The 72089-nt window shown below is 37.2% G+C and overlaps 1 protein-coding gene and 3 pseudogenes across 1 annotated transcript; all 4 read right to left on the reverse strand.

The window, feature by feature from the left end:
• Positions 1–8710: 8710 nt before the first annotated feature.
• On the reverse strand, positions 8711–9649 carry OR6C1L (olfactory receptor family 6 subfamily C member 1L). Its single transcript, NM_001389143.1, is given in 1 exon segment — positions 8711–9649. A coding segment is annotated over 1 exon segment (939 nt).
• OR6C94P (olfactory receptor family 6 subfamily C member 94, pseudogene) lies at positions 32831–33772 on the reverse strand (annotated as a pseudogene).
• OR6C263P (olfactory receptor family 6 subfamily C member 263, pseudogene) lies at positions 52448–53365 on the reverse strand (annotated as a pseudogene).
• Positions 67352–68237, reverse strand: OR6C41P (olfactory receptor family 6 subfamily C member 41, pseudogene; annotated as a pseudogene).

The following is a 72089-nucleotide window of genomic DNA, read 5'->3' on the forward strand; positions in this document are numbered from 1 at the left end:
TGTTTGGAAAGATAGAAAGAGATGGAGTACTTCCAAATTCGTTCTATGAGGCCAGCATCACCTTAATTCCAAAACCAGACAAAGACCCCACCAAAAAGGAGAATTACAGACCAATATCCCTGATGAACATGGATGCAAAAATTCTCAACAAGATACTGGCCAAGAGGATCCAACAGTACATTAAGGAAATTATTCACCATGACCAAGTAGGATTTATTCCCGGGACACAAGGCTGGTTTAACATTCATAAAAATAAAATCAAAGTGATTCATCATATCAGCAAGAGAAAAACCAAGAACCATATGATCCTCTCATTAGATGCAGAGAAAGCATTTGACAAAATACAGCATCCATTCCTGATCAAAACTCTTCAGAGTGTAGGGATAGAGGGAACTTTCCTCGACATCTTAAAAGCCATCTACGAAAAGCCCACAGCAAATATCATTCTCAATGGGGAAGCACTGGGAGCCTTTCCCCTAAGATCAGGAACAAGACAGGGATGTCCACTCTCACCACTGCTATTCAACATAGTACTGGAAGTCCTAGCCTCAGCAATCAGACAACAAAAAGACATTAAAGGCATTCAAATTGGCAAAGAAGAAGTCAAACTCTCCCTCTTCACCGATGACATGATACTCTACATAGAAAACCCAAAAGCCTCCACCCCAAGATTGCTAGAACTCATACAGCAATTTGGTAGTGTGGCAGGATACAAAATCAATGCCCAGAAATCAATGGCATTTCTATACACTAACAATGAGACTGAAGAAAGAGAAATTAAGTAGTCAATCCCATTGACAATTGCACCCAAAAGCATAAGATACCTAGGAATAAACCTAACCAAAGAGGTAAAGGATCTATACCCTAAAAACTATAGAACACTTCTAAAAGAAATTGAGGAAGACACAAAGAGATGGAAAAATATTCCATGCTCATGGATTGGAAGAATTAATATTGTGAAAATGTCAATGTTACCCAGGGTAATTTACACGTTTAATGCAATCCCTATCAAAATACCATGGACTTTCTTCAGAGAGTTAGAACAAATTATTTTAAGATTTGTGTGGAACCAGAAAAGACCCCGAATAGCCAGGGGAATTTTAAAAAAGAAAACCATATCTGGGGGCATCACAATGCCAGATTTCAGGCTGTACTACAAAGCTGTGGTCATCAAGACAGTGTGGTACTGGCACAAAAACAGACACATAGACACATTGCACCCCAATGTTTATTTTTTTTTAAAGATTTATTTATTTATTCATTCAGAGAGAGCAAAGAGAGAGGCAGAGACACAGGCAGAGGGAGAAGCAGGCTCCATGCAGGAAGCCCAATGTGGGACTCTATCCTGGGTCTCCAAGATCACACCCGAGGCTGCAGTCCTCTGTAAACCGCTGTGCCACCGGGGATGCCCCACCCAAATGTTTCTAGCAGCAATGTCCACAATAGCCAAACTGTGGAAGGAGCCTCGGTGTCCATCGAAAGATGAATGGATAAAGAAGATGTGGTTTATGTATACAATGGAATATTCCTCAGCCATTAGAAACGACCAATACCCATCATTTGCTTCAACGTGGATGGAACTGAAGGGTGTGATGATGAGTGAAATAAGTCAATCGGAGAAGGACAAACATTATACGTTCTCATTCATTTGGGGAATATAAATAATAGTGAAAGGGAATAGAAGGGAAGGGAGAAGAAATGGGTAGGAAATGTCAGAAAGGGAGAAATAATATGAAGACTCCTAACTCTGGGAAAAGAACTAGGGGTGGTGGAAGGGGAGGAAGGCGGGGGGGGGGGGGGTGGTGGTGAGTGGGTGACGGGCACTGAGGGGGGCACTTGTCGGGATGAACACTGGGTGTTATTCTGTATGTTGGTAAGTTGAACGCCAATAAAAAATAAATTTATTATAAAAAATTGAACACCAATAAAAATACATTTATTATTAAAAAATTATAAAAATTAAAATAAAATAAAATAAAGCCAAGTAATTTTTCCAAAAAAAAAGAAAAAAAAACAGAAAGGCAAAATATTTATTCAATCTGAAGAGAAACCAGAGTATTATCCTGAGTGAAATAAGTCAAGCGGAGAAGGACCAGCATTATATGGTCTCATTCATTTGAGGAATATAAATAACAGTGAACAGAAATAAAGGGGAAAAGAGAAAAATGAATGAAAAATATCAGAAAGGGAGACAGAACATGAGAGACTCCTAACTCTGGGAAACATACTAGGGGTGGTGGAAGGGGAGGTGGGCGGGGGGTGGGGGTGACTGGGTGGCGGGTACTGAAGTGGGCACTGGATGGGATGAGCACTGGGTGTTATTCTACATGCTGGCAAATTGAACACCAATAAACAATAAATTTATTAAAATAAATATATAAATATGTTAATTAATTAAAAGAAACAAAACCGAAGAACATATGGGAGAGGGGAGAAAGATAAAAGAGAGAGAGAGACAAACCATAAGTGACAGAGAAGAAACTTAGGGTTAATGGGAGGATTAGGGTGGGAGATGATAGAGATGGGTAATGGGTTTTAGGAGGGTGCTTGTTATGAGGAGCACTGGGTGTCATATGTAAGTAATGAATCACTGAATTCTACTCCTGAAACCAGTATTGCAGTATATTAACTAATTAGATTAAAAATTTTTGAAAGGAAAACATTATTAAAAACAGGTAAAATTTTTAAGTGTAATTATGTCTTTTTCTGAGTTTGTACTTGCTTAGCATCTCCTCGTAATGCTAGATTCTGATACATATATGTCAGAACCAGGCTAAGAATGGTGAAAGTACACAAAGGACAAATTTAAACTTAACTATCTGAAGTGAGATAATTACAGAGGTTCTAAATGATACATGGTCAGCTTCATGAAGCAGAACAAGATGGTCCTTCTGCTGCCAAGGGAATCTAGGTGGTGCTTTCATGTTCAGGTACTCAGAATCATCTGAATCCACAGAGATGTCTTCCTTCCAATGATCAGTTCCCATTTTCCCCAGTCAGTGTTCTAACATTAACGTAAGACATGTGAAGAAGTTGTGAATTAAATCAACTGGATATTTAAGGAACAGGATTTAATATTTGCAGGATCAGGATTTAATATTGGTGATGGCATCTCTTCATTTATGATGCTAGATAGGATTTCTTCTCTACCAATGCCAATGGTTCTTGGTCACACCACTTAGAAGAATGAAGAGGTAAACCAGATAGAGTGGTGGGCAGCAAAGCAGAGTTTATTGAGTGATAGTACAAAGCTCCCAAAGAGGGAGGGGACCTGAGAGGGTTACTATCAGAGTCTCTAAGTCTAGGGGTTTTTATGGGTTTGTTGGTGAGCTGATTCAATATAATTAACCCTACATGAGCTTGTCATCCAATCAGGTCGTGGTTATCTACCTATCACATGGGAAAGAGTGAAGCACTCTTTCCAGGAGGTGTAGAATCCTTTTAAGGGTGGTTTTTTCTTAGGGTCCCTTGTCCATGCCTGCTTTTCTTCCAACTATCCTTCATCAATGAGAAGATTGAAGCAAAATTACATTTTTTTCTTTAAGCTGTCTAAGGGATTTAGAAGCAGCCAGCTCCTACATAAGCCTTGTATTCAGTATTCAATTTTATTCAACTTTGCTTTTAGTAGGCATTTATTCTTGGTGATTTCTGCATTGTTAATGTGTCCATGTGGACTACCAGTGTTTCAGTGTCTAATGGAATCGTTGCTGACTTCAAATCAAGCCAGGTTAATAAATTGGCTCAAAATTCTTATTTCTTTGAGAGCTGTTACCTGGATAGGCTTTGTATATATATACAACTGCAGTTGTAGAGAACAGAATTTATTATAGCTAGTTAAATGTAAATCAATTTAATGTAATGTACAAATTAAGGAATTATCAAGAGAGTTAAAGGCAGATTTTAGGAAGAGCTTCCTGGAGTGATCTCAGAGCTGCTTTACAAAATTGAGTCCTCATGAAAACTGATCCTCAGGAATCTAGGGCTATTGTTACAAAATTTATGGTCATTGGAATCTGCTGTGATCTACACCACCAATGTAGATGTTTAACTATAGCAATGTTTAAAGTTTGTATCTTTTATGAATGCATCTGGTTGGCAGAACTAAAATTTACATTTATAATTCTAGCTTTATGGACAATGGAAAATGTAGTCTTTGCAGTCTTCGTATATAGATACACATAATTGACGGAATTTGGTAGATGCAAAATGTGTAAGTCCATAATAAAATATTTTTAGAGTAGTGATGTGTAAAAAAGAAATAATCATTATTGTCATCCCCAATTTATGGATGAGGGAGTACCACATGATGTACTATACAAGGACATTTGTCCTACAGACAATGTTGTGATACATAAAGCCAAATTGTTTTTGAGTAAACTGCATGTCGTTGGCTGTATGACATTCAATTAAAGCTGATATTATTTAAGATCATAGTAATAGTTTTAATTTATTAAGCATTTGTAGGGTACCAGGCATATTTGTAAGTCTTTTGCAAGCCTTATATAAATCAATATTTACAACTACTCTCTGAAGAAATTCCTATTATCCTCCCTAATTTTTATATTAGGAAGCTGACTTATGGAGAGTTTAGCTAATTTTTCCAAGGTCACACAAATGGAACTGTGTTTCTGGGGATTATATAAAGTGAAAGATGGAGTACATGAGTTGTTACTGAGACTTGAAAGGATCTGTCTCAAGGAAGCCATTGATATGTGCCAAGTAAATGGCATTGTTGTGTACCATTGTGATATTTCACTATCGTCTATATGAAAACATCTCAAATTAAGAAAACATTGAAAGTGTGTTATCTATAGGAGTCTAATCATAGGGTTCCATCTGGTACCTTAATGATTAAAATATAAGATTTTCCCCCATATATGTCCGCAGGGGAGATGCTGGGAGGTAGATCTAAATAGAAAAGAGAGGTTCTTTCTGTTGAGTAAGGAGTTTAAAGGTGCTATTGTTACAAGGGTTATAGAGATTTTTGTCTATGATTCTGAAAAAGAAGGGGTTCTAGAAAACCCAGGCATAGAAACTTACTTAAACAAAATATCAGGACAGAATAATTATAATTATTCAAGGCAAGAGATAAAAATAGTTTAGATAGGAATAAGCATTTTGAGACCTCCATCCTTTGTTGACTAATTTAACAAATATTTTAGTTAATGGCTACACTACAATAAGCCTTTGGTATGCAATAATGAACAAAGTATTCCTTTCACTAGAAAAATACTCATAGTCCATTAATATAGTCAAGAAAGATGAAATTCCTTTATATTGCAAAAACTTCTAATTATATTGATAAGCATACTGTACTATGAGGCTCATGTGATCCTATATGACTGTAAATTATAGCATTGTGGGCAATGCAATCTTTATGGAGTTACTTACAGGAAAGGCGGATGAGTTTCTATCTCACAAAGCACTGCTCTTCATTTGAAATATCTTTTTTTAAAGATTTTATTTATTTATTTATTCATGAGAGAGAGAGAGAGACAGAGACAGAGACACAGGCAGAGGGAGAAGCAGGCTCCGTGTAGTGAGCCCCACGCGGGACTCGATGCTGGGTCTCCAGGATCACGCTGAAGGTGGCGCTAAACTGCTGAGCCACCTGGACTGCCCGTGAAATATCTTATTAGATATGTTTCCTCTCCATATCTTTCCTCAAACTTCTAGATGCTGAATTGTCTCTCTCTTTCCTCCTTGATCACTCTCTCACTCACTTTCTACCTTTACTGTTTTATTCCTAGTTCCTAATAGCTCTCTAGCTTTTCTCTAGGCCTCCTAATAATTTACTTTTGAGGAAGACTAATTACAACTGTTAGGCTCTTATCCACAAGCTAGTAGGACATCTGCTTTTTAATAACGTACCAATTACCTCCATGTATTCTGAGGTTGATGAGTGCCTATGTTTTAGGTCTATGAACTATTGTTCAGGCTACCAGGTTTCACTCTCCTCAGATAGTGGAGGACAGGTTTCAGTTACAAATAAAGTTTTGTTGTAACATACTCATAATAAAAAAAAAGTTTATTAAATCAAATTGTTAGGGGATCCAAATATATTAAGATTTTCTCTAAATCGACTCCTAGCTCTGGGAAATGAACAAAGGGTTGTAGAAGGGGAGGTGGGAGGGGGATGGGGTGGCTGGGTGATGGGCACTGGGGGGAGCACTTGACAGGATGAGCACTGGGTGTTATACTATATGTTGGCAAATAAAACTCCAATAAAAATTTTACTAAAATAAATAAAATAACATAAAATAAAGATTTTCTCTAAGTCCTGAACTCACAACATATTTTTGGATAATTCCAGTATGTATTGCTAATTATTTTCAATGGTATATTATTATCCTCTATAGGTAAGCCCCACCCCCCAAGATGTCTGACTGGCCTCCCATTTACTGACTACCATCATCTAACTGAGTTATTATTCTATTTGAATTTATAATATTAGAAGTGTATCAGTTGACAGATGAGGTTGGCACCTCATATATTACTAGGTGTAACCCAAATAATTATAGGAATCTTTTTGGGTGGAAAAAAATAAGGTTTTGCATCATAAGAATTCCTATCATTAGAAAATTCAATATGCAAACCTTAACAAAACGTGTTGTCATTTTTTTTTACATGCTAGATTTAAAAAAAATTTAAATTGCTGTGTAACTGACATATAACACTATTAGTTTCTGGTGTACAACATAATGATTTGATATTTGTATATACTGCAAAATAGTCACCACAATAAATCTAATTAATGCCTATCAAAAAAAGCGTTAACTTCATGAAAAGTCAGTACACATCAAGTAAATTGATTTTTACATAGTTGTCAAAAGACCTAATGTAAAATAAAAGAAAATGAACACCAAATGCTTTAGAAAACATTCAATTATTTCTTTGTCATACAAAATGTCTAGTTGTGATAAAATGCTCATTTTATTTGAAGAGTTTTAAAAGCTAGCTCAGTGTTATGTACATTATTGTATGTGTTTATGTTGTAAAATATTTAGTCAGTGCTCTGATTGCTAGGGCACCAGACCATTCTAAATTATGCAAACGTATTTATTTATTCAAAAATATTTGTCTAATACCCACTACAAGGCAGACACATGTTCTAAATGAGGAGGATTAGTGACTTCTGGTAAATGTTCAATACTGCCTCTCAGGGGGGTGGAGGTGAGGGACTGATCTATAGAGCTTATCTGTTTCAAAGATGTCACTTCTCTCACATGGCAAGTTTCAAGCTACTGATGGGAACTTTCTGAATACAGAATGGAGAAGACACAGCACAACTGGCTCTTGGGAAGTATAGAGGCAGGCCCCTGCACACCACTGCTGGGAGCACATCATTTTATCTGCAAAGGAGGCCAGAGGTCCCTGCTCTCATGGGGTGAGAGATATGAGAGGATATAGACAATAAGCAATGAACATGATTGATTAGCAAATTATGAGTCTTTTATAAATTAATAACTATGTTGTAAAGGGGAGAAAATTGAATAACCTTGGAAGAGGGGAGCTTCTGTAATTTTAAGTAGTGTCATTGAGGGAGGCCTTATTGAGGTGAGGTGTGGATATCTGGGAGAGGAGTGTGTTGGACTTAAGAACCATTTAGTGTAAATACACTAAGGTCTTAGGAGGAAAATCATGTTATTTGAAAGAAAGATTTATTGGTATCTTCCTTTCTAATACTATTAAGTGTATTGGTTTTTGTCCTGTGGAACCTCCAGTAAAGGACTGAAGAAATGCAGTGATAGTGGGCTTGTACTGATTTTTGTTGCAATGATTTTTCTACTAACAAAGCATAGTATGAAACAAAGAAGGTTTTATGTCATTTTCACATAAATGAGCTGTACATGTAAGCTGTTAGATCAAAATGGCCGGAAAAAGTAAGAGAATGTTATAACTCTTAGCCATTATTATCCAAAAGATCAGTTTAACATCAAGCATTTATTCAAATATACCACAGTAAATTTGTGGTCATATCTAGTACCTAGGAATATATATTTCTTCAGGCTTTTTTAAAGAACTGGTATGGAGTATGTGGTAATTATGGGGTTTCAAGAAGTAGGGACTACTTCAAGTTTAAGCTGAGAAATTATATGGCACAGTAAAATTTTAAATTGAGTACCTGTGCAATATTTTGAGATTTCTCAAAAAAAGTAATTATATATATATTTTTAGTTACACATTTTTTACACGGTTACTAAGTGTGCTCTTATATGGAGAAGATAGTGTCTGTAATACTCCAGTAAGACTAAGCTATATTTATAGTCTTTGTATGGTAAATAAATAATAATGTTAAACATGACAATATTTTCTGAATTCCATGAAAGAGTGTTTCCTGGTGAAATTATAAAACAGTTTTAACCCATTGATCTTGTGGTGTTTTTGTCTTCCTTTGATTTTCTAAGCATTACTGTGAAAAAAGTGGAATTTAAAGATATTTAGAAGAGGGAAATGAGGCCAACCTCATAGTGATAGAGTGGAAAGCCTAGTTTAAAGGAAGGGAAGTGCAATGAAAAGGGATTGGAATTTAAATGGAAAAAAATATCTATGAATTCAAATATCCTCAGCAAACTGCTAGCAATAGAAATATAAGCAATGAAATAGAACTCTAGTGAGGCTACATGGGCATTGTTAGACTTTGAGAACTCTGTTTTTTGTTTACTTGTTCTTCATTATGCCTCTAATTTATGACAGCACTTTTATTTTTTCATTTGCTTGAGAAAAATACAATCTTCCTTGCCCTGTCCAGGAAGGCTCGCTTGACTTGCTGGTTCCTTAGGCTGTAAATAAAGGGGTTCAGCATGGGGGCTACCGAGGTGTTTAGCACAGCAACTCCCTTGCTCAGAGACACTCTGTCTTTTGCTGCTGGGTTAATATACATGAAAATGCAGCTGCCATAGGAGATAGAGATGACAATCATGTGGGAAGAACAGGTGGAAAAGGCCTTTGTCCTCTGACTAGTAGAAGGAATCTTCAAAATTGTTCTGAGGATATATATGTAGGACAGAATTATTATCATCAATGTGAACATTAACGTAAAAACAGCACAGGAAAAACCCACTATCTCTAAGAATCTAGTGTCTGAACAAGAAAGATGTAGTAAGGGGAAATAGTCACAGGTAAAATGGTCTATAGCATTGGACTTACAATAATCAAGCTGTATTAACAGCATGAGTGATGGGAATATGATTAAGAATGAAGCCGACCAAGAAGCAAAGACAAGGAGTATGCAGACTCTGGGATTCATGATGGTCATGTAATGCAGAGGTTTGCAGATGGCAATGTATCGGTCATAGGACATGGCAGCCAGCAGGTAAAATTCAGTGACTCCCAACAGAATGAAAAAAAATAACTGAGCCATACAATCATTAAAGGAAACAGTTTTATCTCCTGTAATCAGGGTGCTCAGGAACTTGGGTATGCTCACAGTTGTGAATGAAATCTCAAGTAAGGAGAAGTTTCTGAGGAAGAAATACATGGGGGTCTGGAGGTGGGAATCCAGCAGGGTGAGGGTGATAATGGTCAGGTTCCCAGTGATGCTGAGCATGTAGGTGATAAGCAGAAAGACAAAGATCACCTCCTGAAGCTGTGGGTCATCTGACAATCCCAGGAGGATAAAGTCTGTTAGTTCTGTGTGGTTTCTCATTTTTCAGTTGCTTATTTGTGGTTCTCCTGCCAGACTTCTAGAAGAAAACACAAGGAATAAACTCGAAGAGTTAATTAACAAAGGTCTAAGTGTAGAGCCAGAATCTGGCTGAATTGGTGTGTCATTTTATGTAGAGGGAAAATTTTATGAATCTTTGATGGATTTTTCCCAGCCCATCATACATCTGTGCTGAAATCCCCTGGGAACTACTCCACTACATTGTGTATGTGTGCAAGTGACAGCAGATTGTGATCTTTAAAGGCATTGCAACACAGTCCTGTGCCTGGAAGTCATAGGAGGCTTAAAAGAAACACTTTTCTTTATTTATTGAAGTGATGTTGAGTTTGTAGTTGCATCACAAATGCCAATCAGGCAAAATTCTCTATGGAATGCTGAATTCCTAGCTGCACAGCTCCTAGGTTGTGTCTATTAAATTTCATTAAATTTAAGTTTCATTAAATTCCTTATATTTCATTCTTTTAATTAACTTTACTTCTGCTCAAACAATACTCTTCCTTTATCAGGGTTTGCTTTTCCTAGGAAGTACTGGTTCTTCATAACATCTAGGAGCTTCAAAATGCATTTTTATCAAATAAACAATATTTGATTTCAATCCCAAAATTGACATTTCTGCATTAAATTTCCTGGCTTCTACTGGCTTTGGAGAACCTGGTTTAAAAAGGTATATTATCACTCCATTATCAGAAAGGATGAAACGATGCCATTTACAACCTAAAAATAATTATGCTAACTGAAATAAGTCAGTCAGAGAAAGACAAATAGCATACAATTGCATTCATATGGATTTTAAGAAACCAAACAAACTGGCAAAGGGTAAGGGGAATGAGAGAAGCAAACCAAGAAACATACTCTTAACTATAGAGAATAAACTAATAAAAACCTGAGGAAGGCGAGGGGGGATGGGTAAAACAGGAGATGGGGATGAAGGAGGGCATCTGTGATGAGTATCAGGCATTGTATCCAAGTGTTGAGCCACTATGTTGTACAAATGAAACTAATACTGTGTTAACAAGCAGGAATTTAAATAAAACTTTTTTTTTAAAACAAAGGTATATTATTACTCTTCCATAGGTAATAATGTGTCAATGCACTGCATTTTTAACCTTATTTCAACTTTTTTGCATATTCTTTATTTTTCTTAACTTTCCAATCAATTTTAATAGCTTCTGAAAAATAATAACTTGACTGACACTCTTTAAACCTTTGAGGGAATGAATGAAAAGCTGTGAAGAAAGGTATTAATATATATAGAAAGTTCATGTGAGCATCACTGAAAAGGAGTACTTAAAGTCTAATTTTCAAGGATCAGCAAAAATTGGCTTAAAGAGTCTACCAAGAGATGATGCAATATCACTGACTCAGAAGTATACTATCCTATTTATAAAGACAATCAATGGATGTATCGACAATCAATGGTCTGTATTCATTTACCAACATCAACTAAACCTGGTTGTGTTATCCATTCATTCATTCATTCAGCAGCCTCTGAGGAGAAAAAAACCTCAATGTTTAATTAGGTGCATATGATTCCTCAAGCCTGAAGCCATCCAAGGAAGTATTCATGCAGAGTATGAAAGATATCTCTAACATTTAGCTCATCTTTTTATTTATGAATGTAGATCCATATTTCCCCCTGGAAGAACATGGTTTAGGTTAAACTTAAATTATCTTTCAATCATTTCATCATAATCAAGAACTCCTTCTAAGAACTCCTGAGACAGACCCTTTGAACTATTCAAAATGACAGCTAGCAATAATAGTTCATATTTGTCAAATAAGATGGCCACAAAGTACCTTCAAGGTTTCCTTCTGAAATTATCCCATGTCATGCCCCTTTAAAATTGTTACCATCAGGTTAGTATTAACAGCGATGGTTCAGAGAAACTAGATACTGATGACTTCTTGATGCCCAAGATGAGAAAGGGACTCTGTATAAAAGAATACATTAAGTTTGAAGCAACAAAGGATGTTCTTTTAAGACACTGAGATGAGAGCCTTAGACTGCATTTATTTCTGGTGCATTTTGCTGTTGTTGTTAATGTCTTGGGTGCCCTGGATGGACCTCTTAGTAGAGTCTAATTGTTTCAACTCTATGTTTACTAATTTCATTCTTCTTCAGTTAAACCTCATTAAAGATCATTAGGGGGACTTTACACATCATATCTTCCAAGCCATGTCCTTTATTGATCACCTCACTGTTTCTACTTTATTTTATTATTTTTTTAATTTATATTTTTATTGGTGTTCAATTTGCCAATAAATAGAATGACACCCAGTGCTCATCCCATCAAGTGCCCCCCTCAGTGCCCGTCACCCAGTCACCTCCACCCCCCGCCCACCTCCCCTTCGACACCCCTAGTTCGTTTCCCAGAGTTGGGGTCTCTCATGTTCTGTCTTCTTTTCTGATATTTCCCACTCATTTTTACTTTAAATAGTTGTTCAGGGTTTAGGATAACACATTAAAGGGAAGGAAAGTTTTTTTAGTTCAGTATTGTGGGTGAAATCTAGTTTGGCTTCATAATTACTCTAAATTTACTTGGAACTGCTCAATCTTTCTGAACTTTGGGCCATGACACAGGTTTTCTTTAGTAGCTTCTCTTTTCCTGAGTGAAGCAAAGACTCCTCTAGAGAACCCACCAAGTGGCTGGAAGGATTGTATCTCTAGCAGTTTATGGCAATTATCAATTCCTACCCTCCAAGTTTCAGTTCTTTATTTAGTCATCTGTAATCAAGGAAAAAAGTAAAGCACATAACCTGAATATAAGATGATGCTATCAAAAGAGTATCAGTTTCTTATTTATGACACTCTAAGGTAGATTACTATCACAGAAAGTATATAGGCTCTGTGGTTAGAGAAATATGGGTTAAAAATACAAATGGGCCACTTAATAGATTTGTGACTTTGAATGGTCCTTTATTTTCTTAAGTATCAGTCTTCTCTGTTTACCATGGATGTGAAATTCAAGGGCATTTTGGGAATTAATTGAAATAGTATAAATGAAAGTGCTATATAAACCATGTGGCACTTACTATGCTTTTCGAAGAGCTGGTTTTTAACCTTATTTTCCTTTAGTGTGAACTGATTTCCAATTTGGGGCAGAATATTCATGGTTACTGTGATTAAGCAAAGGCATTATTTTTCCCAATGACATACTAAAGATTTGTATATTCTATCTCATTCAGTCTTTATGACACAACTATGGAACTTTATCTTTATTCCCAAATGAAGCACTGGAGTCAGTTTGGTTTTGTACCTTAGATATATTCATATAAGTAATAAGTGTTCAATGTAGCCAGGAATTACCTACAGTTAGTCTATTCTCTAAAAGAAAGTACTATCTAGCCTATATTCAGTTAGAAACACAGGCACAGAAATGGAAATTTCCTGCTTTTCACTTAACAGAGAATGAAAAAAATGATGTAATAAAACAAAATATACTACTATCTATATTCAGTGGCAAAATAGAACTCCAATATACCCTATTTAATCTAATTAAAAATTGAGCTGATAAGCAATGAAACAATGATAAGGTTTGGGAGACTCCATTGCCTCCTATATTTCTGACTTACCTCTAATTTTCATACAGGATCACTAACAAATAGAATGGCTGGAATAGAAAACATAAGAGCAGTTGCTACTGTTGTATGCAGGGAAACCAGCATTCTGGACATAATTCCTCTTGGTGAACCCCTTTTCTTTCTATGTTAAGGTTTTTTTCTTAAAATTTCCATTTTATCTAGAGGGAATATATTTCTTTGTGTACAGAGCATGAAAAAGGAGCAATTATATGAAGAAGAAAAAATATCAGAAGGTGTTTTAAGCAATGTGGTATGGTTTCTGCAAAAATAAAATGTAGCATCAGCCACATGTCTTATCTATTCTCTTTGCTGCTGGCTCACAGGGAATAATTCAGTGAATCAAAATTGCCAGAACAGGGCTACAGACAAAACACCAAGGAATATAAAACATCATACACATTAGTAATGAATTTGAAAAGGAAGCTTAGGGGACAGTGTCCAAAGAGACAGGAAAAAAAAAGCTAGCAAATAACCACACTAGGTAAAGTTTGTTTCCCTTGACATTATTTTTCAGAGATTAAAAACTGAACATCTTATTTATGTTCCTGTCTTGAGTTCCTAATGCACATTGCTATTGAGAGCATATTTAATATATGCCATTTTTAAAAACTTGAAAATTCTCTTTATAGTGCTAAGTCCATTGCTTACTCCACATATTTAATCTTCCTTCCCATAAGAATTTTTGGTTCACTAATACTGCTAATACTTTATACTATTTTGTCTTCTCACTCTTTGCTCACCAACAGTGACAGCTAAAGCGTTTCTTGCTTTGATTGATAAAAGTTCCAATATATATGCCAAGTATAATATTAGTAATTATTACCCTCCCTGACTGTACTATAATAATATAACCATGCCCAAATTCTATCATGTGAGTGTAAAACACCAATAAAATTGTGCATGTCCTATGTAAAAGCTATGAATATTTGCCAGTTCTCACAGTTTTAAATATGCATGAAATAAAGGCAAGTTTTTGTTTCTTTGTTGTGGTTTTCTTTTTTTAAAAAATAAATTTATTTTTTTATTGGTGTTCAATTTACCAACATACAGAATAACACCCAGTGCTCATCCCATCAAGTGCCGCCCTCAGTGCCCGTAATCCATTCCCCCCCCCCCCCGCGCCCTCCTCCCCTTCCACCACCCCTAGATCGTTTCCCAGAGTTAGGAGTCTTTATGTTCTGTACCCCTTTCTGATATTTCCCACACAATTCTTCTCCCTTCCCAATATTCCCTATCACTATTATTTATATTCCCCAAATGAATGAGATCATACACTGTTTGTCCTTCTCCGATTGACTTACTTCACTCAGCAAAATGCCCTCCAGTTCCATCCACGTTGAAGAAAATGGTGGGTATTTGTCGTTTCCAATGGCTGAGTAATATTCCATTGTATACATAAACCACATCTTCTTTATCCATTCATCTTTCGATGGACACCGAGGCTCCTTCCACAGTTTGGCTATTGTGGCCATTGCTGCTATAAACATCGGGGTGCAGGTGTCCCGGCGTTTCATTGCATCTGAATCTTTGGGGTAAATCCCCAACAGTGCCATTGCTGGGTCGTAGGGCAGGTCTATTTTTAACTCTTTGAGGAACCTCCACACAGTTTTCCAGAGTGGCTGCACCAGTTCACAACCCACCAACAGTGTAAGGGGGCTCCCTTTTCTCCGCATCCTCTCCAACATTTGTGGTTTCCTGCCTTGCCAATTTTTCCCATTCTCACTGGTGTGAGTGGTATCTCATTGTGGTTTTGATTTGTATTTCCCTGATGGCAAGTGATACAGAATATTTTCTCATGTGCTCGTTGGCCATATCTATGTCTTCCTCTGTGAGATTTCTCTTCATGTCTTTTGCCCATTTCCTGATTGAATTGTCTATTTCTTTGGTGTTGAGTTTAATAAGTTCTTTATAGATCTTGGAAACTAGCCCTTTATCTAATATGTCATTTGCAAATATCTTCTCCCATTCTGTAGGTTGTCTTTTAGTTTTGTTGTCTGTATCCTTTGCTGTGCAAAAGCTTCTTATCTTGATGAAGTCCCAATAGTTCATTTTTGCTTTTATTTCTTTTGTTTTCGTGGATGTATCCTGTAAGAAGTTACCGTGGCCGAGTTCAAAACGGGTGTTGCCTGTGCTCTCTTCTAGGATTTGATGGACTCTTGTCTCACATTTAGATCTTTCATCCATTTTGAGTTTATCCTTGTGTATGGTGCAAGAGAGTGGTCTAGTTTCATTCTTCTGCATGTGGATGTCCAATTTTCCCAGCACCATTTGTTGAAGAGACTGTCTTTCTTCCAATGGATAGTCTTTCCTCCTTTATCGAATATTAGTTGACCATAAAGTTGAGGGTCCACTTCTGGGTTCTCTATTCTGTTCCATTGATCTATGTGTCTGTTTTTGTGCCAGTACCACACTGTCTTGATGACCGCAGCTTCGTAGTACAACCTGAAATCTGGCATTGTGATGCCCCCAGATATGGTTTTCTTTTTTAAAATGCCCCTGGCTATTCGGGGTCTTTTCTGATTCCACACATATCTTAAAATAATTTGTTCTAACTCTCTGAAGAAAGTCCATGGTATTTTGAAGGGATTGCATTAAACGTGTAAATTGCCGAGGGTAACATTGACATTTTCACAATATTAATTCTGCCAATCCATGAGCATGGAATATTTTTCCATCTCTTTGTGTCTTCCTCAATTTCTTTCAGAAGTGTTCTATAGTTTTGAGGGTATAGATCCTTTACCTCTTTGGTTAGGTTTATTCCTAGGTCTCTTTTGCTTTTGGGTGCAATTGTCAATGGGATTGACTACTTAATTTCTCTTTCTTCAGTCTCATTGTTAGTATATAGAAATGCCACTGATTTCTGGGCATTAATTTTGTATCCTGCCTTGCTAGCAAATTGCTGTATGAGTTCTAGCAATCTTGGGGTGGAGGCTTTTGGGTTTTCTATGTAGAGTATCATGTCATCAGCGAAGAGGGATAGTTTGACTTCTTCTTTGCCAATTTGAATGCCTTTAATGTCTTTTTGTTGTCTGATTGCTGAGGCTAGGACTTCCAGTGCTATGTTTAATAGTAGTGGTGAGCCCGGACACCCATGTCTTGTTCCTGATCTTAGGGGAAAGGCTCCCAGTGCTTCCCCGTTGAGAATGATATTTGCTGTGGGCTTTTCTTAGATGCCTTTTAAGATGTCGAGGAATGTTCCCTCTATCCCTACACTCTGAAGAGTTTTGATCAGGAATGGATGCTGTATTTTGTCAAATGCTTTCTCTGTATCTAATGAGAGGATCATATGGTTCTTGGTTTTTCTCTTGCTGATATGATGAATCATTTTGATTGTTTTACGAGGGTTGAACCAGCCTAGTGTCACGGAAATAAATCCTACTTGGTCATGTTAAATAATTTTCTTAATGTACTGTTGTATCCTATTGGCTAGTATCTTGTTGAGAATTTTTGCATCCATGTTCATCAGAGATTTTGTACCGTAATTCTCCTTTTGGTGGGGTCTTTGTCTGGTTTTGGAATTAAGGTGATGCTGGCCTCTTAAAACGAATTTGGAAGTACTCCATCTCTTTCTATCTTTCCAAACAGCTTTAGTAGAATAGATATCTTTTCTTCTTTAATCGTTTGATAGAATTCCCCTGAGAAGCCATCTGGCCCTGGCCTTTTGTGTCTTGGGAGGTTTTTGATGACTGCTTCAATCTCTTCCCTGGTTCTCGGCCTGTTCAGGTTTTCTATTTCTTCCTGTTCCAGTTTTGGTATTTTTTGGCTTTCCAGAAATATGTCCATTTCCTCTGGATTGCCTAATTTTTTGGCGTATAGCTGTTCATAATACATTTTTAAAATCGTATGTATTTCCTTGGTGTTGGTAGTGATCTCTCCTTTCTCATTCATGATTTTATTAATTTGAGTGTTTTTTCTCTTTTTTAAATAAGGATGGCTAATGGTTTATCTATCTTATTAATTCTTTCAAAGAACCAACTCCTGGTTTTGTTGATCTGTTCCACAGTTCTTCTGGTCTCGATTTTGTTGAGTTCTGCTGGAATCTTTATTAACTCTCTTCTTCTGCTGGGTGTAGGATCTATTTGCTGTTTTTTCTCTAGCTCCTTTATGTGTAAGGTTAGCTTTTGTATTTGAGTTCTTTCCAGTGTTTGAATGGATGCTTGTATTGTGATGTATTTCACCCTCAGGACTGCTTTTGCTGCATCCCAAAGATTTTGAACGGTTGTATCTTCATTCTCATTAGTTTCCATGAATCTTTTTAATTCTTCCTTAATTTCCTGGTTCACTCTTTCATCTTTAGCAGCATGGTCCTTAACCTCCACGCGTTTGAGGTCCTTCCAAACTTCTTGTTGTGATTTAGTTCTAATTTCAAGACATCCCAATCTTTTGGTATCGGTTCAGACCTGATTTGTGACCCAGTATGTGGTTTATACTGGAGAAAGTTCCATGTGCACTTGAGAAGAATGTGTATTTAGTTGAGTTTGGATGTAAAGTTCTGTAGATGTCTGTGAAATCCATCTGGTCCAGTGTATCATTTAAAGGTCTCGTTTCTTTTCCTTTTTTTTTTTTTTAAAGGTCTCGTTACTTTGGAGATGTTGTGCTTAGAAGACCTATCGAGGGTAGAAAGCGCTAGATTGAAATCACCAAGTATAAGTGTATTATTATCTAAGTATTTCTTCACTTTGGTTATTAATTGATTGACATATTTGGCAGCTCCCACATTCGGGGCATTTATATTGAGGATTGTTAAGTCCTCTTGTTGGATAGATCCTTTAAGTATGATATAGTGTCCCTCTTCATCTCTCACTAGTCTTTGGGGTAAATTTTAGTTTATCTGATATAAGGATGGCTACCCCTGCTTTCTTTTGAGGACCATTTGAATGGTAAATGGTTCTCCAAACTTTTATTTTCAGGTTGTAGGTGTCCTTCTGTCTAAAATGTGTCTCTTGTAGACAGCAAATAGATGGGTCCTGCTTTTTTATCCAGTCTGAAACCCTGTGCCTTTTGATGGGGTCATTAAGCCCGTTCATGTTCCGAGTTACTATTGAAAGATATGAGTTTAGTGTCATCATGATATCTATTCAGTCCCTGTTTTTGTGGATTGTTGCATTGAACTTCTTCCTAAAGGGGAATTTTAAGAGTCCTCCTTAAAATTTCTTGCAGAGCTGGTTTGGAGGTCACATATTCTTTCATTTCCTGCCAGTCTTGGAAGATCTTTATCTCTCCTTCCATTTTGAATGAGACCCTTGCTGGATAAAGTATTCTTGATTGCATGTTCTTCTCATTTAGGACCCTGAATATATCCTGCCAGCCCTTTCTGGCCTGCCAGGTCTCTGTGGAGAGGTCTGCTGTTACCCTAATACTCCTCCCCATAAAAGTCAGGGATTTCTTGTCTTTTGCTGCTTTAAGGATCTTTATCTTTGGAATTTGCAAGCTTCACTATTAAATGTCGAGGTGTTGAACGGTTTTTATTGATTTTAGGGGGGATCTCTCTATTTCCTGGATCTGAATGCTTGTTTCCCTTCCCACTTTAGGAAAGTTTTTAGCTATGATTTGTTCAAATACATATTCTGGCCCTCTGTCCCTTTCGGCGCCCTTGGGAACACCAATTAAACGTAGGTTTTTCTTCCTCAGGCTGTCGTTTATTTCCCTTAATCTATCTTCATGGTCTTTTAATTGTTTGTCTCTTTTTTCCTCAGTTTCCCTCTTTGCCGTCAACTTGTCTTCTATGTCACTCACTCATTCTTCCACCTCGTTAACCCTCGTCGTTAGGACTTCTAGTTTGGATTGCATCTCATTCAATTGATTTTTAATTTCTGCCTGATTGGATCTAAATTCTGCAGTCATGAAGTCTCTTGAGTCCTTTATGCTTTTTTCTAGAGCCACCAGTAGCTGTATAATAGTGCTTCTGAATTGGCTTTCTGACATTGAATTGTAATCCAGATTTTGTAACTCTGGGAGAGGACTGTTTCTGATTCTTTCTTTTGAGGTGAGGTTTTCTTTCTAGTCATTTTGCTCAGTGCAGAGTAGCCAAAAACAAGTTGTATTGGGAATAGGAGAAAAAGAGAGGAGAGAAAGAAGGAAAGAAAAGAGAAAAAGAAAAAAAGAAAAAAGGAAGAAAAGAAAGAGAAGAAAAAGAGAAAGAAAAAGAAAGAAAGGAAAAAAAGGTGGGGGAAGCAAACAGAAATCAAAAAGAAAAACAAAACACAGGGGAGTATCTTCTGATACTTTAAGTCCCTTGACTTCCCCTGGAACTTGTCTGTCTAGCTGGTCTTCTGGGGGAGAGGCCTCTTGTGCTGATTTTCAGGTGTTAGTATTGGGGGAGCTGCTTTGCCCCCAGCCTGGTTCAGGGCTCAGTGGTGGTTGTTTTCCCTGTAGGCCCCAGGAGGAACAGCCGCAGTGTTGGCGGCCAGCTCTGGAGCCCTGGATTCAACTCCCGCAGTAAGTATGGAGCTCTCAGCCTGCAGGGGCCTGGATGCTGCGGGGGTGGGGCCGCTGATCTGCTCAGCTCGGGGCAGAAGCGTCCTTGCTGTCCTGGGACCTCCCGGCCTTTGTCTGTCCCAGGGGGAGGCTGGATCCTGGACTGTGTCCCGGCGCCCTGTGCTCCGGGTCTATGCTGTTGGATTCGCGCTCCCGGGCGTGCAGCCCCCTCTGCGGAGCCGCCGCCCGAGCCCCTCCGAGCTGCTCCGGTCCCGCCGTGCGCGCTACAGCCCTTAGGGAGCTCCGCGCACTCTGATAGGTGTGCAGGTGTCTGTTACTGTCCCAGGGAACCCGAGGGCATCCCCGCCCTCCTGGGTCCTGCTCCAACTCCCTGCGAGTGCCTTTCCGCCCGGGAAGATTGGAGAAGCTCCTGCTTTTCTGGGACGGGGCTTTCCTGTCCTGGGGACACTCGCCCCAGCCTCTGCCCGGCTCCTCGCGGGGCCCCGCCCCCTTGGATGCCTTTTTTTTCTTTATTTCTTTTTCCCCCGTCTTCCTACCTTGATAGAATCGCGAACTCTTCTCACTGTAGCGTTCCAGCTGGTCTCTCTTTAAATCTCAGGCCAATTTCGTAGATTTTCAGGATGATTTGAAGGTTATCTGGGTAATTTGGTGGGGACAGGTCATTTGGGGACCCTACTCTTCTGCCATCATGCCCCTCCCTCCAATTTCTTTCAGAATTGTTCTGTAATTGATGCAGGGAAACCCCGGGACACCTGCACCCCGATGTTTCTAGCAGCAGTGTTTACAATAGCCAAACTGTGGAAGGAGCCTCAGTGTTCATTGAAAGATGAATGGATAAAGAAGATGTGGTTTATGTATACAATGGAATATTCCTCAGCCATTAGAAACAACAAATACCCACCATTTGCTTCTACGTGGATGGAACAGGAGGGTATTATTCTGAGTGATATAAATCAGTCAGAGAAGGACAAAATTATATGGTCTCATTCATTTGGGGAATATAAAAAACAATGAAAGAGAATAAAGGGGAAAGGAGAGAAAATGAGTGGGAAATATCAGAAAAGGAGACAGGACATGAGAGACCCCTAACTCTGGGAAATGAACTAGGGGTGGTGAAAAGGGAGGTAGGCGGGGAGTTGGGGTGACAGGGTGACGGGAACTGAGGGGGGCACTTGATGGGATGAGCACTGTGTGTTATTTTATATGTTGGCCATTTGAACTCCAACAAAAAGAAATTAAAAAAAGAAGTGTTCTGTATTTTAGGGTATAGATCCTTTACCTCTTTGGTTAGGTGTTCCTAACCAAAGGATTATTCCTAGATATCTTATGGTTTTGGGTGCAACTGTAAATGGATTTGACTCAGTAATTTCTCTTTCTTCAGTCTCATTGTTAGCATATAGAAGTGCCACTGACTTCTGGGCATTGATTTTGTATCCTGCCACACTGCCAAATTGCTGTATGAGTTCTAGCAATCTTGGGGTGAAGTCTTTTGGGTTTTCTATGTAGAGTATCATGTCATCGGCGAAGAGGGAGAGTTTGACTTCTTCTTTGCCAATTTGAATGCCTTTAATGTCTTTTTGTTGTCTGATTGCTGAGACTAGGACTTCCAGTACTATGTTGAATAGCCGTTGTGAGAGTGGACATACCTGTTGTGTTCCTGATCTTAGGGGAAAGGTTCTCAGTGATTCCCCATTGAGAATATTTGTTGTGGGCTTTTGTAGATGGCTTTTTTTTGGTATATTTTTTATTGTTGTTCGATTTGCCAACATATACCATAACATCCAGATGACGTCTAGTGCCCCCCTCAATGACCGTCACGCAGTCACCTCATCTTCCCACCCTTTCCACCACCCCTTGCTTGTTTCCCAGAGTTAGGTGTCTCTCATGTTCTGTCACTTTCCCTGATATTTCCCACTCATTTTCTCTCCTTTCCTCTCTATTCCCTTTCACCATATTTCATATTCCCCAAATGGATGAAACCATATAATGTTTGTCCTTCTCTGATTGACTTTCTTCAGCACAATACTCTCCAGTTCCTGTAGATGGATTTAAGATTCTGAGGAATGTCCCCTCCATCCCTACACTCTGAAGAGTTTTGATCAGTATTGGATGCTATATTTTGTAAAGTGCTTTCTCTGCATCTATTGAGAGGATCATATGGTTCTTGTTTTTTCTCTTGCTGATATGATCTATCACTTTGATTGCTTTACAAGTGTTGAACCAGCCTTGCATCCAGGGGATAAATCTCATTTCGTCATGGTGAATAATCTTCTTAATGGACTATTGGATCCTATTGGGTAGTATCTTCTTGAGAATTTTTCCATCTGTGTTTATCAGGGGTTTTGGTCTAAAATGCTCCTTTTTGGTGGGGTCTTTGTCTGGATTTGGAATTAAGGTGATGCTGGCCTTATAGAACGAGTTTGTAAGTATTCTATCCCTTTCTATATCTTTCACAATAGCTATAGTAGAATAGGTATGGTTTCTTCTTTAAACGTTTGATAGAATTCCCCCTGGGAAGTTATCTGGTCCTGGACTTTTGTGTTTTGGGAGGTTTTTGGTGACTGCTACAATTTCATCCCTGGCTATTGGCCTGTTCAGGTTTTTTATTTTTTCGTGTTCCAGTTTTTGTATTTTGTGGTTTTCCAGAAATGCGTCCATTTCTTTAGATTGCCTAATTTATAGGCGTATAGCTGCTCATAATATGTTTTTAAAATCGTTTGTATTTCCTTGATATTGGTGGTGATCTCTCCTTTTTCAATTGTGATTTTATTAATTTGAGTCTTTTCTCTTTTTATTAATTGGAGTCTATTCTCTTTTGTTTTTAATAAGGCTGGCTAATGGTTTTTCTATCTTCTTTCAAAGAACCAACTCCTGGTTTTGTTGATCTGTTCTGCAGATCTTCTGGTCTCTATTGCATTGAGTTCTGCTCGGATCTTTATTAACTCTCCTTTTTTGCTTGGTGTAGGTTTTATTTGCTGTTCTTTCTCCAGGTCCTTTAGGTTCAAGATCAGCCTGCATATTTGAGTTTTTTTCCATTTTTTGAGAGATACTTGTATTGCCATGAATTTCCCCCTTGGGCCTGCTTTTGCTTTATCCTATAGATTTAGGATGGTTTTATCTTCTTTCTCATTAGTTTCCATGAATCTTTTTAATTCTTCTCTAATTTCCTGGTTGACCCATTCCTCTTTCAGCAGAATGCTCTTTAACCTCCACGTGTTTGAGTTTCTTCCATCTTATTCCTTGTGATTGAGCTCAAGTTTCAAAACATTATGGTCTGAAAATATGCAGGGGACAATCCCAATGTTTGGTATTGGTTAAGACCTGGTTTGTGACACATTATGTGGTCTATTCTGGAGAAAGTTCCATGTACAGTTGAGAAGAATGTGTATTCAGTTGCGTTTGGATGTAAAGTTCTGTAAATGTCTTTGAAATCCATCTGGTCTAGTGTATCATTTAAAGCTCTTGTTCCTTGGAGAGATAGTGCTTAGAATATCTGTCATTTACAGAAAGCACCATGTTGAAGTCTCCCAGTATAAGTGTATTATTATCTAAGTACGTCTTAACTTTGAATATTAATTGATTGATATACTTGGCAGTTCCCACATTAGGGGCATAAATATTCACGATTGTTAGGTCTTCTTGTTGGATAGATCCTTTAAGTATGATATCGTGTCCTTTTTCATCTCTTACTACAGCCTTTGGGATAAACTTTAATTTATCTGATATGAGGTATTTCCCACACACTTCTTCTCCCTTCCCTTATATTCCCTTTCACTATTATTTATATTCCCCAAATGAATGAGAACATAACACCAATATCTGATAAGAGGATTGATATCCCAGCTTTCCTTTGAGGACCATTTGAATGGTAAATGGTTCTCCAAACTTTCATTTTCAGGCTATAGGTGTCCTTAGGTCTAAAATGAGTCTCTTGTAGACAGCAAATAGATGGGTCATGCTGTTTTATCCAGTCTGAAACCGTGCGCCTTTTGATGGAATCATTAAGCCCATTCATGTTCTGGATTACTATTGAAAGATATGAATTTAGTGTCATCATAATATCTATTCAGTCCCTGCTTTTGTGGATTATTTCTTTGGGCTTCCTCTTTCTTTTACAGGGTCCCCCTTAATATTACTTGGAGAGCTGGTTTGCTGGTCACATATTCTTTCAGTTTCTGCCTCTCTTGGAAGCTCTTTATCTCTCCTTATATTCTGAATGAGAGCCTTGTTGGATAAAGTATTCTTGGCTGCATGTTCTTCTCATTTAGGACCCTGAATAGATCCTGCCAGCTCTTTCTGGCCTACCAGGTCTCTGTGGAGAGGTCTCCTGTTAATCTAATATTTTTCCCCATAAAAGTTAGAGATTTCTTGTCTCTTGCTGCTTTAATGATCTTCTTCTTCTTTTTTTTTCTTTTTTACAGTGGGAAGTCCTCCATTTTTTTATTTTTTTAATTTTTTAATTTTTTTAATAAAATAATTTTTATTGGTGTTCAATTTACCAACATACAGAATAACACCCAGTGCTCATCCCATCAAGTGCCGCCCTCAGTGCCCGTCACCCACTCACACCCACCACCCACCCTCCTCCCCTTCCACCACCCCCAGTTCGTTTCCCAGAGTTAGGAGTCTTTATGTTCTGTCTCCCTTTCTGATATTTCCCACACATTTCTTCTCCCTTCCCCTATATTCACTTTCACTATTATTTATATTCCTCAAATGAATGAGAACATACACTGTTTGTCCTTCTCTGATTGACTTACTTCACTCAGCATAATACCCTCCAGTTCCATTCACTTTGAAGCAAATGGTGGGTATTTGTTGTTTCTAATGGCTGAGTAATATTCCATTGTATACATAAACCACATCTTCTTTATCCATTCATCTTTCTATGGATACCGAGGCTCCTTCCACAGTTTGGCTATTGTGGACATTGCTGCTATAAACATTGGGGTGCAGCTGTCCCGGCGTTTCATTGCATCTGAATCTTTGGGGTAAATCCCCAACAGTGCAATTGCTGGGTCGTAGGGCAGGTCTATTTTTAACTCTTTTAGGAACCTCCACACAGTTTTCCAGAGTGGCTGCACCAGTTCATATTCCCACAAACAGTGTAAGAGGGTTCCCTTTTCTCCGCATCCTCTCCAACATTTGTTGTTTCCTGACTTGTTAATTTTCCCCATTCTCACTGGTGTGAGGTGGTATCTCATTGTGGTTTTGATTTGTATTTCCCTGATGGCAAGTGATGCAGAGCATTTTCTCATGTGCATGTTGGCCATGTCTAGGTCTTCCTCTGTGAGATTTCTCTTCACGTCTTTTGCTCATTTCATGATTGGATTGTTTGTTTCTTCGGTGTTGAGTTTAATAAGTTCTTTATAGGTCTTGGAAACTAGCCCTTTATCTGATACGTCATTTGCAAATATCTTCTCCCATTCTGTAGGTTGTCTTTGAGTTTTGTTGACTGTATCCTTTGCTGTGCAAAAGCTTCTTATCTTGATGAAGTCCCAATAGTTCATTTTTGCTTTTTTTTCTTTTGCCTTCATGGATGTATCTTTCAATAAGTTACTGTGGCCAAGTTCAAAACGGGTGTTGCCTGTGTTTTCCTCTAGGATTTTGATGGAATCTTGTCTCACATTTAGATATTTCATCCATTTTGAATTTATCTTTGTGTATGGTGAAAGAGATTGGTCTAGTTTCATTCTTCTGCATGTGGATGTCCAATTTTCCCAGCACCATTTATTGAAGAGACTGTCTTTCTTCCAATGGATAGTCTTTCCTCCTTTATTGAATATTATTTGGCCATCTTGCCTTGCCTCCACCACACAAAGGTTTTAAAAAAGTTTAAAACATGTATTTAAACCTCATCACTCTTTTCCATTAGTGTTTCTGGATTTGAATCAGTGTGAAAAGGTCTTCCAGGTTCCTTTGAGTTAAGTGTCATGATACATCACTATTTCAATATCATTGACTATATTCCTTATGCTGTGCCTTTGATCCCCATGAGTTATTCATTTATGCTATAGCTGGAAGCCTGTATCTCCCACTTCCCTTTGCCCATTTTGCTCAGTCTCCCTCACTCTGGCAATGATCACTTTGTCTTCTGTATTTAAGGGTCTGATCCTGTGTTTTGTTTGTTTATTCATTCATTTGTTTATTTATTTTTTAGATTTCACTTATGAGTGAAATCATACAGCATTTATCTTTCTTAGTCAACTTATTTCACTTAGCATAATACCCTCAAGGTCCATCCATATTGTCTCAAATGGCATGATCTCATTCTTTTTAATGGATCTGTAATATTCCATTGCATATATATATATATATCACCTCATCTTTATCCATTTGCATTTGTCTATGGATGAACACTTAGGTTGTTTCCATATCTTGGCTACTGTAAATAATAATGAAATAAACAAAGGGGTACACTTATCTCCTAGAATTAGTTTTTTTGTTGTTGTTGTTTTCTTTGGGTAAATAACCAATAGTGGAGTTATTGAATTATTTGATATTATTGAATTATTTAATATTTCTATTCATAATTTTTTGAGGAACTTCCATGCTGTTTTTCACAGTGGCTGTCCCAATTTACATTCCTACCAACACTGTATGAAGATTTCTTTTTCTCCACATCCTTGTCAACACTTACTATTTCTTGTCTTTTTGATTTAGTTATTCTAATAGGTATAAGGTGATGTTTCATTGTGCTTTTGATTTGCATTTCTCTGATGATTAGTGATGTTGAACATCTTTTCATGTGTTCATTGGCCAAGAAAAGCCATTTTGATTCAAGGATCCATAATCATTGTGAAAGTGTTCAGCCTCAGAATTATCTAGAAGAACTTAGTAACTACTTATTGACTCTTTAAAGTTTGGAGGAATTTATCTCTGAAATTATCTCAGCAGGCCTGTTGCATTTGGAATGATACCTCTTTCTCAACTTTCTCTATTTCTTCCATGGAATTCAGCTTACATTTTTCTCTGCCTCACTGGTCAATTTTAATAAATTATGTATTCTTAGAAAATTATTTCATTCAATTATTCAAATTAATGTGCATAAAGTTTGATTTTTTGAATTATTTGACTCTTTTGATTATTTGAATGTCAAAAAATTTATGGTTATATCTCCAAATCAATTATTATTTTAGCTATTTATTCATAAATAAAGCATGAAATATTTTTGCAGTTTTAAAAAGACAATTGTAAAGCTAGCACCCAATGTAACTACAATTTAGGTTCTGAAATGGTTCATTGCCATAACCTTAGAAAAGTCCCACTTACCTCTCTGCATCACACTTACCTTTCTCCTCATCTCTAGTACACTCCTATTTCCATGACCATTTTCTTATTTTTCATTGTAGATTTACCGTTAGTAAATGCAATATTAATTATATTGTCTAGTTTATCTTAAAAGTACTTTTCTATGGTTGGAATTGTTATATACTTTCTTCTTTGTGTTACTTTAGTAATAACCACAAAAATGAATCTCATAAACATAATGGTAAATGTAGTTCAAAGACTACAGTATTCCACTGTATGAATATGAATATGACAACTTTAGTAATCTATTTGTTGCTGACTGATGGACATGTGTTGTGTTTCTAGTTTTTCGCTACTATGAACAGTAATATAAATATTTTTATTCCTGTAACCTGGTGTATATATGCAAGAGTTTCCCTAAGTTACATTCCTAGAAATGACTTTTCTTGGCTCTGAATAATAATTAAGGTAGTTGTAATGACATGTAATGATATACTTATAAAGGTTTTTCTTAATTTATCTAAGTTCAAAAGAAACAAGAGGGTAAAGTATAAGAACTGATATCTAAAATGATGATAAGATTCCTAAAATGTATATGTAAATTCAAAGAACTTGGCATCACCAAAATTCTTTTGAAAAAGAATACAGTTGGAGGTTTTACATTATCTAATTTCAAAACTTACTATAAAGTCACAGTAATCAAGGCAGTGTAGAATTGGTATACATACCAAAAAAATAGGGCTGAGAGTATAGAAATAACCCCTTGCATTTATGATCAATTAATTTTCAATAAGATACCAAGACAGTGAGTAGCGGAAAGGATAATCTTCAATAGATAGTGCTAGAATAATTGGATAATTGAGCAAAATGAGCTTAGAATCCTATCTCATGCCATATACAAAAATTAACTCAAAAATGGATCAAAGACCTAATATTTTTTTTAATTTATTTTTTATTGTTCAATTTGCTAACATACAGAATAACCCCCAGTGCCCGTCACCCATTCACTCCCACCCCCCGCCCTTCTCCCCTTCCACCACCCCTAGTTCGTTTCCCAGAGTTAGCAGTCTTTACGTTCTGTCTCCCTTTCTGATATTTCCCACACATTTCTTCTCCCTTCCCTTATATTCCCTTTCACTATTATTTATATTCCCCAAATGAATGAGAACATACACTGTTTGTCCTTCACCGACTGACTTACTTCACTCAGCATAATACCCTCCAGTTCCATCCACGTTGAAGCAAATGGTGGGTATTTGTAATTTCTAATAGCTGAGTAATATTCCATTGTATACATAAACCACATCTTCATTATCCATTCATCTTTCGATGGACACCGAGGCTCCTTCCACAGTTTGGCTATCGTGGCCATTGCTGCTAGAAACATCGGGGTGCAGGCTGTCCCGGCGTTTCATTGCATTTGTATCTTTGGGGTAAATCCCCAACAGTGCAATTGCTGGGTCGTAGGGGAGATATATTTTTAACTGTTTGAGGAACCTCCACACAGTTTTCCAGAGTGGCTGCACCAGTTCACATTCCCACCAACAGTGTAAGAGGGTTCCCTTTTCTCCGCATCCTCTCCAACATTTGTTGTTACCTGCCTTGTTAATTTCCCCCATTCTCACTGGTGTGAGGTGGTATCTCATTGTGGTTTTGATTTGTATTTCCCTGATGGCAAGTGATGCAGAGCATTTTCTCATATGCATGTTGGCCATGTCTAGGTCTTCCTATGTGAGATTTCTGTTCATGTCTTTTGCCCATTTCATGATTGGATTGTTTGTTTCTTTGGTGTTGAGTTTAATAAGTTATTTATAGATCTTGGAAACTAGCCCTTTATCTGATAGGTCATTTGCAAATATCTTCTCCCATTCTGTAGGTTGTCTTTGAGTTTTGTTGACTGTATCCTTTGCTGTGCAAAAGCTTCTTATCTTGATGAAGTCCCAATAGTTCATTTTTGCTTTTGTGTCTTTTGCCTTCGTGGATGTATCTTGCAAGAAGTTACTATGGCCGAGTTCAAAAAGGGTGTTGCCTGTGTTCTTCTCTAGGATTTTGATGGAATCTTGTCTCACGTTTAGATCTTTCATCCATTTTGAATTTATCTTTGTGTATGGTGAAAGAGAGTGGTCTAGTTTCATTCTTCTGCATGTGGATGTCCAATTTTCCCAGCACCATTTGTTGAAGAGACTGTCTTTCTTCCAATGGATAGTCTTTCCTCCTTTATCGAATATTAGTTGCCCATAAAGTTCAGGGTCCACTTCTGGATTCTCTATTCTGTTCCACTGATCTATGCGTCTGTTTTTGTGCCAGTACCACACTGTCTTGATGACCACAGCTTTGTAGTACAACCTGAAATCTGGCATTGTGATGCCCCCAGATATGAGCTAAGAATCATTAGGAGAAATATAAGTTAAGAAAACATTTCATTTTTTAAATTTATTTATTTTTTGGTGTTCAATTTGTCAACATACAGAATAACACCCAGTGCTCATCCCGTCCAGTGCCCCCCTCAGTGCCCGCCACCCAGTAACCCCCACCGCCCACCCACCTCCCCTTCCACAACCCCTAGTTCGTTTCCCAGAGTTAGGAGTCTTTCATGTTCTGTCTCCCTTTCTGATATTTCCCACTTATTTTTTCTCCTTTCCCCTTTATTCCCTTTCACTATTTTTATATTCCCCAAATGAACGAGACCATATAATTTTTGTCCTTCTCTGATTGACTTTTTTCACTCAGCATAATATCCTCCAGTTCCATCCACGTCGAAGCAAATGGTGGGTATTTGTCGTTTCTAATGGCTGAGTAATATTCCATTGTATACATAAACCACATCTTCTTTATCCATTCATCTTTCGATGGACACCGAGGTTCCTTCCACAGTTTGGCTATTGTGGACATTGCTGCTAGAAACATCAGGGAGCAGGTGGACTGGCGTTCCATTGCATCTGTATCTTTGGGGTAAATTCCCAGAAGTGCAATTGCTGGGTCGTAGGGCAGGTCTATTTTTAACTCTTTGAGGAACCTCCACATAGTTTTCCAGAGTGGCTGCACCAGTTCACATTCTCACCAACAGGGTAAGAGGGTTCCCTTTTCTCCACATCCTCTCCAACATTTGTGGTTTCCTGCCTTGTTAATTTCCCCCATTCTCACTGGTGTGAGGTGGTATCTCATTGTGGTTTTGATTTGTATTTCCCCGATGGCAAGTGATGCAGAGCATTTCCTCATGTGCTTGTTGGCCATGTCTAGGTCTTCCTCTGTGAGATTTCTGTTCATGTCTTTTGCCCATTTCATGATTGGATTGTTTGTTTCTTTGGTGTTGAGTTTAATAAGTTCTTTATAGATCTTGGAAACTAGCCCTTTATCTGATACGTCATTTGAGAATATCTTTCCCATTCTGTAGGTTGTCTTTGAGTTTTGTTGACTGTATCCTTTGCTGTGCAAAAGCTTCTTATCTTGATGAAGTCCCAATAGTTCACTTTTGCTTTTATTTCTTTTGCCTTCATGGATATATATTGCAAGAAGTTACTGTGGCTGAGTTCAAAAAGGGTGTTCCCTGTGTTCTCCTCTAGGATTTTGATGGAATCTTGTCTCACATTTAGATCTTTCATCCTTTTTGAGTTTATCTTTGTGTATGGTGCAAGAGAGTGGTCTAGTTTCATTCTTCTGCATGTGGATGTCCAATTTTCCCAGCACCATTTATTGAAGAGACTATCTTTCTTCCAGTGGATAGTCTTTCCTCCTTTATCGAATATTAGTTGACCATAAAGTTGAGAGTCCACTTCTGGATTCTCTATTGTGTTCCATTGATCTATGTGTCTGTTTTTGTGCCAGTACCACACTGTCCGGATGACCACAGCTTTGTAGTACAACCTGAAATCTGGCATTGTGATGCCCCCAGCTATGGTTTTCTTCTTTAAAATTCCCCTGGCTGTTCGAGATCTTTTCTGATTCCACACAAATCTTAAAATAATTTGTTCCAACTACCTGAAGAAAGTCCATGGTATTTTGATAGGGATTGCATTAAACGTGTAAATGCCCTTGGTAACATTGACTTTTTCACAATATTAATTCTTCCAATCTGTGAGCATGGAATATTTTTCCATATCTTTGTGTCTTCCTCAATTTCTTTCAAAAGTGTTTTATCGTTTTTAGGGTATAGATCCTTTACCTCTTTGGTTAGGTTATTCCTAAGTATCTTATGCTTTTGGGTGCAATTGGCAAAGAAGAAGTCAAACTCTCCGTCTTTGCCAATGACATGATACTCTACATAGAAAACCCAAAAGACTCCACCGAAGATTGCTAGAACTCATACAAGAATTTGGCAGTGTGGCAGGATACAAAATCAATGCCCAGAAGTCAATGGCATTTCTATACACTAACAATGAGACTGAAGAAAGAGAAATTAAGAAAACATTTCTTATATATGACACTAAAAGCATATTTATTAATAAAGAATCGAAAAAATAGACTTCATCAAAATTAAACATTTAGCAGTTTTGAAAGTCCCCCTTTAAAAAATTTTTATAAAAGATTTTGTAAAAGAAAATAAATAAAAAATAAAAAGATTTTGTTTATTTATCCATGAGACACACACACACACACACACACACACACACACACACACAGAGGCAAAGACACAGGCAGAGCAAGAAGCAGGCTCCATGCAGCGAGCCCGACGTGGGACGTGATCCCGGGCCTCCAGGATGAAGCCATGGGCCGACGGCAGGCGCCAAACCACTGAGACACCCAGGCATCCTCTAGAGTCTCCTTTAGAAAATGAATAACAGCCAACAATCAAGCCACTGACTGGGAGAAAATGTTTACAAATCGTACATCTGATAAATGACCTGTATCACAATATATACAATTCAATTAAGAAGATAAGCAACCGAATTAAAAAATGGGCAAATGATTTGAATAGAAATTTTATTAAAGAAGATACACAAATGGATAATTAGCATCTGAAACTCAATATCATTTGTCTTGAGGTAAATGCAAATTAAACTTACAATCAGGGGGCACCTGGGTGGCTCAGTGGTTGAGCATCTGCCTTCCGCTCGGGGCATGATCCCAGGGCCCTGGGATTGGGTCCTGCATCGGGCTCCCTGCAGGGAGTCTGCTTCTCCCTCTGCCTGTGTCTTGCCTTTCTCTCTGTGTCTCTCATGAATAAATAAAATCTTTAAAAAAACTTACAATCAGGTGATTCTACGTATCTCTAAAAATAGCCATAATAAACAAAAGTCAAAATCAAGCATTTGTGATTGTGTGAAGAATTTGGACCCTTCATACCTTGCTATGAAGGAATTACTGGTGGAAATATGAAATGGCAGAAATTTGGAAAACAGCTTGGTCGATACCAGATAACTCAACAATTCCACTTGTAGGTACAAAGAAATGAAAACGTTTGTCTCATAGTGACATGGAAACAATTTGAATCTCCATCAATTAGTAAGTGAATAAGCACACATGTGGTATATCCATATAATGGAAAACTACTTACTCGAAAAAGGAATAGTGAGAAGCGCTACAACAGGGATGAACCTTAGAAACATTATGGTAAATGAAGGAAGATAGATAACAAAATACTACGTAATATATGTTTCCATTTATATAAAGTGTCCAGAAAAGGCAATTTTATAGACAGAAAACAGATTAGTGGTAGCACCAGGGATTAGAAGTGATGATTGACTGACAGTTGTCATCAGGGAACTGTTTGGATTGATGGAAGTGTGCTGAAACTGGATCATGGTGGTGGTTGTGAAACTCTATTACTTTTCTAGAATTTATTCAGTAGTAGACTTAAAATCGAAGACTTCTATAGTGGTTAAATTCTATCTCAATAAGACTGTTAAAAGTGGGTATGTGGAGGTTTTTTTTCTTTTTTTACATGTTGATCTTTTAAATCACTAGTCCTTTAATTCTTTGAGATAGATGCAGCCCTTTTGAGTCTTTGAAAGCTTGTACCACTTGCTTGTTCCTCAGAGTATAAATAAAGGGATTCATCACTGGGGCAACTGAGGTGGTAAGCACTGACACCACCTTATTAATAGCAACCCCTTCTTTTGCATGAGGTTTGATATAGATAAAGATGCAGCTTCCATAAGTAATAGAAACCACAATTATATGGGAAGAACAAGTAGTAAAAGCCTTTTTCCTTTGCTGGACAGAAGGAAATCTGAGAATTGTCCTGATGATGTATGTGTAGGACAAAATTACACACACCAAGGTGAAAATGAGTGTCAACACAGCCAGGACCAAGACAAATCGCTCGATAAACTCTGTGTCTGAGCAGGTAATCTTCAGGATGGAGCAGCATCACAGCCAAAGTGATCTATGACATTGGAGTCACAAAACTCGAGCTTGAAGCCCATGATATAGGGTGGGAGGACGATGAGCAGAACTAACATATAACATCCAATAAGGAACTTGATGCAGACCCTGTTGTTCATGATGGTCATGTAATGCAGGGGTTTGCAGATGGCCACATAATGGTTATAGGACATGGCTGTGAGGAGGCAAATTTCAGTCACACCCAAGACAATAACAAAAAATAATTGAGTGGCACAAGGATTATAGCTAACTGTATTGTTAATCAAGGGTATACACATATATCAGAATACAGACAGTGGTAACAGAGACTTCTAGATATGAGAAATTCCGGAGAAAGAAGTACATAGGAGTTTTCAGACAAGAATCTACAAATGTGAGGGTGATGATGGTTAAGTTTCCAATTACACTCAGCAGATAGGTGATGAACAAAAAGACAAAAAGCAGAATCTGTAGATTTGAGTCATCTGTCAGTCCTACCAGGATAAACGTTGTTAGCACTGTATACTTTTTTGTCACCGACCTCCAACTTTTGCATATTCTGTTGGTAAAAATGAGACAGAAATTGGACATGAGTAGAGTTCAAATGGTTTGAAAATGTGGGTAGAGTGAGGATGCCAGGCAAACCAATATTATTTCATTTGACAGTAGGATTGCTTTGGTGGCTTGTGCTACTCTGAGATTCAGACAGGAGTGTGACCAGAATGCTGGTATTAAACATTCTTACCATTATATCAATGATGTCTCTGGCATAAGGACTTCTAGATTAGAAAAACAACCAACTCCCCAACCTCCTGCAAAAAATAAGCAAGCAAGCAAACAAACAAAACCCCTGGGAATGAACCTCTTTCAGATGAAATCAGCTATGTAGAAAACAAAAACAGTCACAGAAACACTATCACAAATCATATAATGGTAGCAGAAGAACAGCATATCTACATTGGTTTGGGTATGGACTCTGAAGCTTGATTTTCTGGGTTCAAATTATGATTCATTCAGCATATGACTTTAGGAAAATTCTTAATCTCTGCACTTTGGGGTGCTTTGGTGGCTCAGTTGGTTAAGTGTCTGACTCTTGATTTTGGCTCAGGTAATGATCTCAGTGTTGGGAGATCGAGCCCCACATCAGCTCAGGGCTGGGTATGGAGTTTGCTTAGGATTCTCTCTCTGCCCCTCCCTTGGTGCCTCACATACTCTCTTTCCCTGTCTTTCTCTCGCTTTCAAAAAATAAATTAATAAATAAACATTAATCTTTGTGCTTCAATTTCTTCATATGTACACCATGGAGAATAACTGAACTTATTTCAGAGGTTTGTTAAAAGGAACTAATGAGCTAATACATTTAAACCACTTGGAAAATTGGCATGTAATAAGCACAGTATAAGGGATTCTATTGTTTTTATTATTATATACAAGGTTTTAGAATTATTGGTGATAAGCCTTCTGGTCATGAATACTACAAAACTTTTTTCAGTGGAATGTAAATAGAGTTGGTTATAATGATAGATGTGAAGTTCCTAAAGCTCCTCTTCAAGCTTCTCTATTAGTCTGTCTTTCCTGAGCTCCTTAGGCAAATATGATCATTTAAAATAACTACTGCCTTGATAAACTTTTCACTTTCAAAACTGGAAAACAAAACAAAACAAAGCATCATCTACATAACAATGAGGGTGCTATTTTATTAGCTATCATTTTCTATTTCAAACACTTTAATGACTTCTGTCTGAACTTGGAATGAAGCTCAAATTCTCTACTATGGCCTGCAAATTCCCACATGCTGTATGCATTGCCCTGCATATTTCTTCCATCTCAGCTTTTTCTACTTTATATCTCATTAAGCAAGTCCCATTTTTAGTGGCCTTTTTCAGTTCTGCCAACTTCATGTGTCTGTTTTCCATATATTTTTTTTTAGGTCTCACTGACACTATACCCTCTTCAAGAGGAAGTCTTAGTGCTCTCTAAACAAACATGTGAATTTGGGGCTTTTAGTAATGCACCACTTTACTCTTTGTAATTACCTATTTTCTTTTTAACTTGTTAATCTCTGTCCCCTTACTAGACTACAAGGCCATGAAGGTCATGTTTGTTTTGTTCACTATGCTCAATGGTGTGTCCAGGAATGTGTTTGGTACTCAGCAGGAGTTTAATAAATGTTCTTCGGTAAATAAGTAGGACCAAGCATTTTGGTGAAAATAATGAAATGAACATAATTTGCTGATTATACTTTAGCTGAAACATCATTCATCCATTTCTAGTTATTGCTTATCTTTGATAATAGGTCTCAAAACCCATGAAAACTGTTTTTGACATCAGATATGATGTCTGACAAAAGACCTTATCTTGACGTAAGGTAAAAAGATCATTTTTACCAGTACGTCCCCTGAACTGACTCCTGGACTGTTTACTTATGCCAAAGATTATATCAGACAATATTTTTTGCATTATTTTGGATTAGTATGCAGAATCATTTTGTGGAAATGAGAGGCTAAAGGATTGAATTCCATAGGGTCCATTCTAGCTCCTGACACCCATACCTCTAATTCTCCACTAGGAGGTTGGTTGAGGCTGCTGGAAACTTAATTCCTGGATAAACACAATACAGTTGCCAGGGTTATTTTCTAAATGGTAGTGGTGAAGGGTTAGGATTTGAGAATCAGTCAGATTAGGGTGTAAACAAAGGTTCTGAAGTACTCCACTTCCTTCAGTTTCATCATACATAAAAAAATGCAGATATTTACACCTTTTTCTTCATTGAGTTGTGGTAAGGATTAAGTAAGATTAAACACAAAGTTCTTAGCATAGCTTTAGGGATATTATTAATATTAAATAAACGCTGAATATTTTTGCTCTTTCTTCTTTTTACCTTAACAGGAGTTGTTTCTCACATGGTGCTTGATGTCTTTTCCTCTTTGGTTAGATGAACTTTGGATCCCTTTCTACTCTTTTCCTCACTGCAACCTTCTTAATATCTCTCCAAGACTCCCATAAAGTCTTGGAGAGATTTGTACCAGCTTGATATTATGAAGATTTCTGGAATCTCATGAGTAGTGTTTCCTTGGCAAGTCTACTAATTAATAGGGTTCTTACTGGCAGTAATATACTGTATGTTCTCTTCTTTCCAAGTCCATTTAGTATTTGTCATTTACTCTTTGCGATTTATAGAATAGCATGCTGATGATATTTCTAATTTATCCACCTCTTTTTTATTTGAACTTACTCCCCAACTGCACATAACCTTCAAATTCTCTACTGGGCTGGTCTTGACTGACTGACTTTTCAAAAACTTGTGCCATTTCAGAATAACTGTATTCAAAGTACCCTATATCCATCTTTTCCACTTCTATTTGTGTTCTCCTGTGTCCCCTCCCTCCCTCCCTCCCTCCCTCCCTCCTTCCTTCCTTCCTTCCTTCCTTCCTTCCTTCCTTCCTTCCTTCCTTCCTTCCTTCCTTCCTTCCTTCCTTCTTCTTTTTAGAGTGGGAGAGAGAGAAGGAAAGGAGGGAGAGGGACAGAGAATACCAAGCAGGCTCCACGCTCAGTGTGGAGCTAGGTGCGGGGCTTGATCTCACAACCCCAGGATCATGACCTGCGTGGAAATCAAGAGTTGGACGCTTAACTGACTGAGCCACCCAGGTGCCCTACTCTTTCCTTCTCTTTAAAAAATTTTTTTCAGTATAGCTGACACACAATGTTACATTAGTTTTAGAAGTACAACACGGTAATTCAACTTCTCTATATATTCTGCTATGCTCACCACTAGTGTAGCTAACATCTGTTACCATACAGCATGATTGTTGACTATATTCCTTGTGCTGTGTATTTTGTTCCCATGATTTATTCATTCCATAACTGGAAGCCTTATCTCCCACTCCCCTTCACTTATTTTGCCTATCCTTCCACACTTTTTCCCTTTCTTTCTCTCTCTCTCTCTTTTTAAAAAGAATTTATTTATTTATTCATGAGAGACACAGAGAAAGAGGCAGAGACACAGGCAGAGGGAGAGCAGGCTTCATGCAGGCAGCCTGATGTGGGACTTGATCTCAGTCTGGGATCATGCCCTGAGTGGAAGGCAGACGCTCAACCACTCAGCTACTCAGGCATCCTCTTACTTCTTTCTTAAAAAAAGATAAATAAAACTTTAGATTGATGGATACCAGTCCCCTTTATATATTATTACCTGTGGATTATGAACAGCTTAAATGCAGCTGATATTGTTGGCATTTTGTTCAATCCCCTATTTTGGGGTTGAGTAGTTGTTATTATATTAATATATATGATATATATATATATAATATAACATAGATTATTACTGGCTGGCTTATTAATGACAGGAAAATCAATTTGTGTCCTGAATCCCAATTATATATATCTATTTAATTATATGGATGTGAGAAGAAAATTTCAGGAGTCTATTTTTCTGGTCTCCAGATTTTCAAACTCTAATGTGTTCTCCAGCTTCTTCAGTAAGTAGTCCACTTTTTTTTCTGTCCCAGGGTCTCTACCATTCTTTTGGAAAACCTAGTAAGTAAACAATTTGCTATATGAAAGGTTAAATACTTAAGTAAATGTGGTTATAACCTTCTTGTTACTGTAGAATTAAAAAATGGATCAATGCTAAGCTTTCTAAAGCTGGCAATAATTTTGAACTATCAATTCTAGAGATATTTTTAATTGAAAAAGACTTCTGATGATGAAATTCAATCACATAAGAGATGCTTCTGGGTATGGAAATCCATTTTTCTCTCTTCAAATTAATTTTCATATCTTGCTAGGATAACAGCTAACATTTCTAGAACATTTATTAAGTGACAGATATTGTGCTAAATGTTTTATGTGGTTTATCGCAATTAATCTTCACAGCAACTCTCTGAGTTATGTCGTATTATAATCTACATTTTATAGATGAGGAACTTGAGGCTCATAAGTTCTAGGTATCACCTAAGGTACCATCTGGGGTATTATCCGATCCACCTAGGGTAAAGTAGGGATATGGAAACAAGTGGTTTGACTTCAGAGACTTAGCTTCTAAATATTTCAAAATAATGCCTTTTAATTTGTTTACTTTACTCAAGTATAAGCTTATCATGATTGGACAAATGGAGAGGACATGGATAATTGACTTCTCCTTGCTTTTGTGCTCCCTGACCCCCACCTTTTTTTTGGAAGAGATAATCTTTTATATGATGCCACCTCTGCTTCCCTAACCACAGTTAACTATTTCAGTTAGTTAACTATTTGTACCAGAATTAGAGGCAATAGTAGGAAGACAATTGCTCTTCAACAATCTAAAATTAATCACATTATAGCTAACCAAACATTTCCCATCTGTATTCATTGTCTCTAGGGCTCCTGATTTCTCTCTTTATTTAAATGGAACAGGATGCTCCCAGAAGACTCCAATTAGTTTTTTGCAAGAATGGTTTTCACCTGGTGGTTGGAAAATATTTCTGAGAAATTGCCTTGAAGTGTATTTCCCTTGAGTCTAAGGAAACATGGTTTTTCCCTTCCCAGTGAGGGATGGACCATGTGCTTTTGCATTGTATAGCTCTCTCCTGGTTTTCAGATAATATTACAGGGAAGTACAACAGTCTCTGGCTCTTGCTATCTGCTACAAGGCACCATCCCAAGGAAAACAGAGTCACTCAGATCCTGATCACAGGATACCAAATGTTAAAGGTGATAGGTCAAGTCTCTGGACCCCAGCTGTCTTTCTATCCTATCTACCTAATTCCATCTCTTACTTTTGATATAGGTTTCAAATGCCTTCAATTGATATCTGACTGAGTACTTATTACCCCAGGCTATGCTTTGGGCCCTAAATTTTTTCTTAGTTTTTTTCTAAGATTTTTCTAAATTTTTTCTTAGTTTTCAGTATTTAATATTTCTTCATATCCCAATGTCACCATTGAACAATAGCATATAATAGCATATAAATGTCTTAATGTGTTGATTGACCACTAACTTAATGTGTTTACACACATGGGGACCGACGTGTTGTAAAACATAAAGCACATGAAAGAAGGTTATATTCTCAGCCTGGAGATTAAAACTTTGTGTTATAGAATATTGGAGGAGACATTTTTATTGGATTGAGATAAAGGGCTTCCTCAGTATCTTTCATAGGTGACTTGACTGTATCCTCTATAAATCATCTGTTTCTGTTATTAACCTATGTACCTCCCATGAATGGTATTCAAAGATCTTACAGAAAGTCATGTCACTTACCGTAGAACAAGGTAATATCTCAAAATTACTATTGATTCTTCTAGAGTATTGTCAATGTTACTTAGCACCCAAATTTTATTCTATTAGTTCCCAGATGGTGAATATATGTTAAAACCAACTTAATTATATTTACCTCTCTTATGGTCTTTCATGGCTTCTGAGCATACTTTAACCAACGTCCTTAGTATGACTCAAAGCTTGACAGGAATAATGACTAGAAAGTATTAAGTGTAGGGCTTATCACATTTTTTCTGTATACCCCCACACTAGCTCTCACAAAAATTCTTTAAGTTCTCCTCAGGAACTCATACCCATTAATTCCCAGTCACCTTTTCTCTTAAGAAATTTAAAGGACAAAAATTCCAAATATACAGTTTCATTCTCTCAATAGGAAAAATCTTCATGTATTCTGGTTAAGTGAGTTCTTAACATATAAGAGCTCTCTGCACTCTGGGAAATCACTATTCTAGCTTTTTTGAACAGGGAGACAAGGACTCCCACTAAATTTTACATTTACAAAAATAGCAATAGTTATATCCATTTAGGATGCAACAGCTGTGGAGGGATCAATTAAGTGAACGAAGAAAAGATTCCCTTGAGAGTCCAGGTTCAAAAGTCACTAGTTAATCTACAGTGTAATGAACTAGAATGAATTCTTTTCAATAAAAGCTTTAAGTATCTATCAGAAGGAAGAGTGTCTTTGGAGACAGGAAGATGTAACAATAGGTTACGTGCAAAATAATGAGTCAGATGAACCGTCAGAAGGTTAGATTAGAAGGTTAGATTCTCTCCATATGCCTAGGGATATTTCAGCTGAACTCAAGAAAGAAGCTGCTCAGAATTTGCTGAGGGAATCTGGATTTGGATGAAGTCCTATCACTCTGTGTCATAGTGGAAACAGTTCCCTCCCTCTATCCTAAGCAGCTTTTTCTTCCCGTGACCATTCTTTGTTAAGACATCACAAACAATCAGGGAAATTTGTGTTCAGTTTTTTCTCATTTTTGACTTAAGTTTCAAGATCAGTTGCTGTCCATATTGGTCAAAGGGCACAAACTTGGAGTTATGTGGGATGAATAAGTCTCGATCTAATGCACATTATATGAACTATAGTTAGTGATACTGTATTGACTCTCAGAAATTTGCTGAGTGCTCTCCGTGTGCATGCACACACATACACACACACCTACTCACACATACAGAATTAATGGTGAGAAGATAGGTTAATTAGCTTGACTGTTGTAATAGTTTCATTATGTGTATGTATACCAAATTATCATACACACCTTAAATATATAAAATTAAATTTAAAAAAGGTCAGCTGCTGTCCAACCCAAAACAAAAATTGATGCAAATAGTATAGGATTATAACTTTATATATATGATTTTGTTTATATATTTAATCAATAGTTTTTATAGAATATTTTTCTCCATTCAGTACACTATTATATATTTGATTGAGGTAAGATAAATGTAGGAGTATCTAATGTTACATAACATAGTTACATAAAATATAGTTTATATTTTAGCTAGGTAAATAATATTAATTGAGCTCTTCTTTGGCCTAGTTCTGTGCCAAATACTCTTATTGTATTGTCTTTTATAATCTTTATGACATTAGTATGTGGATTATATGACTATCTACATTTTATGGTTAAAAATTGAGAAGTTGAAAATTAAGAAGCTAAATAATTTTCCCAAGGCCATGTATTTGCTAAGAGAGTTTAGACTTGAACTCATGTTTGCCTTATGACAAAGTCCAAGCTTTCTAAGTGCACTATATTATCTCTCTACTTCAAAGAACAAGGGCTTAAAGATAATCTGATTAATGATGGGCAAGAAGGGGGTCATAGTGATTAACATTTTTCCCCATAACTCTAGCAGAAATTTACCTCAAAATAGATGTATACTTTTTGAGGAATTGAATGTATTTCAATGATTAACCCAGAAGGATCAAACTGTTTCTAAATAACTTAATTGCATCATAGAACACAAGAATATTTATAGAAATATTTATAGAAACACAAAAATTTTGAAGACCCAACAAGGCAAAAATCACCATGTGTAGAATCCAATAAAAGTTATCAGACATGCAGAGAAGCAAAATGTGTGTGTGTGTATTTTTTATATGCACATATATTCTTATTTTATATATATAATAATTTTACACACATAAAGCATGAGGAAATAAATTAATTGAAAGTGACCCAACCAGACACCAATGTTAGAATTGCCAAGCAAGAACTTTAAAACAGCTATTATAACTTCACTCTATACATCCAAAAAATTAAGTAGAAACAAGGAAAGTATAAAGACTCAAATCAAACTTAGAGATGAAAACTACAGCATGTGAAATAAAAAATAGACTGGATAGGTTTAAACACAGATTATACTTGCAGAAGAAAATATTGGCAAACTTGAAGGCATACTAATAGAAACTATCCAAAATGAAAGAGAGAAAAAATAATTTTTAGAAAGTAGCATCAGTGAGCTGTGTGACCACTTTGAGTAGCCTAAAACACATGTAATTGGAGCCCTTTGGGGATTGGGTTAAGGGCAGAAAACAATTTTTAAAGAAATAATGGCTGAAAAATTTCCAGATTTTATGAAAACTATAAAACCTTAACCAAGAATGTCAGTGAACACTAAACAGAAGAAGCATAAAGAAAACTCCCCCAAGACACATCATAATCAGATTTGGATCCACAGATACAAAATGAAGCAACTCAGTATTGATAAGTATGTGGGTAAATATACATGACATTTTTTGGTAATTTAAAGATCTCTTTAAAGATAATTGCCCATTTTATTATGCTAAGTGAAATAGGTAAATCAGAGAAGGATAATTAAATGGTTTCACCTATATGTGGAGTCTAATAGCACAGAGGATCATAGGGGAAGGGAGGGAAAACTAAATGGGAAGTCATCAAAGAGGGAGACAAGCCATGAGAGACTCTTAACTATAGGAAACAAATTGATGGTTGCTGGAGAGGAAGTGGGTGGGGAGATGTAATTGGATGGTGGGCATTAAGGAGGGCACGTGATGTGATGAGCACTGGGTGTTATATGCAACTGATGGATTACTGAACTTTACATCTGAAACTAATGATGTATTATATGTTGGCTAATTGAATTTAAAATAAAGAAAAAGAAGGAAAAAGATAATTGTCCATATAAATGAAAATACATTTTTGCGTTTATGTAATATGTACAATAGACTGTGTTACAACAATAGCACATTCATTTTGAGTTTATCTTTGTGTCTTGTGTAAAAGAATGGTCCAGATTCATTCTTCTGCGCGTGGCTGTCCAATTTTCTCAGCACCATTTATTGAAGAGACTGTCCTTTTTCCAGTGGATAGTCCTTCCTGCTTTGTTGAATATTAGTTGACCATAGAGTTGAGGGCCCATTTCCGGGTTCTTTATTCTATTCCACTGATCTGTGTGTCTGTTGTTGTGCCAGTACCACACTGCCTTGATGACCACAGCTTTGTAGTATAACCTAAAATCCGGCATTGTGATGCCCCCCGCTCTGGTTTTCTTTTTCAATATTCCCCTGGCTATATAGGGCCTTTTGTGATTCCACACTAATCTTAAAATGATTTGTTCCAATTCTCTGAAGAAAGTCCATGGTATTTTGATAGGGATTGCATTGAACGTGTAAATTGCCCTGGGTAGCATAGATATTTTCACAATATTAACTCCAAATGGATAAAAGACCTAAATGTGAGACAAGAATCTTTCAAATCCTAGAGGAGAACAGAGACAAAATCCCTTTTGAATTTGGCCACAGCAACTTCTTGCAAGATACATCTATGAAGGCAAAGGAAACAAAAGCAAAAATGAACTATTGGGATTTGATCAAGATAAAAACCTTCTGCACAGCAAAAGAAACAGTCAACAAAACTAAAAGACAACATACAGAATGGGAGATTTGCAAATGACGTATCAGATAAAGGGCTAGTATCCAGGATCTATAAAGAGCATATTAAACTCAACAGCAAAGAAACAAACAATCCAATCATGAGATGGGCAAAAGACATGAACAGAAATCTCACAGAGGAAGACATAGACATGGCCAACAAGCACATGAGGAAATGCTCTGCATCACTTGCCATCACGGAAATATAAATCAAAACCACAATGAGATACCACCTCACACCAGTGAGAATGGGGAAAATTAACAAGGCAGGAAACAACAAATGTTGGAGAGGATGTGGAGAAAGGGGACCCCTCTTGCACTGCTGGTGGGAATGTGAATTGGTACAGCCTCTCTGAAAAACTATTTGGAGGTTCCTCAAAGAGTTTAAAATAGACCTGCCCTATGACCCAGCAATTGTACTGCTGGGGATTTACCCCAAAGGTACAGATGCAGTGAAATGCCGGGACACCTGCACCACGATGTTTATAGCAGCAATGTCCACAATAGCCAAACTGTGGAAGGAGCCTCGGTGTCCATCGAAAGATGAATGGATAAAGAAGATGTGGTCTACGTATACAATGGGATATTACTCAGCCATTAGAAATGATGAACACCCACCATTTCCTTCTATGTGGATGGAACTAGAGAGTATTATGCTAAGTGAAGTAAGCCAATTGGAGAAGGACAATCATTATATGGTTTCACTCATGTGGGAAATATAAAAAATAGTGAAAGGGATTATAGGGAAAGGAGAGAAAATGAGTGGGAAAAAATCAGAGAGGGTGACAATCCATGAGAGACTCCTAACTCTGGGAAACAAACAGCATAGTGGAAGGAGAGGTGGGCGGGGGGATGTGGTGACTGGGTGATGGGCACTGAGCGGGGCTCTTGAGGGGTCGAGCACTGGGTGTTATGCTATATGTTGGCAAATCGAACTCCAATAAAAAATTTACAAAAAATATGTAGCAAAAAATGTGTGACAACAGAAGGGGCAAAATGAAAGTATACCATTATAAGATTCTTACACTACATCTGTAATGGTGTTAACATTATTTGAATGTAAACTGTTATAAGTTAAAGATCTATTAACCCTAAAGATGTTTTGACCCTAGAGTAACCATGTAACAAAACAAAAACCTGGAATGCATAATGATAAGTTAAAGAAGCCAGTCTGAAAAGACTACGTACTACATGACTCCAACCAAATGACATTCTGGAAAAGGCAAAACTTTGGAGACATAAAAACAATCGGTCATTACCAGGGATGAGCAAGTAATTTTGGGGCAGTGAAAATAGTGATCAGCACTAAGGCAGGAAAACATAAGAATCATGTCAATTGAACATGAAGCATTAGACTAGTTTTTATTTTCAGATGACATGATCATCAATATAGAAAGTCAATGGGAAACACAAAATTGATGCTAAAACTGTATCTTTGGGGTAAATCCCCAGCAGTGCAATTGCTGGGTTGTAGGGCAGATCTATTTTTAACTCTTTGAGGAATCTCCACACAGTTACCATTTGCTTCGACGTGGATGCAACTGGAGGGTATTATGCTGAGTGAAATAAGTGAATCGGAGGACAAACATTATATGGTCTCATTCATTTGGGGAATATAAAAAATAGTGAAAGGGAATAAAAGGGAAAGGAGAAAAATGAGTGGGAAATATCAGAAAGGGAGACAGAACATGAAAGACTCCTAACTCTGGGAAACGAACTAGGGGTGGTGGAAGGGGAGGTGGGCGGGGAGTGGGGGTGACTGGGTGACGGGCACTGAGGGGGGGCACTTGACGGGATGAGCACTGGTTATTATTCTGTATGTTGGCAAATTTAACACCAATAAAAAATAAATTTATAAAAATAATAAAAAATAAAATAAAACTAATAAGTGAGCTTAGGACAGTGACGAGATACCAGGTCAATTTATAAATATTAATTGAGTTTCTATATACTAATAATGAATAATTGGAATATAAAAATAAAGAATACAGTTTACATAAAAACATGAATTGCTTAGGGATAAATCTGACAGAAGTTGTGTGGTTTTTGAATGCTTAAAACTATAAATCAGGGCAGCCCTGGTGGTGCAGTGGTTTAGCTCCTGCCTTCAGCCCAGGGTGTGATCCTGGAGATCCCAGATCCAGTCCCATGTCAGGCTCCCTGCATGGAGCCTGTTTCTCCCTCTGCCTGTGTCTCTCCCTCTCTCTCTGTGTGTCTTTCATGAATAAATAAATAAAATTTAAAAAAATTATAAATCATTGTAGGAGGATTACGGAAGGCCTAAAATGGAGAGAGAACGTATTCATGGATCAGTAGACTTAATAGTGTTAAGATTGCAATCACAATCAAAATTCTAACGGGCTTTCTTTTTCAAGAGAGAATTTAACTAGCTGGCATTTAAAATTTGTGTGTAAAAGCAAAGGACCTAGATAGACAAAACAATGTTGAAGAAAGAAATTTGGAGGGCTTATGATTCTCCATGTTAATTGTCTATTTGTGTCAGGAGCAGTATATTTCCAGTTATCTAGATTTAAACTCTCCAAGTGTTTCTTTTCACTTTATATTAATCAGTCAGTAAGTAACACTAATTATTTCTAATTTTTATATCTGCATTAAACATTTTGCTTAGGTAGAAAGATTTGAAAAAAAAAAAAAAAAGATTTGCCCAGGAGTTTTGAAGTATATTCTCATTAATTGGTTTAATCTAGTTTTTTTTAAAAAAATTATTTATTTATTTATGATAGTCACACAGAGAGAGAGAGAGAGAGGCAGAGACACAGGCAGAGGGAGAAGCAGGCTCCATGCACCGGGAGCCCGACATGGGATTCGATCCCTGGTCTCCAGGATCGTGCCCTGGGCCAAAGGCAGGCGCCAAACGCCTGCGCAGCCCAGGGATCCCTAGTTTTCTGTTTTTAAAGAAATACTGTCTGCTTACATTTTGTGTGGGTGTCTGAGTTCTCTTATTTGTAATGCAAGAATGATAATGGTAGTTTGTTCATAATAATGAATAATAACAATATATTGATGATAGTGAGATACAACATATACTGGTTTTGATTCTATTATTACTATCCGTGTTTCTTAGAATAGTGCCTGGGACATAGTAAATAGCATAAATGCAATTAACTATTTCACTTGATTACAGGGAATTCTCTCTTGTATTGAAAGCACAAATGATCTGTGCCACTTATGTGGCATTTCAGTATCTTTTGCCTCATGCAATTTCTTGTATTGTTAACTTTTCATGGCTGTATATTTTATATACTGTTTTGTTGTGGCAGATTTACTTTGTTGTATTTTGTACACTGCATAGAAAAATGTTGGACCTACATTCAAATATTTATTAAACTATATACAAAACATGCGTTGAAGCCCAGAGAATTTCTAGAGCTCCTTCTCAGGAGAAATGACGACTTGAACAAAAGACATTAACTTTCTGGGGAGCTTTTTAAAAAAAAACTTTTTTTAGGTTTTTTAATATCAAAAGTAACAACATTTTTTTTCTCTCTTCAGAGCAGCCTCTTTGGGATCAATTGTACTGACAATACATTCTCTGGGGGTCATGATTCTGAGAGACTAATAAAGATCCTTTATTGCCATCTTCAATAACAAAAGTTCAAGAGATGTTTAAGAGAAGTCATCCCAGGGATACTGGTGAGGGTAGTGAGGAAATTGCAATGGGAGGTCAAACACAGGTCACCAGCAGGTTAAAGAAAAGAATGAGAGAAGCGAAACAGTGGGTTGAATGACGTCCTTGCAGTGAGGAGCCTGCAGGAGAGATCTTTAAATTTTCTTTATGCTAAAAAAATAAAAAATAAAAATAAAAATAAAATTTTCTTTATGCTGAGTGAAATAAGTCAACCGGAGAAGGACAAACATTATATGTTCTCATTCATTTGGGGAACATAAATAATAGTGAAAGGGTATAGGGGAAGGGAGAAGAGGTGTGTGGGAAATATCAGAATGGGAGACAGAACATGAAGACTCCTAACTCTGGGAAACGAACTAGGAGTGGTGGAAGGGGAGGAGGGCGGGGGGTGGGGGTGAATGGGTGATGGGCACTGAGGGGGGCACTTGACGGGATAAGCACTGGGTGTTATTCTGTATGTTGGCAAATTGAACACCAATAAAAAATAAATTTATAAAAAAATAAATTTTCTTTCAAACCCATCACTTAAAACAAAAGAACCCATCAGTTAAGACATACGTTTTTCAGCATGGAGAAAATATGGTCTCATTCATTTGGGGAATATAAAAAATAGTGAAAGGGAATAAAGGGGAAAGGAGAAAAATGAGTGGGAAATATCAGAAAGGGAGACAGAACATGAGAGACTCCTAACTCTGGGAAACGGGCTAGGGGTGGTGGAAGGGAGGTGGGCAGGGGGTGGGGGGTGACTGGGTGACGGGCACTGAGGGGGGCACTTGACAGGATGAGCACTGGGTGTTATTCTATATGTTGACAAATTGAACACCAATAAAAATAAATTTATAAAAAATAGTTGTCATTTAACTTGAGGACTGTATTTATTTTTTAATAGACTTATTTATTTTATTTTTTGTATTTTTTAATTGGAATTCCATTTGCCAACATATAGCATAACACCCAGTGTTCATTCCGTCAAGTGCCCCCCCCCAGTGCCCATCAGTAGACTTAATGTTTTTAGAATAATTTTAGATATGCAGAAAAATTGTATAGGTAGTATAGCTGGTTCCCATATATCATATGCTCAGTTTCCCCTATTATTAACATCTCACATTAATATGATGGATTTGTTACAATTAACGAACCAATGTTGATATATTATTTTAAAATAAAATCTATAGTTTTTATTCAGATTTTCTGAGTTTTAACCTTTCAATATATTTTTTCTATTGCAATATCTCATTTAGAATACCACATTACATTTAGTTGTTATGCTATCTTTTTGCTCCTCTTGACTATGACAATTTCTCAGACTTTCCTTATATTTGAAGACTGACAGTTTTGAGAGTTACTGGTCAGATATTTTATAGAATACTCCAGTTTTGAAATTTGTCTGATGCTATTGGGAAGACCACAGAGGTAAAGTGCATTTTTATTGTCAGTTTTTCCACTGTAAAGTTTTTGTAAAGTTTTCTCTTTCTTTAGTATGGAGTATCTACACAAATTATTTGGAATACTTCTACGTAGGAGGTTTGTCTCTTCTCCCTCACTTATTAATTCATTCAATCATTTATTTATATAAGTATGAATTCTTGGATATCTATTTTATTCTTTGGGTTATTATCTACTACTATTCTATTTATTTTCTTATCCAAATTGTTCCAACTTTTGCCATTAGAAGTTCTTTTAGTGCTTTCTCTGTTTCTTGAACATACCTCATCAATGTGATTGTATTTATTTTTATTTTCCAAAAAGGCCATACTTAAAGAAGGGTTCTAGACACCAAGGGAAGGAGTGAATTTGGGAGGTCTTGTTTACATAGAAGCATCATCTTTTTCCTTTTTGAGGGTGGAACACAAGTTCCATGAGGTCAGAAACCTTGTCCTATCTGTTCATTAAGAGTATCTGGAATATGGTAGTTAGTATGTTGGATGAATAAATTAAAGAATGATGACATGTCTTAGATGGAAGCAGGAGAAAGAGTGTGAACAATTGTAGTGTGAGGTTTAAGTGATACCAAATTAGATTATATCTAATTACGGGCACCTGGGTGGCTTATTTGGTTAAGCATATGCCCTCAGCTCAAGTCATGGTCTCAGGGTCCTGGGATCAAGTTCCAAGTTGGGCTCCCTGTTCAGTGAGGAGTCTGCTCTCCTTCTCTCTCTCTGCTCCTCCTCATTGCTTGTGTGCTCTCTCTCTCTCTGCTCTCTCAAATAAATAAATTAACTCTTTAAATAGATATTTTAAAAAGATTGTATCTAATTAGGAACGGAGAATGTGGTTTCATTAGAATTGTTGGAGCAAAGTTAAGTCAAACAATGAGGAAATATTAATAAATATTTCTGTCATATATTATTGAACTATATGAGACTTCTTATAAAAAGAGTTCAGGTCAGATGGTTAGATCTGTACAACTGACACCTAGTGTAGAGGTGATAAACTGGCATTATTATGAAGAAAATTTTGAAATACTTTCTTTGTCAAAGATATTTGCCCTTGGGGAATTATAGAGACAAGGTTAAACATATAGAACATTTCAATGCAAACCAATTGGGAAATAACAAAATATGTGGAATTAACAAGAATTCCTATGGGGTGTATAGAAATAGAAAATCGTTTTTGGAAGAAAGGATGAGGGGAGGCAAATGGAAGATGAATTCGAATGGGGCCGGGGAAATCACTTATGTTTGAATAGGGTATAAATGGATTTGATTAGGGGCAAACGAAGGATATTTCAGGTAGGTGACTATCATGTGAAAAGTTTATATTTTGGATTAGGGTTAATGTTGAGGAGTTGCAGAAAATGTTTGGATTGGTGAAGTTGAACATAGATTTTTCACAACTCCTGATTGCTAAGAGAATGAGTTTCAAAAGTAAGAATGAGAAGATTCTAGAAGATTTAAAGCAAGAAGTGAACTAATTAAAATAGTGTTTTAGGATAATAAATACTGTGATACTGCTTAGGATGACTAATACAGAGGAGAGATTATAAATGCGATATCATTAGGAAGTTGTCAAGATAATTCTGGTTGAGAGATACAATTTTAGATTAGAAGTATTACAGGAATGACAAAGAAGAACTTTTTGACAGAAGAAAATGATAACATTGAGTGACTGAAATAAAGGATTTAGAAGGAAGAGCTGAGGAAGAGTAGGCTAACATAAAAATTTGCCCCTTCCGGGTAACCTACACATAAAATTAGGTTCAACAAAGTTCTGAGTTCAAACTGGGCAAGGTATAAAGTCATGATCAATTTCAGTAATATTTGAGTTATGTTTGGGAACTGGAGTTGGGTCCAAATGTGACCTCAGTTATTTGATGCACTACCTCCAGTTCCAAAGACCTGACAAGATGCAACTCTTTTTCTTTTTCTCTTACTGAGCAAGTGAACAAGAGGAGAATATCTCATTATCCATATCAGAAGTAGAGGATTATCTTTCATGAACCTACTGAATTTCCAATATTGGACCTATCCAAATGCACTTGGTTCTTGAATGGCAAATTAGTCAGGATAGGTTTTTGAATCTACAATATTCTTATCTTTCTTCATCATCGTCCCAAACCAAACAATGAGATTCATAGACAACCTCTGTTAAGGATTCATGACTCAGGTGATCAACCCAACTACTAAACATATATATCATGTAGATGCATGCTTAAGTTAATTATCAGAAGGGAAGCTGGGGAACATGTAGTGGGATTTTGTTGGTTTTTAAAGAAATTTTAAATGAAAAAAGAGGAAAGGCCTTGGAGAAGAGTTCTATTTACCTTGAATATTTTTGAAGTATAGAAGAAACTTATATGATGGTCATTACCTTGTATGAACAACTGAAAATAAAGAGTACAACATAAAAATACATTTGAGCAGTTGGATGATGTTTAATAAGCATATATATATATAAAACACACAACTTTCACAATTACTGTTTCTATCCTTTGTTATTTTATTTATTTTATTTTATTATTTTTTTGTTTCTATCCTTTGATAGAAAAAAGTCCAATGATTTGGTCCAAGCTTCCTGAATGACTATTACTTTTTTCCTCCACATCTTCCCCCTCTCTTTTTTCTAAGTCTATTTTTATTTTTTTAACATTTATTTATTTATTGTATATTTTTTATTGGAGTTCGATTTACCAACATATATCATAACACCCAGTGCTCATCCTGTCAAGTGTCCCCCTCAGTGCCCGTCACCCAGTCACCCCAATCCCCTGCCCACCTCCCTTTCCACTACCCCTTGTTCATTTCCCAGAGTTAGGTGTCTCTCATGTTTTGTCACCCTCACTGATATTTCCCACTCATTTTCTCTCCTTTCCCCTTTATTCCCTTTCACTACTTTTTATATTCCCCAAATGAATGAGACCTTATAATGATTGTCCTTCTCCGATTGATTTACTTCACTCAGCATAATACCCTCCAGTTCCAACCACATTGAAGAAAATGGTGGGTATTTGTTGTTTCTAATGGCGAGTAATATTCCATTGTATACATAGACCACATCTTCTTTATCCATTCATCTTTTGATGGTCACCGAGGCTCCTTCCACAGTGGACATTGCTGCTATAAATATTGGGGTGCAGGTGTCCTGCCATTTCACTGCATCTGTATCTTTGGGGTAAATCCCCAGCAGTGCAATTGCTAGGTCATAGGGCCACTCTATTTTTAACTCTTTTTCACACAGTTTTCCAGAGTGGTTGTACCAGTTCACATTCCCACCAACAGCTTTTTTTTTCACACTATACCTGGATTGTATCTTCAGTAGTCAGACTGTGCTAAGCAACCAAATGCCCCTTCTCAAATTAGCAATATTTTTGATGTTTTAGTCAAGGCTCCTAATCTCTAACATTCCTCTTTTTTAGAAATTGAGGTAAATTGGTATATATCATTATGTTTCAGGTATACAGCATTAAGATTGACATCTGTATACATTACAAAGGGATTACCATCACAAATCTAGTTACCATCCACCACCATACACTTGGCCTCTTTCACCTATTTTGCCCATCCCTCACTAACATTCTTCTTAAATTAAGGGATAATGTAAGTCTGGATATTGAAGAAGTTATCTAAGTAGGACTTAGTTGTGCTGCCCCTAAATTCAGTCTTGTTCTCCTTGAGTCTATGTTTAAACACCATCAAGCAATGACAGTAGAACACATTCAGTATTCGGAAAACTATTCTTTCAATTCTGTAGTTATATCATATTTCATGATATAGTACACTCAAAAAATTTCCGGAATGGGCAGTGGAAACGTTTTTGTGGAAATATTCGTTAACCATTTATTTGGCAAATTCATGGATGGGTTATTCAGATTTAAAATTAACCTAGCCTCAAAAAAATCAATAGTCTCTTACTTCTTTGTGAGAAATACAATCCATTTTACTGTGTCTTTTTTTTTATTTTATTTTTTTACTGTGTCTTTGAAGGCATCTTTCACTTGTTTGTTTCAAAGCGTATAAATGAATGGGTTAAACAAAGGAGCAACTGAAGTAGTGAGCACAGACACTACTTTATTAATAGCTACTCCTTCCTTTGCTGAAGGTTTGATGTAGATGAAGATGCAGCTGCCATAAGTGATGAAAACCACAATCATATGGGAAGAGCAGGTGGAAAAGGCCTTTTTCCTTTGTTGGGCAGAAGGGAATCTTAGAATGGTCTTAATGATGTAGGTATAGGAGAAGACTACACACACTAAGGTAATAATGAGTGTCAGTATGGCAAAACTCAGAACAATTCTCTCTATTAAGACTGTGTCTGAGCAGGTTATCTGTAAAATTGGAGATGCATCACAGCCAAAATGATCAATCACATTTGAGTCACAGAATTCCAGCTGGAGGCCCAGGCCAAGAGGCGGGAGGATGATTAACGGGCCAGCAAACCAACAGCAGAGAACGAGGGTAGTGCAGACTCTGTTGTTCATGATAGTTGTATAATGCAGGGGCTTGCAAATGGCCACATAGCGGTCATAGGACATGGCGGCAAGGAGAAAAAATTCTGTTGCTCCAAAGAAGACAACAAAGAATAACTGGGTGGCACAAGCATTATAGGAAACAGTATTATCTCCAGTGGTCATAGTATACAGGAATCTGGGAATACAGACAGTGGTGAATGAGACTTCTAAGAAAGAGAAATTTCAGAGGAAAAAACACATGGGAGTTTTAAGATTGGAGTCCACCAGTGTGAGGGTGATAATGATGAGGTTTCCAGTTACACTCAACATGTAGGTGAGAAACAAAAATACAAAGAGCAGAACTTGTATTTTTGGGTCATCTGTCAATCCTAGCAGGATGAATGTTGTTACTACTGTATGATTTCTCATTACTGCCTTGCACCAGGAGGGATTTTGCCCGGAGAAAGAAGTGTCATAAGAAGCTAGTACTGGAACCTGAAGGAGGACATTCTGGCAAGCCTGCTTACATGCACTTTCTTCTTTTAGTTAATTTAATTTGTTAGCATAGAGACTTCTATGGGAAAGGTTTAGTATGGATCTTGTGCTTTTAACTAGAAAGCATATTTCCAAAGATGTCAAATAAACACAAAACAAAACATAAATCATATGTCTGATTTACAGTTTCTCAGCAATATTGCCTTTTGTACAGATTTTATTTGTCTTTATCCTGGAGGCAGTTATGTCAGTTTTCAGCTCCCCCCATCCTTATTTTCTTTAGTTTTGTTCACACTATACTGAAATGCTCTATTTTCAAAACCAAGAAGGATCTGTTATTTTGTATTTTTTTGTGTTTTAAAATTAAAACTTATTTTTTTGAGCAATTTTAGCATCACAGCAAAATTGAGGGGAAGGTACAGAAATATTCCATATGCTTCCTGCCTTTACAAATGCATAGCCTCTCCTGTTACTAACACCCCCCACCAGAGTGGTACCTTTGTTACAAATGATGAACTTATATGGACACGTCAAAGTATATAATTTACATTATGGTTCACTCATGTTGTACATTGTAAGGATTTGGACAGATATTTAGTATCTTATATTGATCATAATTTGTCGTATGCAGATTAACACTAGAGCATTCATTTATAGTTAGTTCTGCTCTCTGTACTTTGAATGATTTCTAAATAGGGAGATAAAACTTTAAAATACAAAGATGTAGTTTTGTTTTTCACCCCATGTTTAGGCAAATGAAAGTATTTTTAAGCCAGGCTCGGACTGCTTAGGCAGGGGTTTCCTGAAGTGGTATAATGAAATTTTTTTTCTGGAACTTAAATATAAACCCAATTTATCTGTACTTTATATATGTCCTGTTGTGATGTTTTGGGTCCTGGATGGAGTCCAGAGGGGATGATCTGTCCAATTTGTTCTTTGCCAGCCTGATTGGCCTGACCAACTCAGTGTTCTTCACAGCACTCAGCCTTCAGAATCTGTCTTAGGGTTTATCTTAGTGACCTCTTTGAACAATTTGTGTTCTTGCCTGCTTCAATTCAACTTTCCTCACTAGTAAATCAGCTCCCTAACCCTACAGCTTATGTTCTCTGAGTTTTGATGTATGTAACTTGCCCAAACAACATCCAGAAACAAATGGACACAATATGAGCCAATCTTTGTAGCCATAGTATAAAGTACCTTACCTTTCTCAGTGACATTTGTCACTGTCCATTTCTGCACCTCCAAGGAGTGTTAAGCCTCCCTATGCCCAATGTACATTTCTTCCCCCCAGAAATCTCTTTAGATAGGTGCTCAGGAAATTCCCTCCCCTCCTTCATGTCAAAACTTAGCCTCATTGAGGTTTGTGTTTCAAGCAGCTGCTTGAAGGTATCTAGGTATCCATCCTGTAAAAAAAAATCGGTAAGAAAAAAAAATCGGTAAGTGCAACCTCTCTGGGAATATCAAAGTTAACAATAACTTGATATATTGTCCAATAATATGTCTTAGGATTTTATTGGGGGTAAATGATTGTTAATGAGCAAATTTAGGCATACTCAGTGTTTGTAGGGAAATCCTATACACTTCTACGAGAGTGAAAACTACTTTTTTATGTTTCAAAAAATTGTCCTAGTTGTATCCAGTGTATGTTTTCTGAATAGAGAATCAAAATTATGTTAGGTTACTCTTGCATTGCTCAAGTAAATAATCTACATTTATTCATTAAAATAAATATCTAATAAGCCTCTGTTATTTAAAGAACATAGTATCAGAGAGTGGAGCTCCAATCATTTGCAGGTTGAGCTCCCTCAAGCTTTCTGGCTGCCCGTAGAAGATAGTATTTCATTTTGGTGCATACTCAGTGACATGGTAACACAAGATAACAGTGAAAATATAGCTGTGGATTTCAGATGACAACTATTCCATGCTTGTTACTTGGTAATTGATCTTAGCTATTAGATAGCTATTTATGTTAATAGCTATTTAAATTTTTTTATGTTCACCCAGTTTCTCTAGTTATTTTTTTATTTTTACTAATGTTGGCCATGACATCTGTCCTCATAAGTTGAGTTAGCAGGTTTATTGCTCAGGGTTCACAGACATGATTTTGAAATACAGACAAGCCCTCCCCCCTTAGCTCCTGGGAGAAATGACTCACTGGAGAGATAGTATCTTGTCATGTACTTGCCAGGGGAAGACTCTGATACGCCAAACTGAATGATGAGTCAGGTTTATTTCTGCATTCTTAATTTTCTTCCCCCTCTCCCTTCTACTGTAGGAGAGTTTAAATCCTTGTACTAGTTATTGGTATTGTAACTCTAGTTCTTCCTCTCCTATGAAGTTCTTAGGATCTAAAATTACTTCCTCTTGTCTTATCAAAACATTAATTCTTCTATATTAGTAGGAAAGACTGATGAACTCAGTCATATTAGCATTTGATCATGAATTTAATGTTTAAAATACTTAATATATATTGGATCAGAGTTTATTAAAATACAAAGATCCTTCTTCTTCCTCCATGCTACCTTAGCTACTTGTCCCAATATTTAAGAGGCTTACTGACATTTAATTTTCAAATTTGATGTTCTCTTAATGCTACCTGGCCTTTATTTTCATCATTTCTCCTTCCACTTAAGACTTTTCATGGAGGCATTGAAACTACTTTTGGTATTTGAAGCAATGGAGTTTTGCATCCCAAATACGCAATAAAAAATAGCCTGGTTCTGGGATAGGTTTCTGGTTTTACTATGGTTTATTACTGAATTTTTTTTGTAGTCAACACACAATGTTGTATTAGTTCCAGTTATACGGCATAGTGATTCAACACTTCCATGCATTAGACAATGTTCCATGCGTGTTTTGTCTTCGGACATTACCACTCAAGATGCCTAAAGAGCCAAGGTCTGTGGTCACATGACCTCATGGGGGAGGAGGCTCTCAGGCTAATTTTTACAGTGTTTATGCAGAGTACAGTTGATTTGAGATGAAGGACACCCTCAGGAGACCTGATTTCTCCCAGCATGAGACAGAATCAGCTTCTGAGGCTGTAGGAAATCAATGCCATGAGGAGGGATGGCCTACAATGTGCTATCTTTGGTTCTGTTCCACCAGCCATGGTGTAACTTCTGTAGCCATATCATGAAAGCCAGAATTCAAGTGGGAAGAATAAAATGCTAACAAAGGGCCCTAGAAGGATGTTGATTTAAGGATCTGAGTCTTCACAGTGACCAAAATCATCTTCCTTGTGAAGCAGCATAGGAATCGGGATGCAGTGGCCTTCTTGGCTCAATAGGTTACGTGTCTGACTGCAGCTCGCATCATGATCCCAAGATCATGTCAGGCTCCCTGTTCTTCAGTTCAGGGTCTGAATAACCCTCTTCCTCTGCCATTCCTGTACTCCTTTGTCTCTCTCTGTGAGGATTCCTCATCAGTAATGTCATCCTCAATATTCTCCACTGCCCAATTGCTTTCAAATTTCCTGAGGCCACCTTGACAATATTTTTTTGTTCTTCCTCATTAATATTTTTTATGAACCGTCTCATTATGAATGTATCGGAGGGTGAATCATAGAAGTGGGTGGAGAGTCACTCACTGAGTTTCGGTGGACAAAATCTGGCACCACAGCCTTGGCAACTTCATCGCAGCAGCAACAATTGAGGTTGTCCTTTGTCAAAGACGCTAGGTAGAGAGCTGACAACTCACTCAATATCAACTATGAACTGCTCAGCTCAAAGAGTGACAGTTGAGAAGAAAGGCAGAGGTATATTTCTCGTCACCATGGCAATGTGTGACATCATAGTGCTTTCAAAATGAATGCAGCTGCACAGCAATCACCTGCTGTCTCGACAGGGGTGTATCTTTTGATTTGTAGAGTCAGGCATTCTTCCTTACATCTCAGCTTGAATTCACTGCTGTTCAGGATGGCTTGATAGTTATGTGGCTAAATTTAGGGGACCAGCTGACATGAGGAATTCTATTCCACCATCTTCCATTCATCTGAAATATGTTTTTTAACGGGCCTAATCCAAACTGATTCAGGATGGTAGTCCATAAAGCCTTTTTGCAAGCTATTCAAGTTTGTTTTGCAAATAAAGTCAGTTTTATTTAGGATCGCCCAAACTAGAGACAATTAAGCTGTCCCTATTTATTTTTTATTTTTTATTTATTTATTTATTTATTTATTTATTTATTTATTTATTTATTATTTATTTTTTATTGGAGTTCTATTTGCCAACATATAGCATAACACCCAGTGCTCATCCGGCCAAGTGCCCCCTGCAGTGCCCATCACCCAGTCACCCCAACCCCCTTCCCACCTCCCTTTCCACTACCCATTGTTTATTTCCCAAAATTAGGTGTCTCTCATGTTTTGTCACCCTCACTGATATTTTCACTCATTTCTCTCCTTTTCCCTATGACCCTTTTCACTATTTCTTATATTCCCCATATGAGTGAAACCATGTATTGTTTGTCCTTCTCCAAGTGACTTACTTCACTCAGCATAATACCCTCCAGTTCCATCCACATCGAAGCAAATGGTGGGTATTCGTCCTTTCTACTGGCTGAGTAATATCCCATTGTCTATATAGACTACATCTTCTTTATCCACTCATCTGTCAATGGACACCAAGGCTCCTTCCACAGTTTGGCTATTGTGTACTTTGCTGCTATAAACATTGGGGTGCAGGTGTAAGAGCCTTCCTTTACACCTATCAACAATTTAACCAATTTGCATGCCCACCTCCATTCCAGTAACAGTTTGCTCTGTGTAGTTAAGGATTTATTTCCTGGTTTGCCTTTTTTTAGGTTACTTTTCTTTAGGCAGTAAAGAGTTACTTCTTTTTCCCTCCCATGTTACATCTTCTTTTTTCTTTTTTTCTCCAGTCAAGAAACATTTATTTAGATAAGAAAGGAGTCCCTAGGGCTTGGGCTTGGGAGGCTGGCCTTGGTTTTAGGCCTGGGACCCAGCAGTCCCAATAGGCTAGGAGGGGCACGTCCTCTTGCTGCAGGTGATGAAGCTCTGGTTTTCGTTGGACCAGTAGAGAACCACAAAGCCCTCTGGCGGAAGGATAGAACCTCTGTTCTCTTCCACGTGGCGCGTCATCAGATAGCTGGTTCCTCTCTTTTCTTTTTTTTTAAGATTTTATTTATTTATGAGAGAGAGAGAGAGAGAGAGAGGCAGAGACACAGGCAGAGGGAAAAGCAGGCTCCATGCAGGAAGCCCGACGTGGGGCTCGATCCTAGGTCTCTAGGACCATGCCCTGGGCAGAAGTTGGTGCTAAACTGCTCAACCACCAGGGCTGCCCATCTGGTTCCTTTCTCATGGGGAGGCATTGCTGGTAGGGAATGTAAAACTTCAGGGGGGTGTCCGTGAGTGGATAGGGCAAGTCCAGGCTTCTGGTTTTGTAAGCACCAATAAGACTGACAGAGACCTTGAGGGCTTCCCCTGAGCCCCAAACCATGGACTTCACTGTTGCAGTCACCACCAGGTTGCTGGTACAGAAGTTGGTCTGCAAGGTGCCTATCCATTGGCAGGGGACACTGGGTGCAAGGGGCCCTCCAGAGTTGCCTGGCTTCAGATGAAGCCTTTGGTGTCTTTGTAAATGTCTGGACTTGGGGTTTGGGTTGAGGAGTGGGATGCCCTACTGAGCATCCTCCCCAAGGCCCTGGACCTGCCCATCTTTGGTGGTGCCCGGTGGCAGGCTCTTGAAGGAGACAGAGAAGATGTTGGATGGCTGTGACACTGAGGTCAGAGATGAACTGGACCAGGAGCACAATTCCCTTCAGAAGAGATGGGACCCAGGAGTTAATGGGTGTTATTGTCTAATGGGTACAGAATTTAAGTTTGGGAAGATGAAAAACTTCTGGAGAAAAATATTGCTTTGGCTGATGTCAAAAACATTATTCTATGCACTTTTATTTAGGACTTTTTTTGGCTTCAGGTCTCACATTTAGGTCTTTGATCCATTTTGAATTTATTTTTGTCATAGTGTTAGCAAGTGGTCCAGTTTCATTCTTTTACATGTAGCTGATCCAGTTCTCTCAACACCATTTCTTGAAGAGACTGCCTTTTCCCCCATTGGATATTCTTGCTTCCTTTGTCATAAATTAATTGACTTATATTGTGGGTTTATTTCAGAGCTCTTTATTCTGTTCTATTGATCTGTGTGTCTATTTTTGTGCCAGTATCATATTGTTTTGATTGCTACAGCTTTGTAGCATAGCTAACTTTGTTTTTCTTTATAAGATTGCTTTGACTATTTGAGGTCTTTTGTGGTTCCATACAAATTTTAATTTTGTTTGTACTATTAAAAAATTCTGTTGGTATTTTGATAGGGATTGCATTGAATCTGTACATTGCTTTGGGTAATATGACATTTAAACAATATTAATTCTCCCAGTCCATGAGAATGGAATATTTTTTTTCCATTTGTTTGTGCCATCTTCAATGTCTTTCATCAATGTTTTAGAGTTTCAGGATAAACTTCTTTAGTTAAGTTTATTCTGAGGTATTTTATTATTTTGGTGCAACTGTAAATGAAGTTTTCTTAATTCTCTTTCTGCTACTTCATTATTAGTGCATAGAAACACTACCTCTCTCTGGGTATTAATTTTGTGTCTTGCCACCTTACTGGAATCATTTATTACTCATAGTAGTTTTTTGGTGGAGGCTTTAGGATTTTTTTGTGTGTACCATGTTGTTTATGATGAGTGACAGTTTAGCTTCTTCACCAATGTGGATGCCTCTTATATCTTTTTCTTGTCTGCTTGTTGTGGATAGGATTTCCAGTACTACATTGAATAAAAGTGGTCAGAGTGGACATCCTTGTATGAGATGTATCCTTGGATGACATTGTGCCATTTGAGACAACATGGATGGAACTAGAGGGTATTATGCTAAGTGAAAAGTCAGACCGCGAAAAACAAATGCCATATGATTTCACTCATAAGTGGAATCTAAAACAAGCAAATGAATAAACAAAAAGAGCAGAGTCAGACCTATAAATACAGAGAACAGACTGATGGTTGCCAGATGATGGGCAGATGGTGAAGGGGAGTGGGAGATACAGGCTTTCATTAACAGAATGAATGTCATGAGAATGAAAGGTACAGCATAAAGAATATAGTCAATGATATTGTAAAAGTGTTATATGGTGACAGATGGTAGGTGTACTTGTGATGAGTATAGTATAATGTATAAACTTGTCAAATTACTATGTTGTACACCTAAAACTAAAGTACTATTGTGTGTCAAACTATACTGAAAAAAAATTTTTTTTCGGAAGCTCTGGAGGTAGATGTTGGTGATGGTGGTGACGTGCATGTTCCTAATGCCAATGAACTGGATACTTAAAAATAGTAAAAATGGCAAATTTTACCTTTTGTCTATTTTGCCACAATAGAAAAGTAAATGTTAAAAAAATGTTAAAAAATGTTAAAATGATCAAACACGCCACAAAATATTTTATTTGGACTTTAAACTCTCAATTATAATTTTGGTTACCTGAATAAGAAAATACTTCAATATTTACCCAAGTTGTTATCATTTTTGGTACTCTTTTTCACAATTAGAAATATGCATATATAAAGTTATAACATATTTACACAATAGGGAAACTTTGCACAAATGTGAACTATTCTCTATATAGTTAAAAATGCGTAAACTTACACTTACACAAGATTATACAAATCTAAGGGCAAAGATATAAATGCTTATGCATGTATAAACATATTATAATTTTGTATTTGCATAAATATTCTTTTTTAATAATAAACTTATTTTTTATTGGTGTTCAATTTGCCAACATAGAGAATAACACCCAGTGCTCATCCCATCAAGTGCCCCCCTCAGTGCCCATCACCCATTCACCCCCACCCCCCCCACTCTCCTCCCCTTCCACCACCCCTAGTTCGTTTCCCACAGTTTTGGGAATTTATGTTCTGCCTCCCTTTCTGATATTTCCAACCCATTTCTTCTCCCTTCCCTTCTATTCCCTTTCACTATTATTTATATTCCCCAAATGAATGAGAACATATAATTTTTGTTTTTCTCCGATTGACTCATTTCACTCAGCATAATACCCTCCAGTTCCATCCACGTTGAAGCAAATGGTGGGTATTTGTCATTTCTAATGGCTGAATAATATTCCATTGTATACATAAAATATTCTTGGAAGCCACCTAACAAACTCCTAACACCCATTGCCTTTAAAAAAAATGTCTTTTATTGGAGTTCAATTTGCCAACATAGAGCATAACACCCAGTGCTCATCCCATCAAGTGCCCCCCTCAGTGCCTGTCACCCAGTCACCCCAACCCCACGCTGACCTCCCTTTCCACCACCCCTTGTTCGTTTCCCAGAGTTAGGAGTCTTTCATGTTCTGTCACCCTCGCTGATGTTTCCCAATAATTTCTCTCCATTCCCCTTAATTCCCTTTCACTATTTTTATTTTATTTATTTATTTATTTCTAATAAATTTATTTTTTATTGGTGTTCAATTTGTCAAAATACACAATAACACCCAGTGCTCATCCCGTCAAGTGCCCACCTCAGTGTCCGCCACACAGTCACCCCAATCTCCCGCCCACCTCCCCTTCCACCACCCCTATTCATTTCCCAGAGTTAAGAGTCTTTCATGTTCTGTCTCCCTTTCTGATATTTTCCACTTATTTTTTCTCCTTTCCCCTTTTTTTTCCCTTTCACTATTCTTTATATTCCCCAAATGAATGAGACCATATAATGTTTGTTCTTCTCCGATTGACTTATTTCACTCAGCATAGTACCCTCCAGTTCCATTCACGTCGAACAAATGGTGGGTAATTGTCGTTTCCAAAGGCTGAGTAATATTCCATTGTATACATAAACCACATCTTCTTTATCCATTCGTCTTTCCATGGACACCAAGGCTCCTCACACATTTAGGCTATTGTGGACATTGCTGCTATAAACATTGGGTGCAGGTGTCCCGGCGTTTCATTGCATATGTATCTTTGGGGTAAATCCCCAGCAGTGCAATGGCTGGGTCGTAGAGCAGATCTATTTCTAACTCTTTGAAGAACCTCCACACAGTTTTCCAGAGTGGCTGCACCAGTTCACATTCCCACCAACAGTGCAAGAGGGTTCCTCTTTCTCCACATCCTCTCCAACATTTGTGGTTTCCTTCCTTGTTAATTTTCCCCATTCTCACTGGTGTGAGGTGGTATCTCATTGTGGTTTTGATTTGCATTTCCCTGATGGCCAGTGATGCAGAATATTTTCTCATGTGCTTATTGGCCATGTCTGTATCTTCCTCTGTGAAATTTCTGTTCATGTCTTTTGCCCATTTCATGATTGGATTGTTTGTTTCTTTGGTGTTGAGTTTAATAAGTTCTTTATAGATCTTGGAAACTAGCCCTTTATCTGGTATGTCATTTGCAAATATCTTCTCCCATTCTGTAGGTTGTATTTTAGTTTTGTTGACAGTTTCTTTTGCTGTGCAGAAGCTTCTTATCTTGATGAAGTCCCAATAGTTCATTTTTGCTTTTGTTTCTCTTGCCTTCATGGATGTATCTTGCAAGAAGTTATTGTGGCTTAGTTCAAAAAGGGTGTTGCCTGTGTTCTCCTCTAGGATTTTGATGGAATCTTGTCTCACATTTAGATCTTTCATCCATTTTGAGTTTGTCTTTGTGTATGGTGTAAGAGAATGGTCCAATTGCATTCTTCTGCATGTGGCTGTCCAATTTTCCCAGCACCATTTATTGAAGAGACTTTCTTCCAGTGGATAGTCTTTCCTCCTTTGTCGAATATTAGTTGACCATAAAGTTGAGGGTCCACTTCTGGATTCTCTTTTCTGTTCCATTGATCTCTGTGTCTGTTTTTGTGTCAGCACCACAGTGTCTTGATGACCACATCTTTGTAGTACAACCTGAAATCTGGCATTGCGATGCCCCCAGCTGTGGTTTTCTTTGCTACTCTTCCCCTGGCCATTCAGGGTCTTTTCTGATTCCACACAAATCTTTTTTTTAAATTTTTTTTATTTATTTATGATAGTCACACACACACACACACACACACACAGAGAGAGAGAGAGAGAGAGAGAGAGAGAGGCAGAGACACAGGCAGGGAGAATCAGGCTCTATGCACCGGGAGCCCGATGTGGGACTTGATCCGGGTCTCCAGGATCGTGCCCTGGGCCAAAGGCAGGCGCCAAACTGCTGCGCCTCCCAGGGATCCCTGATTCCCCGCAAATCTTAAGATTATTTGTTCCAATGCTCTGAAGAAAGTCCATGGTATTTTGATAGGGATTGCATTAAATGTGTAAATTGCCCTGGGTAACAGTGACATTTTCACAGTATTAATTCTTCCAATCCATAAGCATGGAATATTTTTCCATCTCTTTGTGTCTTCCTCAATTTCTTTCAGAAGTGTTCTGTAGTTTTTAGCATAGAGATCCTTTACCTCTTTGGTTAGGTTTATTCCTAGGTATCTTATGCTTTGGGTGCAATCGTAAATGGGATTGACTCCTTAATTTCTCTTTCTTCAGTCTCATTGTTAGTGTATAGAAATGCCACTGACTTCTGGGCATTGATTTTGTATCCTGCCACACAGCTGAATTGGTGTATGAGTTCTAGCAATCTTGGGGTGGAGTCCTTTGGGTTTTCTATTTACAGTGTCATATCATCTGCGTAGAGGTAGACTTTGACATCTTTGCCAATTTAAATGCCTTTTTTTTGTATGATTGCTGAGGCTAGGACTTCTAGTATTATCTTGAATAGCCGTAGTGAGGGTGGACATCCCTGTCTTGTTCCTGATCTTAGGGGAAAGGCTCCCAGTGTTTCCCCATTGAGAATGATATTTTCTGTGGGCTTTTTGTAGATGGCTTTTAAGATGCTGAGGAATGTTCCCTCTATCCCTACACTCTGAAGAGTTTTGATCAGGAATGGATGATGTATTTTGTCAAATGTTTTCTCTGCATCTATTGAGAGGATCCTATGGTTCTTGTTTTTTCTCTTGCTATGATTAGTCACATTGATTGCTTTATGAGTGTTGAACCAGCCTTGCATCCCGGGGATAAATCCCACTTGGTCATGGTGAATAATCTTCTTAATGTATTGTTGGATCCTTTTGGCTAGTATCTTATTGAGAATTTTTGTATGTGTGTTCATCATGGATATTGGTCTATAATTCTTTTTGGTGGGGTCTTTGTCTGGTTTTGGAATTAAGGTGATGTTGGCCTCATAGAACGAGTTTGGAAGTATTCCATCTCTTTCTATCTTTCTGAAAAGCTTTAGTAGAATAGGTATGGTATCATGTTTAAATGTTTGATAGAACTCCCCTGGGAAGCCATCTGGCCTTGGACTTTTGTGTCTTGGGAGGTTTTTGATGACTGCTTCAATTTCCTCCCCACTTATCGGCCTGTTCAGGTTTTCTATTTCTTCCTGTTCCAGTTTTGGTAGTTTGTGGTTTTCCAGAAATGGGTCCATTTCTTTTAGATTGCCTAACTTATTGGCATAAAGCTGCTCATAATCAGTTTTAATATCATTTGTATTTCCTTGGTATTGGTGGTGCTCTCTCCTTTCTCATTCATGATTTTATTAATTTGAGTCTTTTCTCTCTTCTTTTTAATAAGGCTGACTAATGGTTTATCTATCTTATTAATTCTTTCAAGGAACCAACTCCTGGTTTTGTTAATCTGTTCCACAGTTCTGGTCTCTATTTCATGGAGTTCTTTTTTTTAAGATTTATTTATTTATTTATTTATTTGTTTATTTATTTATTTATTTTTCTAATTGATACAACCATTCTATCTATATTTTTCTTATAAAGTATAGTTTTCATCTCTATAAGTTTGATTTGGATCTTTTTAATATTTTTCTCTTTTTACTTAATATGTTCAATCTTTCTTCACTCTTCATCAATATACAAAGTATAGTCATTACCGTTTTAACCATTTTATTTTAATTATATTATCTTTTACATTTGAGTTCTATTTGTATAGCTTGGTCTCATGATAAGTTGCATTTTCCTGCTTATTTGCATGCCTGGTGAATTTTAATTGTGTCAGGCTTTATGAATTTGCCTTCTTGAATGCTGTATGTATTTTTATCCCTATGAAGATTCTTTAGCTTTATTCTGGTATCATTTGAATTGCTTGGAAACAGTTTTGTCCTTTCAGATGGACAAAAGTTTTGTCCTTTCAGATGTCCTTTCAGTTTTGTCCTTGTTCATATGTGTTCGATTGGACTAGAGTAGCATTTAGCCTAGTCATTTCCTTCCCCAAACTGAGGCAAATCTTTCTGAATAATACCCAGTAAATTATGACATTTTCTTTTTCTTTTTTTAAAGATTTTATTTATTTATTCATTACAGAGAGAGAGAGAGAGAGAGAGAGAGAGAGAAGCAGGCTCCGTGCAGGGAGCCTGACGTGGGACTTGATCCCGGATCTCCTGACCAGTATTCAGCTGAATGCTCATGATGGAGCCATCTGTAGATCACCAGATATCTTTTTGTATGCCTATTCCACCTCTTGGTATTCTTTCTCATGAACTTTAGAGTGGTATCTCTTGGTACTTTCTGGAGTACCACCTACATCTTCTTAACTCTGCCAGACTGATTGACTTTGCATGGGTCTGCCCATCACTATCTTCAGAAAGTAAGCTGAAGTAATCACCTCTCAGGTATCACTTCCCTTTTTTGCCTGATGTCAGTTTTCTGGAAAATGTTGGCTTAAATTTATAGTGGTTTGAATTGGAAGAGAATATATGCCCCCAGTTACTCCATTTTATCTTGAGCTTATTATATTTTTGTGCTCTTTTCCTTAATATAAAACACTCTGTAAAGTTCTAGATTTTTGAAAATCTAGAATGATTAATAATCATAACTTGCTTCTTTGCTTATTCTAAATATTCGTGTAAACATTTATTTTCCTTAGTTATGGTTAAATTTTATTTTCTCTTATAACTCTTTTTATTTGGGGACATTGTATGTTTTGTCCCTCACCTTACAAAATGAGTAGTACTGTTTGCTACCTAATAGATGTTTATTATTATTATTATTATTACTATTATTATTATTAATTATTTGGGGTAGATATTGATGGCAGGAATAGCAGGGAAGGTAGGAGATGAAATGCTATCCAAGATCTTGCAGTCTAGCTTAGACAAGTCAAACACCCATTAAATGCTAATTTGTAGAAATATCCATAATACTTTGCTGTCCTCATATTAGTAGATGGGTTTTGTCATCTCTTGAGTGTGTACTGCCATTATGGCTTGCTTTTATCAAGTAGCTACTATCATTGAATATTTTAGTGGGATATGAGAGCTATAACTTTGGTTATTTTGAAGTATCTGGAGAACTTGGAGAAAGAGAAGTGATTGTCTCACAATTTTAAATTTCCATCTCAAGGTATGGAAAAAGGTTAGAAAACTCTGACTTCCTTAAAATAAATCATATATCTCCTATAACTACAGGATTGAAACTTTTGGAAACCAACTCAAGTCTAATCATGTGGTTGCAAATTGAATTCATAATCTCCAGGGGTTACTTGAGGACACATGTGAGTAGATTTTACTGAAAGCCTCAGAAAAGCAGACATTTATTATCCGTCTTAAGAGTTTGATCTCCTCTTGCTTGAAAAATATATAAGTTTTGAAGTAATTTTCTTGCAGGTTAATGGTGAACTTGGTCAAGACTCACCCCACCTTCTCTCATTGCTTGATACCTAATAACAGGCTCAAGTTCAAACAGACTCCAGGGTGTTGGATACACATTATGATATAGAAGGAAGTAACATGCACACTAAAAGAATTTCATGACAGCTAATTTATATCAACTAAAACCTATGGAACATCTATGGGAATAGATCATAAGAGTTATGTAATCATGGTAAAATGAGAAGTAACAATGGATGTTTTTAATATAAAAATATTTTTAGTTTTCTAATCCTTTGAAAGAAATGCCATCTTTTTAATTGAGTCCTTAAAGGCTTGTTTGACTTGCTTATTCCGTAGTGTATAAATGAAAGGGTTCATCAAAGGGATGATTGAGGTATTGAGCAATGAAGATGAAGATGCAACTTCCATAGGTGATGGAAATTACAATCATATGGGAAGAACAAGTGAAGAAAGCCTTCTTCCTTTGCTGAGCTGAAGGGAGTCTTAAAATGGTCTTGACAATATATGTGTATGACACAAATACACAGACTAATGTGACTATGAGGGTCAACACAGCCATGATTAAAACAAGTTGCTCTACAAATTGAGCGTCTGAGCATACAATATTCAGGAGAGGAGATGCATCACAACCAAAATGGTCAATGAGATTGGAGTTACAGAAATCTAGCTGAACTCCCAGGATAAGTGGTGGGAGTATGACAATTAACCCAATCAGCCAACAGCAAAGGACAAGAATTGTGCATCCTCTTTCATTCATGATGATAGTGTAGTGCAAGGGCTTGCAGATGGCAACATAGCAGTCATAGCACATGGCGGTTAGAAGAAAAAATTCTGTTGCTCCAATGAGGATAACAAAAAATAATTGGATGACACAAGCATTATAGGTAACACTTTTGTCCCCAGTTGTCAGGCTGTATAAGAATCGAGGAACACAGACAGTTGTAAATATTATTTCTAAGATGGAAAAATTCCGAAGGAAAAAGTACATGGATGTTTTGAGGTGAGAGTCTACAAGAGTGAGGAGGATAATGATTAGATTTCCAGCAACAGTGAAAATGTAGGTTAAAAACAGAAATAATGAAAGAAAAACCTGTAGTCGTGGATCATCTGTTAATCCTAGCAGGATGAATGTTATTGCAGAATGATTTTTCATTACTGACTTCAGATATATAATGAGTCTGTATTATTAAGTTACAAACCTTGAATCTGAGGAATAGAATATAAAAGTAATATATCAATAAGCTATTTAGAGAAAAGTAGTCCAGCAAGCTAGTAGAAGTGTATTTTAGAACTTTTATTTGATTGTCAGTAATCTGGTGTAGAAGTGATTGCATCATGCTTCATTTCCCTGGACTCTGCTTTACCTTGGTCTTCAGAATATGGTTTATAGAAAACATCCCTCTGAAATTTAATTTCCACTCCAGTTATAGGACCAATTTAAAAGTATACAGAAAATACCACAAGGATTTCACAGTCTCCTGAGATTAGAGCCAGCCATCTTGGTATTTTTAGTCCTCAGTGTAGAGTAGGAAATTCATAAATGTTAATAAATAGAATAATATGTATACAATTTTTATTTCCCACCTGTCAGGACAGCATATCAGCAAGTCATTCTCATAGGCTATAATAGTATAATACCACCAGTGTCTTAGTTGTATTATTTCCATGCTTTGCAACACTCCTTCCTTTAAATAATTACTTAACCCCTCCCCCCCCAAATCCTGGAAAAGTCTCTACTGTGTGGGTGAACTGGGAACAGTATTACAGAGTTACCATGAAATTTCTTGAGTCTCATACTTCTCCAGAATTTCTTCTTTGCTCTCTTTTTATAATAGACTGAAATATTCGAGTCTTTGTCCTTCTCCTGTATCAGTTTGATCAGTCTCTCTTTTGTTTCCTCTCCTGAATTCCACTTTCAACATCCATCTGTTCTCTAGCATCCCACCCATCCCAAACCTTCCCAGAATAATGACAAGTGAGATGTTCTGATGTCCTTCCCAGAGAACAGAGTCCTGTCCTTAGGCTTCCATGATCCATATTGGGATTGTGTAGCTTACACATAGATGTTTCAGCTTCCAAATGCCTTCTAAGTCTACTTGCCATCTGCAATAATAACATAAAATCTAGATCCTTCAAGGTGATCAGACATAAGGGAATACCACTTGGGTGAGGAGTTGACTTCTTTGCCTTTGTTCCATTCTCTGAAGACTTGGGAATGCCAAGGGAATTGCTATCCCTATCGTTGGTCCTCAGCACTCTGGCCCAAGGATAGACTCAGCCCGTACTTATTTCCCCAAAGGACAGTTATTATTAGGCATTAATCCTTAAGAAGGCTTAAATATGACACAGAGAATAAAGAAATCTGGTTATTAGGTGTGGATATTCTTAAAAACTGAAAAATAGCCATCTTTTTGAGTTTCCCTACAAAACTGTCTCCCTGTGATGCTTCTTTTGAAGATCCTGTCAAAGAAATGATTGTCACCACCTTCCAGGAAGCCACTGAGTACTTTCTCATTTCTCACATTCCCTACCTATTCATGTACCCTTCCCAGCAATTGTGGCAATACTAAGAAGTGTCAGAGCTGGAATTACTGACCCAGGTCAAACCGGATTAAAATTAAAGTGTTTCCGGGAAATCGATAATTTTAAGATTTTGGGCAATTGCTTATCTTTAGACCATTCTAATAATCACAAGTTAATTAAAATGTTAGATTTTTTTAATGTTTCCTAGCCAAAAAGTATGTCTGGGGCATCTGGGTTTCTTCAATAAATGACTAGAATGAAATCTCATGAGTCACCAATTATATTGTAATATAAATGTTCTTTTAGTGTGCTGCTCTAAGATATTCCTCACAAAATGTCTTAAGCGTTGTTTCCCTTTGTGCTTAGAGAAGGCATCATTTTTTTTTCCCATTGAGAAGCGTTGCCACAGTGTGACAGGCATTATAGATGCACCATAATAGAAGGCTGCTGACCTAGACTTATGTGATAAAGAGTGTCAGCAAATAAATAATGCATGCTGATTCAAGATTGCTTTCTTGGACTAAGACATAAAAATTTCCTAAGAGCCACACATATTTTTCGTGTTGGCCAATACACTGACACCCCAATTAATATCACTGGATGGCGCACCATTACGTATCATAAAAATATATAATCTTGTGCCCTAAATTCAGAAGAAATGGCTGAAATAAAATTTGTAAATACCTTCACATCATTGGATGACTACTTTAAGAAGAAGGACTAGCACAAAGAAATTATATTAAATATTAAGTTTTAGGCCATGTCTATTTTACTTTCTGCTATCAAGGATAATTTTAAATTATAGAGACTTGTTATTTATTATTTTTCCCTTTACTTATTCAAAATTATTTATTTATTTTAGACAGAGAGTGAGCAAGCAGGGGGAGGAACGGAGGGAGAAGGAGAGGGAGAATTCTCAAGCAGACTTCCCGCTGAGCATAGAGCTCTACTGAGGCTTGATCCTAGGACCCCAAGACCATGACCTGAGCTGAAATCAAGTCAGATGCTTGACCAACTGGACTACCCATTGCCCCATTATTTTTTCCTTAAATGTTTCTTTCAAACATTACTTGTTTGAATCCTCTATAATAAAATATGAGCCTAGTAAATGAATATTTACTTGTTTTATTATATTTTATAAAAATAATATATTGAAAATAACATTTGATGCTTTTCTCATTTAACCTCACTTTATCCATTCAATTATTTTCAAGCACTGATGTATTTTCCTCATGTTATTAAATATTCTTCAAAATTCAATTTTACTTGCTTGTCATATCTCAACATATAAGGAACAAAATGATAAAATTAATAGTTTTTTTGGCAGCTTCCACATGACCTTTATTAGAAAGACTCAATTTTACACTAAGGAGCCCGATGTGGGACTCCAACCTGGGACTCCATGATCACGCCCTGAGCCCAAGTCAGACGCTCAACCACTGAGCCACCCAGGCGTCACACATTTTCTAAACCTTATAATATTTTTTTTAAAATTTTTATTTATTTATGATAGTCACAGAGAGAGAAAGAGAGAGAGGCAGAGAGACATAGGCAGAGGGAGAAGCAGGCTCCATGCACCGGGAGCCCGATGTGGGATTCGATCCGGGGTCTCCAGGATCGCGCCCTGGGCCAAAGGCAGGCGCCAAACTGCTGCGCCACCCAGGGATCCCTAAACCTTATAATATTTTAAATTAATAACAAATGTACTTATTTTTACATTTTTGTGCTATTTGATTGAACATATCAGTAAAAAAAACAGTGAATATCAGAGTCTCCAAATCCTACAATGTAGTTTAATCTAATTAGCATGACACTAATTATTATTATTATGGATTCTTTTTTGGTACTGAAGCAGCTCAAGATGGACTGGAAATGTTCAAGGATAAGTTAAATAATCATTCAACAGGGTGTTTTAGATGCATCTTTGAAGTTATTTGTAGCCCTCATATTCTAACATCTTATGAAAAAGGGAGAAATAATTTTTGATATCCTTGTTTTGGCCCTTCTCATTATAGCACAACAGTGACTACACTCTCCAGCTGTGTTTGTAGTCTTATTCTTAATTCTGATATTTTCCAAGAGCACTTCTTAAAAATCATGTTCAGATTCATTATTATGTTATATAGAACAAAATGGAAACTCAGCAATTACTTTTCAAATCCTCTCTGCAAATTTAAGCATGTCTTGTACTCAGATTTTTTAGTAGAAATATATAAACTCACTGCCTTTTTTCAGGGACAGCTTTTATACACCTTCCATGAGTCCAGCTCCCAAACATTTAGGCACAAAAATGACAAACACTTCATATTTACTTTCTGGTGGTTCCTCATCACTTTTTGGGAAATTTAATCTAAAGTTGTTTCTTGAATCTGAGAAACACTGGGTGCTAGTGGTTATAATTTTGAGTTAACTTTGGTATACTTTGAAACTCCACATGCTCTTCTGGGTAGGAGTGACTGCAAATGCAAGGTAATATGCAAGG

The sequence above is a fragment of the Canis lupus genome, unplaced genomic scaffold, assembly GCF_011100685.1.
Source record: "Canis lupus familiaris isolate Mischka breed German Shepherd unplaced genomic scaffold, alternate assembly UU_Cfam_GSD_1.0 chrUn_S1356H1536, whole genome shotgun sequence".
In the NCBI taxonomy this organism is placed as follows: domain Eukaryota; kingdom Metazoa; phylum Chordata; class Mammalia; order Carnivora; family Canidae; genus Canis; species Canis lupus.